Consider the following 72,089-nt stretch of genomic DNA (forward strand, 5'->3'; position numbering starts at 1 on the left):
ATCGTATAAATAATGGGATTTTCTAAAGTAAAGATATTATATTTTGGCTCAGACCGACTGTGTACCCACACACGATTATTTTTATCGGGTATATTTTAACACGTTGAAATTAGGCCAAGTTGGTTATTTAATTTAGGAAGTGATGTGCAAAGCACAAGGTCCTTGGCTGGGATTAATTTATTGTAGTTCAACTTCGGTGACCGAAATTATTTAGCAGCTTCGGTGAGCAAACTTATTTAGCAAATTCGGTGAGCACTATAGATATCAGCTTTGGTGAGCAAGGATATAGATATATCTATCAGCTTTGACGAGTAGTAATATAGATATATCTAGCAGTTTTGGTGAGCTATACCATCTATTTCAGCTTAGGTGAGCAGTGACTGGATCAATTGAGTTATGGATGGTATTGTATGAATCGAATGGTGTGATTCAACTGACCAATGGTTTGAGTTGAATTAATTGTGTATGTGATTTATGCTGACGTGCAAGAAGGAACTGAGGCCAAGTAAGTCCTCTGTCTTGTGTGTGCATAGATAGCCTTCAAGCGTATTTCCTTCCTAATAGGAGTTTAGGGGGTGAACTTGCTAAGACATTGTCTCATCCTGTCGTGGACTCAACCTTTTTAGGTCCGTAGATGGTTGCTCCTCCTAAGCGTTTTGGCTGGCCCATGCTGGTTACCGAGTGGGTTTTTAGTTACCCAGATCCCGGAAGCCATTGGGTCTATGAGTTTGTAGTGACCACGGTCTGGATTGAAGAGAACCTACCTCATCTAATACCTCATCAATTCAGGGCTTGGTTTCATTACATACCCAATGGATTTAGGGTGGGACTTTTTAAGAGTTTTGATATTTGCGCTGCGGTAGTTGACGCCACCCTAGATGAGGACGTAGTTGATCCTCCTGATAGTGTTGTGGACAACCCGCCTCACCCGGAGCCTATGAAGACTGAAGAGTCGGCGAACGAGTCGGACTAGTTGATCTTAGGACAACTTTGTTTTAGGAACCGAGCTTGTGTAAACTCTTGTGCTTAGACTAGTATTGTGAATAAACTAATCAGTTATGTATAAATGTGTGGTTTGGTTGTGAAAACTGTGGCCCTTTTTTTTCTATTCCATCTTTGTGTTGCCTGGAGATTTATTTATACGCTTCCGCATGCGCATTAAAATGAATGGGTCAGCGACGTGTTCTAGGACGTCGCAAATTTATTGACCACCGAGGGATGGGCACGTGCTCGGAGGATCAGAGCGTGACATCCCCGCCTAGAGTGGTATCAGAGCTGGTCGATAGTTGGAGTGATAATGTGCGATAAGTTTATGGGATAGTTAGTAGGATTGGCATTTATTTCATGTTGGTGCATGTCTATGTTAGCTGTTTGGTAAATTGTTTTGTGGTGATAGCTTAACTTCTAATTCTGTGTGGAATTGAAAGGTAGGTTTCTGTAGAAAACTTGTGTGATGAGTGATCAGGAGTAGAGGACTCCTAAAAAGAGAACCATAGGACCTGTTGCTTGGGGTAGGACGTTGACGAGGGTTGGTACCTGAGGAGGCTGTGGTCGAGCGCTGGCTCAAGCTAGTGCTAGTGGAGTAGCGCCACCTCCTGTTGGAGCTGGGGTAGCAGCATCTGCTGATCCCAGGATTGAAGGAATCATGCAGGCGCTTGAGGTAATGAGAGATTTGATGAGGCAACAGGCCCAGAATCAAGTCGCCGTCGCTCAAGCTACCGCTACTGCTACGGTTGCCGCCGCTTCTAAGGCCGCAGCCACTGCCGGTCCCGCCAACATTTAGCTTGAGAACGGGGTTGTGTAGAGAGAGAGACCGATTTACAAGTTGGTAGAACAGTTCCTAAAGTTGAACCTGGCGAGGTTCACTGGTGCTGGAGATCCCAAGACTACATCTCTTTGGATCCAAGACCTAGAGAAGGCCTTTGCACTTCTGATGTGCAGTGAGGAGGAAAAGGCTTTCCGGCAATATACCAGCTGCAGGGTAACACAAATATTTTGTGGAGGGCCACTAAAGGTACAGTATTTCCGGAAGGCGTAGTCATGGTGTGGAACGCTTTCCTTAGAGCCTTCAATGACAAGTACTTTTTAGGTAGCACCCGAGAACAGAAAATTGAGGAATTTTAGTGCCTCCGCCAAGGGATGATGAGCGTTGGCGAATGATGAGCGTAGATCAGTATGAGGCTAAATTTGTGGAGCGATCTCGGTACACTCCAAGATTGATAGAGGATCCCGAAGATAAAGCCCAAAGGTTCATGAATGGCCTCTGACTAGAGTTGAGAAATCTGTTGGTGCCATTTGACTTGAAGGACTACAATGAAGTGTATAATCAAGCCCAACTGATAGAGACGAGTATGAGTGAGCAAGCTGCCTCGTCTAGATTGAGGTTTAGTTCTCATAAAGATGGGAACCGGTATGGGAAGAAGCTCATGATCGGAGGAAGGTTCCATGTTCCGCCCAATAGAAATGGTGGAATTGGCAAGTTAGCGCCAAATCAGAATGGTGTGTGTCGCTTCTGTGGAAGGTGACATGGTTTAGCCTCGTGCCCTCTTAGGATGGGTGCTTGTTTTGAGTGTGGCCAACAGGGTTATTTGGCCAGAGATTGTCCAAGAAGGTCGAGGGGACAATAACAGTTACCGCTGCCGCCGCCGCCGATGGGTCAGATTAGGGGGTTAGCGCCGCAGATTGCATTGTAGGGTGGACAGAACAGACCCCCAGCTCAGGGACGAGTGTACGCCATCACGAGAGGACAGGCTGAGGATGCACCTAATGTGATTACAAGTACGGTCTCGTTGAACGACCAAGCTGCATATGCTTTATTTGACCCTGGCACCACTCATTCCTTTATAGTTGAATAATTTGATAAGCTGGTAGGATTAAGTCCTGAATTGTTAGAGTCGGTGGTTAGCATATCTACACCGTTAAAGAATAAGGTGTTATCTGCATTAGGTTGTTCTAGTTGCAAGTTAGTGATTGGTGAGCGAGAGGGGAGGATAGATTTGTTAGTCCTAGCCATGTATGATTTTGATGTGATAATTGGCATGGATTGGCTCACTAAGTAACGAGTTAAGATGGACTACTATCGTAAGGCGATTCAGTTTAACCCGTTAGCAGGTGAAAGTTTCAAGTTTGTTGGAAGTCGAGGAGGACCCTTGATCACTCTAATCTAGTCGCTTAAGGTAGCCCGTTTGTTAGAAAGGGGTTGCCAAGGTTATCTAGCAACTGTCGTGGTTAAGGAGCTGAAGGTTGAAGATATCTCAGTAGTCCAAGAATTCCCAGACATGTTTCCAAAAGAATTGTCAAGCCTGCCGCTAGAGAGGGAGATCGAATTTGTGATTGAGTTAGCACCTAGGATAGAGTCAATCTCTAAGGCTCCTTACTAGATGGTGTTGTTTGAGTTGAAAGAACTAAAGGTGCAGATGTAGGAGTTGTTGGATAAGGAATTCATACGTCCCAATGCATCATCTTGGGGAGCATCAGTTCTGTTCGTGAAGAAGAAATATGGTTCGTTGTGTCGTTGCATCGACTATCGTCAACTCAATCAGGTGACAATCAAGAACAAGTATCCATTCCCGAGAATCGACGACTTGTTTGACCAACTGCAAGGAGCGTCGATATTTTCAAAGATCAACTTAAGGACAAGGTATCATCAGCTGAGGATCAGAAAGGAAGACATACCGAAGTCAGCATTTTGTACTTGATACGGCCATTTTGAGTTTACTGTAATGCTGTTTGGATTGACAAACGCCCCAGTTGATTTTATGGATCTAATAAATCAAGTGTTCAATGAATATCTAGATTAGTTTGTAATCGTGTTCATCGATGATATTCTAGTGTATTCGAGGAGCGCTAAGGAGCATAAGAGACATTTGAGAATGGTACTTTAGACCTTAAGGATTCATGAGCTGTACGCCAAGTTCAGTAAGTGCGAGTTTTGGTTGACTCGTGTAACATTTCTTGGTCATGTGATTTAAGGCGAAGGAATCTCCGTGGACCCGACCAAGATTGAAGCAATTATCAATTGGCCAAGACCAAAAACCGCGTTAGAGATCAGAAGTTTTTTGGGTTTGACAGGTTACTACAGAAGGTTCGTGGAAGGATTTTCAGCTTTAGCGTCATCATTGACTCGACTACTGAAGAAGGAAGAGAAGCTTGTCTAGACAGACAAGTATGAGTGTAGTTTCCGAGAGTTTAAGCAGAAGCTGACTACCACACCTGTGCTAACCATTCCATCTAGTCCTAAAGGGTATGAAATCTATAGTGATGTGTCGTTTAGAGGACTAGATCATGTGTTGATGCAACATGGTAGGGTTGTTGCATATGCATCCTGTCATTGACACCTCATGAGCTGAATTATCCGACGCATGACTTAGAACTCGCAGCAATCATTTTCGTCCTGAAGATTTGGAGACATTTGTGTGGAGAAAGATTCCAGATCTTCACTAACCATCAAAGTCTCAAGTATCTATTCTCTCATAAGGAGTTGAATATGAGACAACGTCGCTAGATGGAACTCTTGAAAGAATATGATTGTGATATTTTGTATTACCCTAGAAAGGAAAATAAGGTCGCAAATGCGCTAAGTCGGAAATCTTCAGTTGCGCACATGTTGATCAAGGAATGGACTTTACTTGAGAAAGCTTGAGATTCGGTTTTCAAATTTGAGGAAGGCCACCTTTCGAATCTTATGGCCACCCTCAAAATTGAGTCGGAAGTGCAGAAGATCCTACAAGAGAACGTCGAAAAGAGGAGAGTTGATTTTCAGGTTTCAGAAGATGGAACACTGAGGTTTCAAGGATGATTATGTGTACCTGACGATGCAGCGCTCAAAGAAGAGATCTTGTCGGAAGCTCATCGTAGCAGTTAAAGCATTCATCCTGGTGGTACAAAGATGTATCAGAATCTGTGTCAACATTATTGGTTGTCGGGTATGAAGGCAGACATCGCCAAGCATGTCGTTAAGTGTCTGACGTGTCAGCAAGTGAAAGCCCAATATTGTAAGGTGGGAGGACTTTTGCAACCTCTCGAGATTCCAGAGTGGAAATGGGAGCACATCACAATGGATTTTGTGATAGGCTTGCCGAGAAGTCAGAGGGGTAATGATTCCATTTGGGTAGTGGTCGACAGACTGACGAAGTTGGCTCACTTCATCGCAGTACGAAAGGACCTTGATTTGGATAGGCATGCAGAGTTGTACGTGTGTCAGATTGTTCATCTGCATGGAGTACCGGTGACAATTACTTCAGATTGAGACCCGAGGTTCATAGCTGCTTTTTGGAAGAGTTTGTAGGCTGCCTTTGGAACGGAGCTGAAGTACAGCACGGCATATCATCCTCAGATGGATGGCCAATTTGAGAGGATGATTCAAACTCTCGAAGACATGCTGCGAGCTTGCGTGTTAGATTTCAAGGGAAGCTGGGAGGAACAGCTTCATCTTGTCGAATTTGCCTATATAAACAACTACCAGTAGAGCATTCAAATGGCTCCTTTCGAAGCGTTGTATGACGGAGTGTGCAAAATGCTAGTATGTTGGGATGAAGTTGAGGAACAAAAGATCACAGGCCCATAGTTAGTTCAGCAGTCAATGGATGAAGTTGCCGTTATCAGAGACAGATTAAAGACCGCTCAAAACAGCAAGAAAAGCTACGCGTCTAAGCGTCAAAGACCTTTGGATTTCCAAGTTGGTGATCACGTTTTTCTGAAGGTGTCACCAATGAGGGGTACTTCGCGCTTTGGCAAGAAGGGAAAGCTGAGTCAGAGGTACATAGGTCCCTTTGAGATTCTAGAGAGAATCGGGATCCTGGCGTATCATTTTGCGTTGCTGCCAAGGTTGGCGCAAGTGCATGACGTCTTTCACGTGTTGATGTTGAGAAAGTATGAGCCTGACCCGATCCACGTGCTTAATTTTGAGGAATTAGACGTGGACGACAAAGTGTCATACGTGGAAAGCCCAGTTCAAATTGTGGATCACAAAGAGCAGATTCTACGTACCAAGACGATCTCATTAGTTAAAGCGGTTTAGCAACACCACGATATTAAATGAGCAACTTGGAAAAGTGAAGATTAGATGAGACAACTATAGCCCCACCTTTTTGTTTAAAGTTTGTAATGGTTTAAATTCCGAGGACGAAATTTTTATAAGAGGGGAAGAGTGGTGACATCCTGAATTTCAAGTTTTGATTTTGATTGGATAAGTTGGACTTTTCATCAACGTGCCTATAGTTCTTTTCCCTAAACTGATCATTCATGGGATAACTAGTCTATCAAGTGAAGTCGTTAAGGGATTTTAATGCAATAGACTTGAAAATTTGACTAGGAATTGATTGCTTGACCATGCTAATCTGCAAGGGTCATTACAGCACTGTCAAAATTGATTAGAGACTGAAGATAGGTTGATTTAACAGGAGTATGTGATTAGTGCGTGGGCGATTCCACCTAATTGTAAAATTTCTGTCGATCGGCACTAGACCGATTTTTCTGTCATTTCTGTACCTTGTATCCGTATTTGAAATCTTGAGATTTTCATGATAATCGAGAGTTGCCAATGTGTTGAAGGTGTACCTTGTGGCTTGAAAATAATTAACCACGGGTCAAATGCGCTAAAAATTTCTAAAAGCTACCCGGTAGGTTAGGTCACGCTAAAATCGCGCTAGATTGAAATTAATTGCGAATTTGAATCCGATTTCAAAATTTGAAAATTATGTCGTGTCATGAGTCATTTTATGAATGCCAACTTATTCTCCGAAGATTTTTCTTTAAACCGAGATTTTTGGCAAAAATTTAAAGTAAGGACGTTTTTTACCAGAAAATTCAGGGGACCGTTTTTCATCGCATTTTTGGGATGCAAGTTGGTTCTATTGGCGTGGAAAAATGTCAATTAGGTTAGGGACACCTTGTTTGAATTTATGGGGGCTGAATTGAATCCAATCGAAGGAGAATTGGTCCAATTTGGGGAAAATGTTTCAAAATTCATAGGTCCTCTTGGTCTTCAACTTTTGGACCACTTTAATGGCTTGCAAGGGAAGTTTGTGGGCTGCCAAGAGGCTAAGGAAGACAGCCAAGCCTAGTGGGACCTCTTCAAGGGACAAAGAGATAGAATGGAGGCTTGAGGGACCCTCCAAGTCTTTCTTGTCCCCTTTCTTCTCCAAGCAAAGCTGCTTTCTCCACTTTCAGTCCCCTTGGAGCTCTAAAGTTGCAAAAAACCGAGTAGCCTCCCTCCCCTAGCCGTTGACCCCTTGCCAAGCCTGCCGAACCGCTGTCGCTCGCCACTTGCGTTGCGTCACACCCCACGCGAGCCCGCGCCTATTTGCTCACCGTTCCTCCTCCAATCACACCCAGCCTTGTCCCCCGACGTCTTCAAGCCACCATCTTGGCCGTCGGAGCCGCCTAGCCGCCACTGTTGCCCGTAGTAGCTTCGCCAACCCGTGTTCACCGTTTTAGCCCAACCGGCCTCCATTCCAGCCATTTCGGCCCATCAAGCAAAACCGGATGCCAACAAGCCTCCGTGGGCTTCGAGGCCCATTTTGGACCTCTTCCAGGCCTCGTAGGGTGTCGTCGCTTCGGAGTTTGTCACTCGTCTCCGTGTTGCCATCGCCATGGACTCATCGGATTTCAAAATTGGTGAGTTTACTCACTAATCTTCGCTTAGGGAGTTAATGATACTTAAGTGTTGTTTAGTTTAGGCTAATTAGAGATTATGTGATTAGTTATAATGTATTAGCGATTTAATTATTCGTTTATGCATGTTAGGTGTTAGAGTAGCATAATTAAAGATTGGATAAGTTGTAGTATTTATCTAGATTGGTTTAGAAATTTTCCGAGTCCGTTTCGGTATTTAATTAAGTGTTTCCGGCCTAGGTTTCTATTTTTGATAATTAAATGCATTTATTTAATTATTTTTTGTATTTATTTAATTATTTATTATTTTCCGAAAATTAGACCGGGATAGCCGGTGACCGGAATTTCGTGCTAATTGCAATGGTATTTGTGATTTATTTAATTGAATGCTAATTTGTGCAATTTAAATGATGATTGTAATTTTGGGTAATTATTCCCAAAATCAAGTAATTGCGGTAATTAATTAGAAATTACTGGGGTGTTGGTTTACAATGCAAAAATTGTTTCTAACACTATATAAATAGTGGGGTTTTCTAAAGTAAAGATATTATATATTTGGCTTAGGCTGACCTTATACCCACACACGATTATTTGTATTAGGTATATTTTAACACGACGAAATTAGGCCAAGTTAATTATTTAATTGATGAAGTGACGTGCAAAGCACAAGGTCCTTGGCCGGGATTAATTTATCGTAGTTCAGCTTTGGTGAGCAAACTTATTTAGCAGCTTCGATAAGTAAACTTATTTAGCAGCTTTGGTGAGCAAACTTATTTAGCAGCTTCGATGAGCACTATAGATATTAGCTTTGGTGAGCAAGGATATAGATATATCTATCAGCTTTGGCAAGCAATAATATAGATATATCTAGCAGCTTTGGTGAGCTATATCATCTATTTCAGCCTAGGTGAGCAGTGAATGGATCAACTGAGTTATGGATGGTATTGTATGAATCGAATGGTGTGATTTGATTGACCAATGGTTTGAGTTGAATTAATTGTGTATGTGATTTATGCTGACGTGCAGGAAGGAACTAAGGCCAGGAAAGTCCTCTGTCTTGTGTATGCATAGATAGCCTTTAAGCATATTTCCTTCCTACTCGGAGTTTAGGGGGTGAACTTGCTAAGACATTGTCTCACCCCGTCATCGGTTAAACCTTTTCAGGTCCGTAGATTGCTGCTCCTCCTAAGCATTTTGGCCGACCCATGAGAGCTACCGAGCGGGTTTTTAGTTACCTCGATCCTAGAAGCCATTGGGTCTATGAGTTGGTAGTGACCATGGTCTGGATCGAAGAGAACCTACCTTATTTGGTACCTCATTGATTCAGGGCTTGGTTCCGCTATGAACCCAATGGATTCAGGGTGGGTCCTCTTAGGAGTTTTGATATTCCCATTGCGGTAGTTGACGCCACCCTAGACGAGGACGCAACTGATCCTCCTGACGGTGTTGTGGACGACCCGCCTCATCCGAAGCTTGTGGAGACTGAAGAGTCGGCAAATGAGTCGGACTAGCTAATCTTAGGATAACTTTGTTTTGGGAACTAAGCTTGTGTAGACTCTTGTGCTTAGACTAGTATTGTAAATAAACTAGTCAGTTGTGTATAAATGTGTGGTTTGGTTGTGAAAGTTGTGGCCCTGCTTTTCTATCCCATTTTTGTGTTGTCTGGGGATTTATTTATACACTTCCGCATGCGCATTAAAATGAATGGGTTGGCGATGCGTCCTAGGACGTCGCAAATTTATTGACCACCGAGGGATGGGCACGCGTTTGGAGAATCATGGCATGACATAGATCTAGGCATTCAAGACTAGTCAAGTTTCCAAGGGTTGGAAGAATGGACCCTATGAGGTGGTTGTGGGAAAGGTTAAGCCCTATGAGAAAATGGAGATGTCCAATAACATCTAGGATGTTTCCATCAAAAAAGTTAAGTGATAAGTTGAAAGGTTGTGAAGATGGTCAAGATTCTCACTAACCGAATCTCATTTCTCGTCAGGATCACTTTCTCGGGATCCTCAAAAGTTATCTTACTAAACATATGCCTCATGTACAATGATTTGTCTTGTGGCTCTTGCCCAATTTGTACACACATCATCCCTTGAAGTTTTGCTATCAAATTGGCCGGTAAAGGACCAGCAAAATTGTTGTCCAAGAGGTCAAAAATGCGCAACTTGGGAAAGAGGTGATCTACTCTTGGAAAATCCAAATGACCCTTAAAATTGTTGGATCTCCTAATAAGAACTTTTAGCTCTAGCAGTGTTCCCAACCATGTCGGAAAATGATCCTTTATCCTATTGTTGCTCAAATCTAGAACTTCCAAGTTTCTGCAATTGACAAGGGATTTTGGCAATGTTCCTTCAAATTGATTTTAACTCAAGTCAAGAGTTCTCAAGCTACTTCGCAATGAAAATCTCTTTGGGATTGTGCTCGAAAGACGATTCATTAGCAAGTTCAAAGTCGATAAACCAATACTATGGTTTGATAAGCTCTCGGGTAGGCTATTGATTAAGTTATTATTAGACAAGATGAGGAATGAGAGGTTAGTGGCGATGCATATGAAGATGAGATCTTCCCCTCTATTCTACTATTTTTGATCATTCGGTAATATGTGGAGGGTGATGAAAGTGAAAGTGGGCCTTCAAATTTGTCGTTGGACAAACTAATTACTGACAATGATTTATTTGAGAAACCTTTCATTGGCCACCATCCTGAGAATTGATTATCGCGAAGGAATAAAACAACTAGGTCAGTCAATTGACCAAAAAGAAAAAGGATTGGACTGGAGAGCTTATTTGCATTCAAATGTAAGTTGAGCATAGCCCGGAGATTTCCTAAGGAATTGGGAATCAAACTCGAAAGTCAATTGCTATTGAGGTAAGTCAATCAAATTACCCAAAGAAGGAAAAATTGGACTGGTGAGCTGATTTAGGCTTAGGTCCAAGTCTATCATAGCTCGGAGTTTCCCTAACTCATTAAGAATGTTACCAAAAAATTGGTTCCCATGTAGCTATAAAATGGTAAGCTCTATCAAATTGCCTAATGTTAAGGGATTGAAGTGATATGATTATTGTGGCATAAGTTGATTCTATAGAGAAGTTTCAAGTTCCCAAGCTCTAGTGGGATGGAACTTACTTTCATCAAATTCCCAATAGTGGGAGGAATTGGCCCTGTCAAGAAGTTAGTATCCATGTAAATCTACTCCAATTTCGTCAAATTCCCCAATTTCAAGAGGAATGAAACCAAGAAATGAATTGTTATAGGAATATAACCTAGCTAGGCTGCTCAAGTTACCTGAGGATGAAGGAAAATATCCATTCAATTGATTTGATCACAAGGCAAGCTTATTCAACAAATGTAACTTATCAAGGATAGAGCCATTCAACTCATTAAGGAGAAGGTGAAGCATCTCGAGTTTCGTGAGCTTGCCAATTTCACGCGGTATTTTCCTGGATAGTCAATTGAAGGAGAGGCCAAGGTAGGTAGGATTGGTTAAAAGACCAACTTGAGGCGGAATAACACCGAAGAGTTCATTTAAGTACACGTCCATATAGGTAAGATACGGCAAAGACAAGAATGGGAAGTCATGGAGTGTATGTGATATTTGGAAATTCGAACCTTCTCGAGATATATGAAATGGTTATATTATCAATGCACTAATAGTTGAATTTACTCGGAACTTATAACTCATTAGTTAACTAATCTATTGGGAGAGACTATAAATGATTAAAATGCACATGACTAGAGAATTCAATCAAGGATAGACCACTTGATCATAAGGATCGAGAAAGGACAATACTGCACTATTATAAGTCAATTAACGAACGGATATAAATCAATTTGACAAAAGTACATAGTTAGTTTGCGGGTGACTCTACACGATTATGATACTCATTGCAAATAACAGTAAACTAATTTTTTTTATTGACTTTGTACTCAGGGTGAGTAATTGATTCCTTGCAACTACATGGTAATCGAGGTTATCCGTGACTTGAAGAGACACAAATATGAATTGAAAGTTATCGACCACGGGTCAAACACACGAAAACCCCTAAAAGCCACCTGATAGTTTAGGTCGTTCTAAAGTCGCATTTGATTGATTTTAACCATGGAGTTCAATTTGATTTTGGGTATCGAATTTTCTAAGATTTCAAGAGCAACCTATTGGACATCGCCTCATTTATTCATCAATTTATCGGTAAACTTTAAATTTTCGGATAAGATTAATTAGATTGAGAATTGAAAGCTAGAAAAAGAGCCAAGCTAAGCGAAGGCCCATGGTCCTCACCCCTAGGATTCGGCCAAAAGGGCCCAATGAGGCCCACCAAGCCAAAGCCAAGCCCATTTCAAGCAATTGGGTATTGAAGAAGATGAAGACAAAATGGAAAAGACTTGAAGGAGAGAGTTTTAGGGAGAGTGAGTAAGAATTTTGGGCAAAAAATCTCGCTCAAGTCTCTCTCTCTCCCCCATCCTTCCTCCTTGTTCAGCTGACCATCATCCCTCCTCCACCTCTCTCTCATTTTCACTTATTCTTCTTCTTTTCTTCAACCCCTTCATCATTGTCGTTCACTGTCACCATCATCACCACCATTGCCGCCCCTTTGCCACCGTCCATCAATGCTGCCAACACCGCCCTTACGGTGCTCGTGCCATCGTTGCTTCGTCACTCCTCACGCCACCACCGCCATCCACAAGCCAACCCACCCTCACCGAACTGCCGCCCCTTAGTCTACGCACCCTCAAGCTTCGTTGAGCCGTCGCTGTTGGTGCCACTATTCAAACCGTAAGCACCGCACTCTTATTGCCATCTCACCATGGAGAGTGATAAGCTATCAACAATTAGATTATAAGCTATCACCAAAGGCGTGATAAGTTTTCGGAAAATAGGTGATAAGTTATCATTAAATAGACAATAAGTTATCAATGTTTGAGTGATAAGCCATCGGTTTAAGGTTGATAAGTTATTACGTTAGGGCAATGAGTAGTATTTATATGAATTTTATACTTGAATTATGGGATGAATTTATGCATGATTTATGGTGTTTGAAGCTTGTGATGCCATGAAAAATTATTGTTCAATTTAGAAACCTAATTTGCTATTTTTTAACAAGTTTTTATGGACATATAAATGGTGACTCATAGGGTGTCGTGTTTGGGTGCCAATTTTTATGTGTCATATGGGGCAAGGTTGTTTTAAAATGGAAGTATACAAAGTTCAACGGGTTAATTATATGTACATCATCATGTGGGATTATTTTACTACATTTTTATGTGGGAAATTTGCGATGGTTTATTGTATGAGTACAAACCATGTTTGCATTGGCTAATTATGAAAAATAAAATTGGCATAAGTATATGGTGTGCCTAAGTGATCACTTAAAAGAACTCATCACCCAATGAGAGTTTGGGAATGATGCCTAATAGGGCATCACAATGTCCTGTCATGTTAGAAGACCGTCAACTCTTGTGTTGGCCGTGGCACGAGTAGTCATGATAATTGGAACATGTGTAAATGCGTTGTGCATAGAAAAGTATGAGATATGTTCTGCTTATACGTTATACATATTGTATTGCTTTTAGCCTGTGATAGTTAATAATATGCAAGGGTGTGCCAAAGGAGATATTAATATATAGCATTGCATGATTAGGCTACACCTGAGATGAATTAGTGTCCTAATCGAGGCTTAGTGTGACATCCTGAAATTTGGTCCCTAATTCAAATATTTGAAATGGTTATTTCATCGATGTGCTTATAGTTAATTTACTCGAAACTGATCACTCTTGAGTTAACTAATCTATTAGGTGAGGCCGTTAAGGGATATAAATGTGGCAGACTAGAGAATTTGATCAGAAATCGACTGCTCGACCATAATAATCGGCAAGGGTCAATACGACACCGTTATAATCGATTAGTGAACGGATATAAGTCAATTCGATGGAATTGCGTAGTCGAATTGCGGGCAGTTCCGCACGATTACGATATTTGCGTCGAACGACAATAACCCAATTTTCTGTTGATATTATACTCGGGACACGTGATTGAACCCTCACGATATTACAACAACTAAGAGTCGTCTATGATTCAGAGATGCACAAACGTAGATCGAAAATTATCGACCACGGGTCAAATGCGCTAAAATCCATAAAAGCTACCCGATAGGTTAGGTCATACTAAAGTCGCGTTCGGTCGATTTTAACCACGAAATTGAATTCATTTTTTGGGATCAGATGGTCGAGCATGTCACAATTCATTTATTGGATGTCGTCTCATCTTTTGGAGAAATTTCGACGAATCCAGAATTTTGCGGAAAAATCGGTTTTCGGCAAAAAGAAAATGAAAGGAAATTCGGATGGGGTGAAGAAAGGCCATTTTCAACCTCCAAATTGGCTTTGTTTGTGGATTTTGGAACTAAATTCTAAGTGGTTGAGCTATTGACTTATTGGACTGAAAACTTTAGGGCATTGCAATGGGTGTATAGATATTTTCCCTAGGTTTCCATTGGTTGATGCTTTGACTTCAAGGTTTCCTCTCTCTCCTATCTCTTTCCTCTCTATTCTTCCTTGCGTTTCCCCCCTTGCTCAGCCGAACCACCCTCATTCTCCATCTCCTTCTTCACGCTCAAACACCAGCCCCTTCTCCACTTCCCTTCCACTTCCACAGTCGCAATACCTCCAGCTTCTTTCTTTTGAAAGCTGCCGCACCACCACCAAAATTTCCACCGCCACCTTAGTCATCCCATCTTCACACCATCTTCATTTCTTCACCGTACAACCGCCACATACACCTAGCAACCACCCACCACTTCACGTCTCCAGCCCACCACCCTCACCATTTCATCTGGATGCCACCAGCCACCAACATTTCAACCCAGCAGCTCCTTGACCACACCCCATCACCACCACACCACAGCCGCGAACTCCATCCACTAGCCAACACCGCCTCACATCCACTGCATCGCCAACAGCTCCTTCACCACTGTCCAGCAAGCACCAGCCTTGGCCGAGAGCTTGAGAGGCCATCACAGCCTCCGTCAAACCTCTGTTCAAGACACGGTAGTCTCAGGTTCTCACCGCTGTCGCATTGCCATCACCTTGAGCCTATCGCCATCCTAATCCAGTAAGTTAATTCCCTAATCCTTGATTAGGCTATTAATTTCACTTATGGGATGTTTATATTAGTGACAATCATGGTTAGATTAGAGCTAAGAATCATTAGTGTTAAATAAGTTGGTTTAGCTTAATCTAGTGGATTTCTTTGTAGATCGGTTTACTGGACCCTTGCTGTTTGCGATTTTCGTGGGTCAAAAAGTGTTACGATTTTGAGATTTCTTCATTCTTCAAAAATGTTCCAAACATCTTCAGTTATGACATATATTTTACTCAAGATTTTATGAATTTAAGAGGACAAGATTTCAGATTCGTTACAGGCAAGGCAGAATTTTGGTTTGTGCTGGAACATGTACCTTTTGGTGTTTAAAGGATTTTTATCAATTCTTAGGGTTTGATTTTCGAAAGAGTTCCTCCACAAAAGTATTTCATCACATCTTGCAGTTTAACATAGTCAAATTTTAGAGCAAAAAGACAAGTTTTGAACTTCAAACCAAACTGATTTTGGAAAACATAATTTCTGGACACGGACACAAATTTGGTAACGGTTTGAACGATTTACTTATCTTATTCTAGGAAGATATGGGTCAAGGTATCTTCATAAAAAGTGTTTTTTAAGTGTCCTTTATAACATATTCAAATTTGAGAATTTTTTGAATTTTTTTAGTTAGGTTTCTTGAATTAATCTTAGAGGCACGTGAATGGACCCAGTTTCTACTTTTTAGGGCCGGTTGTGGTTTTGTAGTTGTTCTTGGTGTCTTGCTTGCTGGAAAATATATATCTTGTGATTTGGTTGATTTTTGGTATGTTAGTAACTTATTGATATTATGAGAATAGTTGTTCTATGATGATTGTTATTATTAGTGCAAGAGATGGCCTTTGGGCATTTAAATAGAAAGAAAATTTAGGTGTCGGGTTCGGGGACCGAAACTTATTTGCTCAATAAAACAATGAGGTTTTAAACTAGGTGTGTGCAAAGTTTGACGGATTAATTTTGAGCACGTGAGCACCTATGAATTTCTTTACAAAAGTTTTAAAGAAAAAAAAAGGATTACCCAAGTTTAGTTCCAAAAAGGGGTGGTTGGAAAAGAAAATGGAAAATAAATGAGGTGTCAGGTTTGGACGCCAAATTTTATGTACTCAATAAAACGATGAGGTTTTATACTAGATTCGTGCAAAATTTGGTGACTTAATTTCAAGTACGTAACCCCGTACGGATTTATTTCGGAATGTTTTCCAACCAAAAAAAAAAAAAACGGGAGTTGCAAGTTTTATTATTTGAAAAGGGATTTTGGTTTTCTTGGCTAATGAGAAAGAAATCGATGGGCTTGAGTGATTGTGTGCTCGTGTGATGTGACATCCTGATTTTCAGACTCTATTTTCAATCGAATGAGTTGGATTTTTTATCGATGCGCCTATAATATTTTTCTCTAAGTTGACCACTCACGAGATCACTAGTCTATCAGGTAAAGCCGTTAAGGAATTTAAACGCGGCTAACTTGAGAATTTGATCAGAAATCGATTGCTCAATCATGCTCATTTGCAAGGGTTTTTATGGCACCGTCAAAATCGATTAGAGACCGGAAATAGGTCGTTTCGACAAAGGCATTTGATTAAAGGGTGGCTAATTCTACTTAATTGTAAAATTCTCGTCGAACGGCACTAAATCGATTTTTCTATCTTTTTCGTACCATGTGCCCATATTTGAAACATTGAGATTTTCATTACAACCGAGAGTTGCTACTGTATCGAAGATGTATAATGTGGCTCGAAAATAATCGATCACGGGTCAAATGCGCTAAAAATTCCTAAAAGCTATCCGATAGGTTAGGTCACGCTGAAATTGCGTCCGGTTGAAATTAACTACGAAATTGAATCTGATTTCAAAAATTGAAATTTCTGGCATGTCACGATTTATTTTAGGATATCAACTTATCCTCCAAAGAATTTTTGGCAAATCGGGATTTTTGGCGAAAAATCGAAGTTGGGTTGTTTTGGACCAGAAAAATTAGAGGGTCCTTTTTTGTTGCACTTTTAGCATTCAAGTTAGACTAATTGGCAAGGAAAAATGTGGAATGTGATGTGGGCACCTTGGCTGAATTTATAGGCACCAATTTGAGTCTAATTGAAGAGAAATTCAAGTGAAATTGCAGAGGGAAATGTCCAAATTCATAGCTAGGGGGTGCAGTAACCTTTTGGACCATTTGGATGGCTTCTATGAGAAGCTTTGGTGTAGAAATTGGGGAGAGAATAGGGCTAGACAAGTGGGGGCAGCCACTCAAGTGGTTTAGATATTTTTTTGAAGACTTTAAGGGCCCTTTGTCCCCTAAGCCAGCAGCAACTCCTCTTCTTCTTCTTCTTCTTCTTCCTTGGCCTTACTTTTTCCATTCTTGCCATTTGAGAGCTCAAAAAAAAAAAAAAAAAAAGAGAAGACTAGCCAAGATCGCCCAGCCTCGCCATACGTCGTCTACAAGCCGTCCGAGCGTCGTTGCTGCCGCTCGAGCTCCACTCACGCGACCCCCCACGCTCGCGCCCCCAGCCGTGCATCCTTGCATCTCGAGCCGTCGTCCATGAAGCCAAGTAGTCAACCATCTTCCTCCACCGCCCATCCAAGTCGCCATTGCCGCTAGAACCGCCAGTCCTGCCACCTGGACCCTCCATGCTCACTCCCACGCTAGCCCAGCCCGTTTCAGCCATTGAAGCCCTTCGGTCTAGCTCTTAGACAGAACAGAACCTCTCAGCCCAGTTGAGAGCTTCATGGGCCTTTTCTGGGCCCATTCGCACCTCGCTTGGTGTCATCGCAGGCTTGTTTTCCGCCCGCCTCCGCGTCGCCATCGCCATGGACTCACCAGTTCGGTAATCTGGTGAGTTTACTCACTAAAACCTTCTTATGAGGTTAACTATGCTTATGGTAGGATTAACTTAGCTTAAAATAAGATTATGTGGTTAGTTAGTTAGTTGTAATTAGTGATTTAGTTGCTTAATTAGGGTTGTTAGATGGTTAGATTAGATTAATTAAGGGCTAGATTGAATGTACTATTTATGTAAATAAATGCATTATTTTTTTAGGCTCGTTTAGGTGGTTAGATTAGTATTTTAGGCCTAAGTATGCATGTATTGAATTAATTTGTATTTATTTAATTAATTATTATTTTCTGAAAATTATAGTGGGATAGTCATTGCTGGAATTTCGTGCTGATTATTGTTGTGCAATTAGTTTATGCAATTGAGTGATGATTATTGATTTTTAGTTACTATTTCAAAATTATGAAATTTTGGTATTTAATTAGAAAATAGCGGGTGTTGAGTTTTGATACCGAAAATATTTTTAGATACTATATCAAATAGTGAGATTTTAAAAGGAATGATGCTGCTTTTTCTAACTCGATCTAGCTAATGTACCAACACATGATTATTTTACTGGGTGTTTTTAATATGAAGAAAATAGGCCAAGTTCGTTATTTTAATTAAGGCATTTGAGTGCAAAACACAATATCCTTAGTCGGAATTGAATAGTTGTGTGTTAGTTATAAGAATCCGTCACGAGCGTTTATGCCGAACGATGCCTCTATATGGGATGCCCCTGGACAACGGATGCCGATCGCAATAGATTCTGGACCGATGCTCCTTCGGAATTGCCATCTAGATATAGATGTTGCCGTGCTCAATGGGGTGAGACGATGCAGGGTTATGCCAGAAGGCCACTGAACGTTGAGTAGGCCATGCTCATTGGGCCGCGATTAAAATTGGAAAGTGTGAATGATTAAGATAAATACGTCTGATTATGGAACAAAATTGTATGGCATGGTATGGGATGTCATAACGATTTTGCCTTATAATTGGGACCCATATAATTGTTTGAGATATGAATGAGACGTTCAAATTAATGTGTGCATTTATTATGTGCAGGAAGGAACTAAGGCGAGGTGAGGTGAGTTTTCTGTATGTCTGATTAGACTGCCTTTAGGCGTATTATCTTCATAATCGAGGTTTAAGGTGTGAACTCGCTGAGATTTATATCTCACCCCGTCGTGGGTTACCATTTTCAAGTCCCTAGTGTGAAGAACCCGGAGCTTGAGGCGGAAGGGTCAGGAGCATGGGTGGCTCAGTAGTTCTTTTTGGAGATGGATCTCCTGTATATAGACCTTAAAGTTGGCTTCTATGTATAAACTAGTTTATTTATAAAAGTGTGGTTTGTTTTATATGGTTGTCTTGCTTTTTTATCTCATGTTTGTCATTGTCAAGGGATTAGTTAATTTTCTTCCGCATGTGCATAATCGATTGGGTCAACGACACGTCCTAAGACGTTGCATTTTTATCGTCCACCGAGGGATATGCACGCGCTCGAGGTTCGGGGTGTGACATCCCCGACCGAAGTGGTATCAAAGCTGGTCAGAGTATGGAGTGATAAGGTGCGATGAGTTATGGGATAGTTAGTAGGAAATGTCTTTTATTTATGCTGATGCATGTGATTGGTAAATTGTTTGGTGTGATCGCTCAATTTCTAATTCTGTGTGGAATTGGAAAGCAGGTTCTGTAAGGATCTTGCACTATGAGTGATTAGGAGCGGAGAACGCCTAGAAAGAGGACCATAGGATCCATTACTCAGGGTAAGACGCCGACAGGGGTCGATACCCGAGGCAGAGCGCCGGCTCAGGCTAGTGCGAGTGTAAGAGTACCACTGTAGGCTGGTACTGAAAGTGTAGTAGCACTGAGCGATCCTAGGTTTGACGGGATCGTTCAAGCGCCAGAGACTTTGGGAAGCATTTTGGGCTAGCAAGCACAGGATCAAGCCGCCACCGATGCCGCTGCCATTGTCACCGCCAATGCCGTAGCCGTCGTTGCTACTACACCTATTGAGGTCCAACCCAGAGATGTGATTTGGGAGCAAGCCACTACGTCTAAGTTATGGTTCGTGCAGAGCGGGGATAACGATAGGTTTGGGAAGAAGCCAATGTCAGAAGAAGGGTATCCCATTCCACCCAACCGGGAGAGTAGGATTGGAAGGCCAGCACTTAACTCAAACAGTGCGTGTCGTTGCTGTAGGAAAAGACATGGGTCTACCCCATGCCTTTAAAAGACAAAAGCTTGCTACGGGTGTCACTAGTACGGCCACGTAATCAAAGACTATCCCAGAAGGCCGATGGGATCGCAGCTGCTGCCGCCATCACCAATGGGTCAAGATAGAGGGAATGCACCACAGAATACCGAGTGGGATATTTGGAACAGGCCTTCGGTGCAAGGAATGGTGCATGTTATCACTCAATAGGAGGCAGAGGACTCACCAGATGTGTTGCTTATGTACAACTTTGATGTCATATATGAAAAGAGTTGGCTCAAGGAGCATCTTGTTATAATGAATTGTTGTCATGAAGTAATCCAATTTAAACCGTTAACAGGTGAGAGTTTTGAGTTTATTGGGAGTTAAGGAGGACCCTCGATTACCTGGATCTTGTCGCTTGAGGCAACTCGTTTGTTAGACGGCGGTTGTCAAGGTTACTTGACGACTGTCATGGATACGACAATTGAAGAGCTAAAGATTGAGGACATCACTATAGTCCAAGAGTTTCCAAACATGTTTCCGAAAGAATTGCCATGTCTGCCTCTAAAAAGGGAGATTGAGTTCGTGATTGAGCTATCCCCCGTGACAAAGCCAATCTCTAAGGCTCCTTACCGGATGGCGTTGTCAGAGTTGAAAGAACTGAAGGTGTAGATGTAGGAGTTGTTGGATAAGGGATTCATACGTCCCAATGCATCACCATGGGGAGCACCAGTTCTGTTCGTGAAGAAAAAGGATGGTGCATTGCACTTGTGCATCGACTATCGTCAACTTAATCAAGTGACAATCAAGAACAAGTATCCGCTGCCGAGGATCGACGACTTGTTTCACCAGTTGTAGGGAGCGTTGATATTTTATAAGATCAACTTGAGGACAGGGTACCATCAGCTAAGGATCAGAAATGAGGACATACCAAAGTCAACGTTTCGCACTCGATACTAATATTATGAGTTCACCGTGATGCCGTTTGGTTTGACGAACGCCCCAGCTGCTTTTATGGACCTGATGAATTGTGTATTCAAGGAGTATCTTGACCAGTTTGTGATCGTTTTCATTAACGATATCCTAGTGTACTCGAGAAGTCCAGAGGAGCATGAAAGACAGTTGATGATAGTGCTCCAGACTCTATGGAATCATGAACTGTATGCCAAGTTCAGTAAGTGCGAGTTTTGGTTGACTTGTGTGGCTTTCTTAGGTCATGTGATTTTAGGTGAAGGAATTTCTGTGGACCCGACCAAGATTGAAGCAGTCATCAATTAGCCAAGATCGATGACAGTAACAGAGATCATAAGCTTTTTGGGATTGGCAGGTTACTACAAACGGTTTGTGGAAGGGTTTTCAGCTTTAGCCTCACCGTAGACTCGATTGCTGAAGAAAGAAGAAAAGTTTGTATGGATAGACAAGTGCAAGCGTAATTTTTAAGAGCTTAAGTAGAAGCTGACTACCGCACCAGTGTGACTATTCCATCTGGTCCTGGAGGATACGAGATTTATAGTAATGCGTCGTTTAGAGGACCGGGTTACATGTTAATGCAGCATGGCAGAGTTGTTGCATACATGTCTCGTCAATTGAGACCTTATGAGCTAAATTACCTGACACATGACTTAGAACTCGCAGCAATTATCTTTGCTCTAAAGATTTGTAGGCATTACTTGTGCGGAGAAAGATTTCGGATCTTCACAAACCATCAAAGTCTCAAGTATTTATTCTCTCAGAAGGAGTTGAATATGAGACAGCGTCATTGGATGGAACTCTTGAAGGACTATGATTGTGATATTTTGTATGACCCTAGAAAGGCTAATAAGGTCATAGATACGCTGAGTCGGAAATCTTCAGTTGCGCAGATGATGGTTAAGGAGTGGATTTTACTCGAGAGAGCTCGACATTTGGTTTTCAAATTTGAAGTAGGCCACCTTTCAAATCTTATGGCTACCCTCATAATTGAGCCGAAAGTGCAGATCAGAATCAAGATGCTTCAGTTGATAGACCCAGAGATCCAGAAGATTTTGCAAGAGGATATAGAAAAGAGAAAAGCTGACTTTCAAATTTCTGAGGACGAAACACTAAGGTTCTGAAGACAATTGTGTGTACTTGGCAATACAAAGCTTAAGGAAGAGATCTTGTCAAAAGCTCATTGTAGCAGTTACAGCATTCATCCAGGCTGTACAAAGATGTATCAGAATCTGCGTCAACACTATTGGTGGTCCGGTATGAGGGCGGACATCGCCCAACATTATTTAATTAATTTTGCTATTTATTTAATTAATTATTATTTTCCGGAAATTATACCGAGATAGCCAGTTGCCGGAATTTCGTGCTGATTGTCGTGGTGCAATTAGTTTATGCAATTGAGCGCTAATTTGTGCAATTGAGTGATGATTGTTGATTTTTAATTACTATTTCAAAATTATGAAATTTTGGTATTTAATTAGAAAATACTGAGTGCCGGGTTTTGACACCAAAAATGTTTTTAGATACTATATCAAATAGTGGGATTTTAAAAGAAATGATGTCGTTTTTTCTTACTCGATCTAACCGTGTACCCACACATGATTATTTTACCGGGTATTTTTAATATGAAGAAAATAGGCCAAGTTCATTATTTTAATTAAGGCATTTGAGTGCAAAGCATAATGTCCTTGGCCAGAATTATATGGTCGTGTATTGGTTAGAGAACCCGTCACGAGCATTTATGTCGAACAATGCCCCTATATGGGATGCCCTAGGACAATGGATGCGGGTCACAGTAAATTCTAGACCGATGCTCCTTCGAGATTTCCGTCTAGATATAGACGTTGCCGTACTCAATGGGGTGAGACGATGCATGGTTATGCCAAAAGGCTACCGAATGTCGAGTAGGCTTCACCCATTGGGCCCTAATTAAAATTGGAACATGTGAATGATTAAGATAAATGCGCCTGATTATGGGACAAAATTGTGTGGCATGGTATGGGACGTGTCATAATGATTTGGCCTTATAATCAAGACCCCTGTAATTGTTTGAGATATGAATGAGACGTTTCAATTTATGTGAGCATTTATTATATGCATCTGTTATATGAACTGGACTGATGTGCAAGAAAGAACTGAGGCGAGGCGAGGTGAGTTTTCTATGATGTGTGATTAGACTACCTATAGGCATATTATCTTCCTAATCAAGATTTAGGGTGTGAACTCACTGAGATTTATATCTCACCCTGTCGTGGGTTACTATTTTCAAGTCCCTAGTGTGAAAAACTTGGAGCTTGAGGCAGAAGGGTCAGGAGCATGGGTGACTTAGTAGTTTTTTTTTTTTTAGATAGACCTCCTGTACATAGACCTTAGAGTTGGCCTCTGTGTATAATTAGTTTATTTATAAAAGTGTGGTTTGTTTTATATGGTTGTCATGCTTTTCTATCTCATGTTTGTTGTTGTCAGGGGATTAGTTAATTCTCTTTCACATGTGCATAATCGATTGAGTCGGCGACGCATCCTGGGACATCGCATTTTATCGACCACCGAGGGATATGCGCGCGCTCAAGGTTCAGGGAGTGACATGTGATCACCTAAATACCCTGATGCATATGAATATGCGGGGTAATGAACTTGTCCTGATGCGTATGAATATGTGGGGCGATGCTTGATTAAATTCGGATGCCCCACGTCAACGGATGCCAAGTTGCGGTAAAGGCCAGACCAAGTTGAAATGTCGAACATGCTTTTTTGGATCTGGTTCGGAAATGAATTCTGGAACACATGGCTCGATCATGAGGATGGTCTGGAAGATAGAAGGACCTTCTTCCTTTTCCTTTCCAAATTTGATGGAAACAGTTCCATCTTTTTTCCGTACGAATTCTGAGTCTGTGGATTGGAACGGCTTGTTATGCTGGTGTAGCTTTTCATAGTTGGTGATCCAAGTTTCTGGAAGAAGCTTGGCCAACGTATCCTTTGGGATCTGTCTGGGAACATGGATGCATGACGCTTGGTCATTCTGCATGGAGATGAACAACGCATCTTCATTACCATTGTTAAAGTTGAGGTCGAGGGCATGATTCTGCACTCGGTAGACCATCGGTAATGTAGGGTTGCAGCTACAGAGTCAGCAGTTTGGGGTGCTCCAGTGAGCTGGACTTGAACTTTCAGAAAAGAGAGAAGTTGAGGATTTGAAAGAGCTATGTTGAAGTTTGGATATAAAGTCACAAAGACTGCTTCCAAAGATTCGAGTGGTCTCAATGAGTACCAATGCAAGCATGCTGGTATTGTAAAAACCTGGTATCCAATAAAGCGATTCTTGCCACTACTGGCAAACCTTTTCGACCATGAAAAGTAAGAGCAAGACGAACAGCTCCGTAGTGGACATGAGAATATCCCTGTTGAACCCATTGTCTGGGAAATTCTGGAGGGATCTGAAGAGTAACAAAGTACTCCTTTTCAGTAGCAGGGATGGGATGCTGGTCGAATTTGGAGGACTGAACGTACTCCTTTACTTGCTTCGGGGTTTGGTGAATCAATTGACGAATGGAGCGGATAGGTGAGAATGATGAGGTGGGTTTAGCAAAAGCTGAGTAGGGGTTCATAAGAGGAAGCTGAGTTTCTGAGATCTTGGTTTCATCACTAAGAGAGACTTCATAAAGATAATCTATCTTAGAAGCATTAGAAACACGAAATTCTGAGAGAGCTGAGGATGAAGAAGAAGGAGCAAGAGAGATGGGTGCTTCGAGAATTTCTGGATCTGTCATGGTGTGTGAAGATCTTCTCAGCACTGGATTCACCTATCAAGCGCATGGAATGGATCATATCAAAAACGAAACCAGGCTCTGATACCATAAATGGACCTAGACTTAGGATCAGGGAAGGAGAGTAAATTTCCTGCAGGTATGCATCCCACATTGGGCGAACAACTCTCGTTCAAGCCCTTCAGGGACAGCCTTTTAGCAGAAAACCACTCAGCCCTTTAATCCAGAGCCTAGAGACACTCAGAGGATGCCAGGATGGAAACGTTTCTAATCTACCCAAGCTGCCTTTCTCGAAGGATCCTACCAGGCTGGAGAAGAAGAGGGATTTAGAAAGCCATAGAGATTTTTCACAAAGTACACTCTTTACTTCAGGGGACTCTGCCTAAAACGAACCAACAACAATGCCTTATATAGGCAAATAAAGGTAAACAAGGACACACAGGGACCAACTCACGGGTCCAAAAACAAACAGAGGCGCCGAAAGCCTTCGGGAGGGAATTATTCGCACACTATGAACAGTAACTGTACTGTGAACAGTACTTTGCTACAGTGAAATTGTACGGACTCAACGGTCTCGTCCGTCACGGGCATTGTAGCTACATACTGAATTGTCATCTGAGCTGTCTTCTAGGAGATGTGCTTCATACTTCTGCTGGAGAGCCTCAAGGTCTTGTGGAGAAAGGATTTGATTCAGTCTTTGGGATGAGGATGCTTCATGAGCCCAATGGGATGCTTCTTCTGCTGCCCAATCTGTGTTTTCGTTGGTAGTGGTGTCAGGAAAACTTGGCTGAGGCCAGTTTGAGGGCTGTGCATAGTAGGATGTGTCCATATGTTGGGATGAAAACGAAGGTCCCTGTTCGTAGGGATTCTGGGACAAAGGACCTCCAAAGCATGCATAGGGGTCTTGAGTGGACTGGACAATGTCATCTTCACTTGTCATTTCATGCTCTTGGGACGATGCAGCTTGTCTGTACTGCCTGAGTGCTTCCTTAGCTCCTGGTGCTAGGTCATAATGATCCCACGTAGTGGGTACATTATTCCAAACACCTGCAGGAATGGTCTTGTTTTCTTGGCATAGAATTCGCTGGAGTTCTCGATATTGGGTTTCACAGGATCGAACGGATCTTGGATAAGATTTGTGAATCCGGGCTTCTCGGTTGTTCGAGTGAGGTTTATAAGCTGTGGTTCCTATTTCGAGTGGTGCATCGAGAATACCGCCATTATTTCTGAAAAAATTCCATGGCCGTCTAAAAAACAGGATGGTGTGAACTTCAGGATTTGGTGTCATGGTTCTCAGTTCTTTTTCTAAGTCCTGTCTCCAACATGTAGGATGATAGAACCAGTTTAGAAAATCTAAAAGATTTCTATCACATTCCTTTTCGACGTTTCTTCCGAGCATGAATATCCTGGTGAGATTGGCAATGAATCTTCTGGTGGGAATTTCAATGGCTATCAAGTACTTATTAGTTAAGTACCATAATAGCGTTTTGAGCTGATCAGGGAAATCATCTTCCTTCCAGACAAGAGGATGAATAAAAGGATAATTCAAATTTAACCCGAAAGGATAAAGAATCGAACCTCCATTGAATCTGAAAAGGTCTGTGTGGCATTGCCACATGAGGTTCTCCATGTTCTCAGTAAGACTGTCATTCTGGATTTGCTGAATAATCTCCTGGGGATATTTCTAGGTTGGCGAATCTTTAATTTTCTCAATTTTGTATTTGACGCCATAATGGAGCATATGAAAGGCAGGCCTCTTGATGTACATGTTGATCTCAGCTAGTGCTTTGGGCCTTGACAAAAAGTCAGCAAGGACATTCTTTTTCCCAGGAATATGTTTGGTTTCAAAAGAGTATTTTGAAAACCATTCAGCCCATCGAAGCAGTTGAGGGTTTGGAATCTATTTTTGTTTAAACTTGGTCAACGAGGGAAAGATGCCATGTCTAGTTCGACCAAGAAGTGATGGCCGATGAGATGAAATTCAAACCTTTTGATTCCATTTTTGACTGCTAGGATTTCTTTAAAAGTGGAATGGTAATGCATTTCAGCCTGGGAAAACTTTCCACTCTTGTAGGCACAAACGTGTTTCTTACCATCAATTTCTTCGAATAGGACGGCTGCCCAGTATTCATCACTGGCGTCAGTTTGAAGAATTCTTTTGCCTGTTGATGGTATTTGTAATGGTGGGAGATTCTGCATAATCTCCTTAAGCTCAGCAACAGCTTTAGTCTGGATTTTTCCCCAAGGCGGGGAGTTCTTTTTCAACATGGATTGTAAAGGAATCAGCAGCTTTGCAATGTGTGGGACAAAAACCCTGAGATAATTAATTATCCCAAGAAATTGCTGAACTTGTTTTGTTGTGAAGTTATCTTCAGGAAACTTCAGTAGTTCTTGAGCAATATGTGGCCCTGGATAGTATGTACCTTTGTTGAGGTGCATACCAAGAAATTCAATTTTTGTTTGGGCTATATTCATTTTCCTTTGAGAAAGCATAATGCCATGCTTTTTCACGATTTCTACAAATTTCTCAAGGAGTTGGCAGTGGCTTTGTTCATCAGGACTGTAGAGCAAAATATCATCGATGTATACCGCTGCAATTGACAATATGGGTTGGAAAATGCGACACATTGCCTTTTGGAAAAGGGATGGGGCAACATTTAAGCCAAAAGGAAGAACTTTCCACTGGAAGTGCTGATTTGGGATACAGAATCCTGTTTTGGTTCTGTCTTCAGGATGAATACCCAATTGCCAAAATCCGGCTTTGAGGTCGAATTTGGAATAGATATGGGCCTTAGTTAAGCCACTAAAGAGAGAATCTCTGGATGGTAAAGGGAACTTATCATCTTGGAGAAAAAGATTAAGAGGTTGGTAGTTAATTACCAGTCTCATTTTTCCTCTGTTCTGCTCGGCGCGCTTATTGACATAAAAGGCTTCACAAGCCCATTGAGAATCAGAAACTTCAATAAGGCCTTGCTGTAATAATTCTGAGCATTCCCTTTGAGCTAAAGCCAAATGTTCTGGCTTCATTCCCGCATGACTCGCCTTTGTTGGGTTGATGTCTTCATTTTTTTGAAGGGGAGGCGAACAAAGAATTCTGGATTTTCCCATAAAGGATGAGAACATTTTTGAGCGAATTCTGAGTGGGATTCCGAACAAGATTCTAACAGCTTTTGCATGATTGGATCTAACAAACTCATTTGGATGGAAAAGAGTCTCTGAATATCAACAAACTCAGAGAATTGATTTTTGTATCTAAGACCCTTTCCAGGAATGATGCGGAGTTGAGAGATTTGAGTCATGATGTCCCACCCAATTAACAAATCTTTATTGGGGAGGTTTGATCCAAAGATTTTTGCTTTTATGGAGCACTGGGGGAAGAACCGGACAGTAACTGGAGTAGTTCTGACACTTGTGGAGAAAGTATCTCCAGAAGCGGAGTTGAAGTATCGGGTATGAGGAGTCCAATACTCTTCAGGCAGAACTTTAGTGTCCAGAATGGAGCAACTTGCTCCAGTATCAATGAGAGCAATAACATTGATAGGTTTGGCGAACTTTAAGGTGAAGATTTTTACAGGGAAATGAGGACAATGAGTTTGACTTGAGAATATGTCAGGATTTGGTTCTAAGGATGTGGGGGATATGTGAAAATGTCTTCAGATTCTGATTCATCAGACTCGGTCTCATTGGAAGATTGGTAGAAGGGGATAACACAAAGGGTTTGTTCTGTTGGTTCTTCGTCAGCAGAGAATAAGGATTCAATGTCATCATTTTCAAGAGACATACATGTTTCACATTCAATCAGATGATTCTGACCTTTTTTGGCCTGAGGACAATTTTTGGCAAAATGTCCTTTCTTGTTGCAAATGTAGCAACGGCTTGACTTCTTATGGCCTGTGTGATCTTTTCTTTTGCGTAGGTATCGCCATTTCTTCTTTTTCCGGAAATGCTTGGAGCCATGCTTGGATTTTTTAATCGAGTACTTCTTGAAGTGCTTTTTCTTCCGGGAGTAATGGCCACAAGTACCATCACAATCCTGTTTGGAGCATTTGATTTTTAACTTCTGATGGGAACAAGCTGATTCAAGTCACTTATCATCGGTGATGTATGTTTGCACCATTCGACGCTTTAAGCATAATTCCTCAAGGCATAAATGGACTTCTTGCTGAAGTTCTCCCATGGGAACGTCTTGTATTCTTCTTTGCTTTCCAAAGAAAGATCTTTCAACCATCTGTGATAGCTCTTTAGGAATAGAAGTGATGAAGACATGCTTTAGATTTGGATCTGCGCCAATCTGGTAAAAGAGCTGAAGCATTAATCGATAATGCTTATCAAGATGCTTTTTCTGAAGGGAGCAGCATCTTCTTTCGAAGAATTCTCTTCTTTTTAGTTCTTTGAGATCTCCGGGTGTTCCCACAAAAACATGGTATAGGTAGATAAGGGCATGGCTGTAATTTGGTGACAACAGAAACGTAAGCTGGTCTTGTTCAGTGAGTGATTGCCACCAAAATTTAAGGCTTCCTGTGAACCTTGTAACAAAATTGTAAAGGACATCATTCATATCATGGTTGGTGATGGATTGTGTACTCAACCAGGTATGAAACTCTTCAAGTCTATGTGGCCATTTTGAATAAGGAATATCGTCAATGGAGAAGAATTGTTTTGATGCCATGGACACATGTCTGGCAGAATTGGTTCTAGTGGGATTACTTGTCTGTCCCAATTCTGGATCAGAATAGTTTGACTCCATTTCGTAGTCTAAAAAAGTGTCGGCCATGAATATTTGCGAAGTTGGTGGAATGGTGGGGGGAGAATCAATTATTTGGTCAGAGAAGGACGAAGAAGAAGAAAGAGATACTGATTCTGATGTAGTATCAGAAGTATCAGAAGTTTGTTCATTGAATAGAATCTGTTTCTTCGGGATAACAAGATCAGGCTCATGCTGTTGGGTAATAGGATCAATTTCTTGCTTACCCAAATCCTTTAAAAATGATTCTAATGGATTTGATAACATCATCTGATCTGGCCTTTCTCTTATAACAATTGAGCTTGATTCTGTAGGTGGTGTCTTTTCTTTCCCCTTTTCCTTTTTCAAGGCTTTGAGACGGCTTCGTATATCTGATTCTCTTCTGGAGGGATCCTGTGGGATATTGGCAAAAACAGACACTTGTGGTGCTGGGGATGTATATCCAGTTTGAAGAGGAGGTGCCAATGGATCGAAAGGTCTGAACCTTCCTTCTTCAAGAAGTTGAATCTGCTTCTTGAGTTTATCTATTTCTGGCTTTGGACTTTCAAGATAATGGTACCCAAGATGTTGTCCTGATTCCAAGGCTTGAAGCCTTTTCTGGAACTCAGAAAGTATCTTCTTGGTACTCTCATCGTATCTTTGGAGATCTTGTTGCACATTTCCAATAGGAATGCCATCTTGATACGTATGAATACGCGGGATGATGCCATGCCCGATGGGGCAGGACGATGCCTAGTTACGCCAAATGACCGCCGACTTTTGAGTTGGCCGTAACCGATGGCTCGTAATAATTGGAACACACTTGAGTGGTTGTGATAGTTGCGCTTGATTATAAAGGCAAAATTGTATGGCATGGTATAGAATGTGTCATAATGGTTTTACCTTATAATCAGGACCCATGTGGTTGAAATAATGTGTTCTGGTTATTAAATTACGCTTGCTGCATTGATAATAGCATATGTGATACGCTAATGTGCAGGGACGCATTGAGGCGAGGCGAGTTTTATATGGTGCGTGTTTAGGACCGCCTTCGAGCTGAATTTACATCCTAATCGGGGCTTAGCATTTTGACTCACTAAGATTTATCTCACCTCGTCGTGGTTAAACTTTTTCAGGGTCGTAGCGTGGAGATCTACTGAGTGCGGATTTGGTGGGCGCGAGATGCGACACTTTTTGCCTAGCCCTGTTGTTAGTGAAGTTTAGGTTGACCTTAGTCCCTGAAGGTTTTTGAGAAGGTCGATAGGAAGTTGCCATAGGAAGGCTTGTAAGTATTAAACTTCATAGGGTTAACAGTTGATAAGTGAATAAGTTGCTTTCGGCAACTTTTGTTTTGATTGATTATCCCTATTGTTTGTTTATTGGCCGGGTGTTATATTTAATTCACTTATGCATGTGCTTAATCGAAAGATAAAAAGAATGGGTTGGCAACGCGTCGTGGGAAGTCGCATTTTTAATCGACCGCCGAGGAATGTGCGCGTGCCCTGAATTCGGGGCGTGACACTTAGGTTATTGACTTACTAAGATTTTCTCTCATCTATTGTTGTTTATCATTTTCAGGCCCGTAGTATGGTGAACCGTCACATTTGGTTCGAGGTCCCAATGGACCAGGACATTGTTGTGACTCCGTACCCTATCTCAATGATAGATCATGTTTCTATGCTTTTTGTTACGACCATCTTGGCTCAATGTGCAGGTTTTAAAATGAAAGTATACAAAGTTTGACAGGTTGATTATATGTATGTGATTGCGTGGGATTATTTTATTGCATTTTTACACGGGAAATTTGCAATAGTTTGTCATATGAGCACAAACCATGTTTGCATTGGCTAATTGATGAGAAATGAAATTGGTATAAGTATATGGTGTGCTCGAGTGGTCACTTAAAGAAACCCATCACCCAATGGAAGTTTGGGAACGATGCCCGATTTCATCTAATATCCAACGGAGGTCTGGATTCTAAGTCGTGGTTTAGGTTGGATCAATACTCTTTGTGGAATGCCGTCTATGGTGGGAGTCCAAGACAATGACATGCCTAATAGGGCGGGACAATGTCTAGTCATGCCGAAAGACTACCAACTCTTGTGTTGGTAGTGGCACGAGTGGTCGTGATAATTAGAATACACGTAAATGCATTGTGCATGGAAAAGTATGAGATGTGTTCTAATTATACAGTATATGTATTGTATTGCTTTTAGCCTATGATAGTTAATAATATGTAGAGGTGTGCCAAGAGAGGTAAGAATATATAAGGCCGCATGTTTAGGCTGCATTCGAGATGAATTCATGTCCTAATCGAGGCTTAAGTTGTTGACTTACTAACTCACCTGTTGTTATTTATTGTTTTTAGGCCCGTAATATAGAGAACTGTCACATTCGATTTGGCGTCCCTATAGAACAGGACACTGTTGTGACTCCGTGCCTTGTCTCGAGGACAATTCACGTTTATGAACTTTTTGTTATGACCATCCGGTTAGACGAATGGTTGGCCAATTGGGTGGCTCATAGGTTTAAAGCTTGGTTTATCTAGGTCGGATAGGAACATTTTGGCCCGATGCGCAAGTTTGATGACCACTTGGAAGGGGTCCCGAGGAGCAAATTTAGGACCCCATGGCTATTGACACCTCTAATGGTGCCATGGAGGATCCGAAGACCAACCCCGATGAAGAGTCTGACCCTAAGACTCCATTCGGATACCACGGTTGGCCCTGACGTTAGAGAAGCTTAAGTTAACCTTAAACCTCTGCTATTTTTTGTTGGCTGCGTAGGAAGTCGCCCTTTTTGGATGAGCTTGTAATTACTAAACTTCCTAAGATTAATAGTAAATATATAAAAGAAGTGTTTGGTTTGATGTTATTGTATTTTCCTTGCTATCCCATTATATTTAATTTGTTGGAAGTTATTATGCACATCCTGCTTGTGTTTAATCAAAATAATGAAAATAATGGATCGGCAATGCATCTTGGGATGTCCCAACTAAATAACCATGGAAGGATGTTCAAGCGCTCGAGGGTTCGAGGCGTAACAATGTACCTCTGATATTTGATCTTGTAAGAGAGATTCCAATCACGCTTTTGGCTTGGTACACAAAATGTCATGCCAATCGATGGGTTGGCCACTGTCACATTGGAGTTGGTGGCATTTTGAGGAGGGAGAGTCCATGTAGATAGAGAAGAGGCGGATTGGTTTTGGTTTTGAAGGCTGGATTTCCATTTGAGAAAGGCTTGTACTTCTAGTGTGAAGGCACAAGCAGGAATTGGACCTTGTGGAATGATGGCTAAAATCACTGTGAAAAGGGAAAAGGAAGCTAGAAGAGGCATTAGTGTATCTAATTTTGATGAATTATTATTTTATTTTTTTCTGGAGGTTGGTAATGAACAATGAGGCATATATAAAAATCTTGGCTATTTAGTTTCTGTCATTCTCTTGGTCATAGTTTATGACAGTAGGGAAGAAAAATGAAGGACAGTAACTATCTTTTTGCTCAGACTTTGTGATTGTAGCACTCATAATGGGCGTTGTATGTGGCCAAATGCAAGCATTTGACAGGGAGAGGTTGAGGATTAGGAGTGTGACGTAAAATGAGGAGCTTCGTTGTGCATGAACAATCTCTAGCTTTTCCACACATCATCTCCTTAACATTTGGATATATTTTCCTTTTTCATTTGCCATTTCTTACACTGCATTATAAGTTCAAGGCTTGTTAGTCAAAAGAAGAGACGGCTGGAAAACTGTTCCATGACCCTTCCCTCGGGACAAGTCAGAAATTTTTAGGGCAAAAAATCACCAAAGGTCCATAGAGGCCATGACTTCCCAGAACAATTTGCAACGCCTACTGATCCAACAACCACCATACACGAAACCCCAAAAGATCTTGACTCATTCTATTGTAAATTATGATCTGATGGTCCCAAAATCAACGCACAAAACCTCCAAAGACTTTGACTTCACTCTCGAATTACCTCACTCGATAAAGACCTTGACTTCGTGCTGGATATGTACAAATTCCATCTGTAACGTGCTTGATGGTTTCAATTCTTCCTATTTCGACCCGTATGATGGTTTTAAATCCTAATTGAATCTTAAAACCAAGACGCTTAGAAATTCGCATGAGCAGAATATTCTTCCACATGGATATGATTATAAGATCTTATGGGTGCTCATTGTAGGGGACCGTGCAAAGAAGGTGGCCCTACTGTCAACATACGATGCGTAAGAGAGGGCGTCGAAAAGGTTAAAATGGCTATTCTTTTTAACTTTCTCCTTACTTAACAGGAAACAGTTGACTTTCCTACATGGTTAACTTTCTTACTGAACATTTGTGTGGCTTTTGCTGATTGCTCTTTCTTTTTTGAGAAATGAGGACATTGCTTTATAGCAAGTAGCAGAATATGATTGAATATTTGAGTAATTTATGTACCTCTTCGAGTATGTAAACTTAACTAGATATATTCTTCTAGAAAAGAGCCGGAGAAAATGTACCTGTATGAATCTTCTACTGTACTTCGTTCATGCAATGTCCACAGATTTTATAATAGAAAAAACTGCCAACAAAATATACAAATAGAAATTCTTCTGGTATTTTGGCTTTAGCATGCGCTTTTATGATTGAAGATTGAGGTTTCCCTTTTTATTATCTCATAACCTTATTTATATAAGTGGAAAACTACTAGCGGATACGTGGATTCCAAGTATACTTATAAGTTAACTTATCCGAATTGAGTTAACGGTAGTACGAAGAGCCAGCAGTCGCAAATTTAGTGAAGGTACTTGTCACACCCAAAATATATATCAGCATTTAGAGAATGATCGGCCACAGTTTTCATCAAATGAAAGATAAAGCCTTTAATCAGTATGAATCATTCTATAAAAATGTATGAAATGTTGGACCTTTTCATAGAGTCATCATTCTTCTCTAATTTTGAAAGCTGAAATGGTGATAAAATGGGGCGAGCAAATCCACGAGCGAGTACCATCACTTCTACGAGATCAAGCAATGAATGATGCAATTTTATAATAATCATGCAGTTGTCAAAATCACACTTAAGCTAGTATGTAATGCCACTGTCACTAGTCACCTAAATATTATAAATGATTATAAATTTTGTCACAACCCTCCCGAGATAAGCCTAATTGGAATCGACCAATTGTTAAGCGGGTGCAAATAATTCTTTCTCGAGGTGATACCGACGCTTCCTATGGACTTCCCCTCATCCTACCGATTTTAACTAGATTTCTCTCATTCCTTCATGATTATATCAGAGTCTTTCTTAGGCTAGTTACGAGCCCAACACTGAACCAGGGTATTGGCTTTAGGGACTTGGTCCCGTAGGTTGGTATCTTTTCTCTTTTAAGGAAAATTTTTCACACAAGCATGACTGATTTTTATTTCCTAACATGCATCTACATGTCCATGCACTTAGGTAGTAGATCAAACATATTTAAAAGGTATCAAATACAAATAATGTATGTAAAGCAATGACTAAATTAACTAGTAAAGAAAAAGGAGAAGATAGTAATTTGAGCCGCTTTGGGCTACAAGTAAATAAGGCCTTGTTACAAGTATACAACGCCCCAGTACATGACCCTTTGAACGGTATGAGGATAAACACGCTTAAGTCCAAGGATGCAAAGTCAATTTTGAAAATCACATAAGCTTCTAATGCAAGATGAACTTTATATGGAAAATGAGAAAACTAGAAAAAAGTGATGACTATCCATATAATTAGATGCGGAAAATATCTAAATGCATTTAAATGAATTTATCTATATTTATGAGAAGACATGGTTTAAATATGAAATGCTTTAGTGCATATAAAAGCCATTATCAAGCAATGTGAGATTATACTTCAACACCCCTTTCATGTGCAAGTTGGATTCAAGCAAAAAGTTTAGATGTCAATAGATGTCAAGCTCATTTCTCATGCTATAACACTATGTTCTGTGGCATCCTAGAATTTCTTGTCAATCCTTAGAGGTGCTTTAATTCATGTTTTGCATTGAGATTTTGGCCAAGCTTTTGGTGGGTAATTATTTGATAGGAAAATTCTATTTTTGGCCATGTGATTTATGGGTTGGAATTTATTAAATTAGGTCACAAAGTTTTGTGAATTATAAATCTCAATTAGGTGATTATATAATTAAGGTTTAAGGTGGATTATTAGGATGAGGGTGGGCTGGACATTTAAAGACCAAACCAGCCCATAGCCCCACCCCTTTCTCGACCGGCCCACGAAGCCCAAGGAGGAGTAGCTGCCAAGGCTGGCCCAAGCCCATGAAGGGCTGTTGTCGCACGAAGGAGAGGAGGGAATCCGGTTTGCATGCCCTCCCCCATTTGTCCCATGGAGATGGCCAAGTGTCACCCATGCAAAAAGTGATGATTTCTAATGATGATGGGAATGAAATTAGGGGAAAATGATGGCCGGTTTAAGCGAGAGAGAAGGAGAGAGAGAGGAGAGTTCGTCCAAGAGAGAGAGAGGAGAGAAAGAGAAGGAAGAAAGGAAGAAAGGAAGAAGGGAAGAAGGAAGGAGAAGGGGCCGTGCGTCACCGTCCGTCGCCGCCGTGTCCCGCCGCCGTTGTGCTCGCCGTTGCTCGGTCTAGAGGCAAGTGGGATCCCTTGATCTACTCTTGCATGCTGTGTTTGGTGTGTGTGATTGAATGGTAAAAATTTCGGAGGTTTAGAATGTGAAAAATTGAAGCTATAAGGGTGGTGCTCTAGCCTAGTGTACTGTTCTTGAGAAAACAGCTCGACCTTGGATGTTCTAGTGACTTGCATGTGATGTTCGAGTTGGATTTTGGCTTTACCTTCTAAATTAAAGTTGTTAAGGACTTCTTGGATTATAACATACTCAAATTTGGGACTATAAGTGGGTGAAATCGTTATTCTTTGGAAAGATTGGATCTGGAAATTTCGGTACTAGGAACAGAAGTTGTAACCGCCTATATTTAATTACCTAGGGCGAATCTGACTTTTTTGTCTTCATGAAGTATCTACCTCATGGTCTTGGCTATCACATAATCTAATTTCATAATTTTTTAAGGTCATCTGGGTATTTAATCGGAAATGTTTCTAAAACTGTGCAATCTGATGTGTTTGGACCTTGTAAGATGCAATGTGTGGTCTATACCGTTTTGTATGAGATTCTTTTGGAAAAGTGTTCTGAATAAAATATCTTTTTTTATGTATTTCCTACAACATTTTCAAATTTCGTAATTTTTGAAGTTCATTTGCCTATTTAATCAAAAATGTTTCAAAAACTGTGCAAGTGGAACGGATATAATTAGTAGTGCTGTGATGCGTGTTCTGTATTGAATTATATGGGAACATTTTGGTGTAGCGTTCTGCATGAAGTATCTGCCTTTATGTCTTGACTATCACATGTTTGAATTCCATAATTTTTTAATGTCATTTGGGCATTTAATGAAAATGTTTTCTAAAACTGTACTAGTTGGATTGTGCAAATATCAAAAGCTGAAATTGATCTAATTGCCATCACATCATGTGCCACGTTGATATTGAGACACAAATGTGAATATGAATTATGAAAAATGAGGATACCGTCGGAGGTGTGAGTCGACAATGCCCCGGGAGTGTTGGGATGCCCAAAGTGTGGGGGTGCCGGATGCCCGAAATGTGGGGGTGCCAGAAGCCCCGGAGGTGTGTGCCGGGGGGATACCTCGTGATGCTAGTTGGGATACAAGATGCCTGGAGTATGGGGGTACCGGATGCCCGGAGGTGTGTGCCGGAGGTTCCTCGCGATGCTAGGTTGGGTGCGAGCGATAAAATGTGGGATGCAAATTACTGGTCCCAGGAAAGAAAAATGTGGTTACCCAATTGAAAGATAAAAAGTTGAAATTGAATCATGCATGGTATGGTGACATGTATGCATGGCTGCATGATATGATGTGCATGAGTGCATGGTGGTATGTGCACATAAGGCATGGATATGCATGAATACTTGATGATGAGAGCATGATGGTGTATGCACATATGGTATGATGACATATGCATGGCTGCAATGTAAGTTATGCTTGGATGCATGAATGATACGTGCTTGTTTATGATGCCTTGATTGTTCTATTTGATGCATTGAGTAGTTTAATGGATCTTTTACCTGCTAAGTGGTTGTACTCACCCCTTTGGGGACCAACATTTCAGAGTAGAAAGATACCTCTCTCTTCGGTCACGCGGGGTACCTTTTACGGCTTTCCATCTGACGTGGAGGTCGATTGTACGGAGCTTAATTGTGTCACCATCCCTGGTTTGACGTTCATACGGGTTCGAGTGCCGATGATGTATGATGTGGGCCTGGCTAGGGGCCCAGTCGTCCAAGAGTTCTTGTCTGTCCACGTCCACCGTGACGGAGTGATACGGGGGATGTTGCCGCTGCCACCGCCCGATGCACCAGGATGGGTGTGATGGCCCGCGTGAGGAGGGGGAGCTGACTTTTTGGGGATAGCCGACACTTGTAGATGGAGGATTATACATGATCGATATAAGGGGTCGAGATCTCTCTTTTGAGCTGTAGCCAAGTTTAGCTAAAAGTCTTGGCTTTTTGGTTATACCGACCCAAGATGTCCATCTTAAAAATGTAAATAAAAGTGGCTCGGCTTTATATTTTCCTTCGAAGTATAGTTGGTGTGCATTGTACCATCATTAAGAGAGTAGAGGGATGGTGAGACTCGTCTTTAATTTCGCTATGAACTACGCTAAACTCTTTAAAAAAAAAAAATACCTATGGACCTCGGTCCTTCTTTAAACCTCTTTATATCAAAGATATGTAACTGGTATTCATTAGGTGGAGCGATAGGTATCTGTGGCGACCTTAGCTGTTTGGGGGTGCCACATGTTCACACTTTGCCAGTTTTCCTAAGGATGCAGTCACACTCTCTTTCTAAAGGCGAAGTCCACCACAAGCGCGCCATAACTCGCGTAAGACGCCACACTTAAGTGCCATAACTTCAAACTAAAACACACTTAAGTGCCACTTTTTTTTTTTTTTTTTTCGAGTGGGACACTTAAGTGCCACATCCGGCGACTCTTGCTTAAATCCTACGCGGCAATATTTTATTATTATTTTTTGCCTACGTGGCTCGCCGGAGTTCCAAATCAAAGATAAAAATTTTAAAAAATTAAAAAAATTTAAAATTTAAATTTTCAAAAATTAAAAAATTCTAAAAAATTCTAAAATTTTTATTTTTAAAAAATTTTAAAAATTAAAAAATAAGAAAATTTTAAAAATTTTAATTTTAAAAATTAAAAAATTTAAAAAAAAAAAAGAAAATTATAAAAATTTTAATTTTAAAAATTAAAAAAATTAAAAAAATAAGAAAATTTTAAAAATTTTAATTTTAAAAATTAAAAAATTAAAAAAAAATTCTAAAAATTTTAATTTTAAAAATTTTAAAATTAAAAAAATAAGAAAATTTTAAAAATTTTAATTTTAAAAAATTAAAAAAATTAAAAAATAAGAAAATTTTTAATTTTTAATTTTAAAAAATTTTAAATTTTAAAAAAAAAATTAAAAATTTTAATTTTTAAAAATTAAAAAATTTATGAAATAAGAAAATTTAAAAAATTTAAAAAAAAAAAGAAAATTAAAAAATTTAAAAAAATGGGGGTCGGGGGAGGCGGCGGTGGCGGAGGTGGCAGCGATGAGGGAGCGGCGGCGGCGGCAAGGGAGCCACCCCGTTTAGCCTCCCACCCCCCCCTTCCCTTTTTTTTATAATTTTTTTTAATTTTAATTTTTTTTTAATTTTTCTTAATTTTAAAAAAAAAAATTAAATTTTCTTAATTTAAAAAAAAAATTAAATTTTTCTTAATTTTTAAAAAAAAAATTTAAAATTTTCTTAATTTTTAAAATTTTTTAAAATTTTTAAAATTTTCTTAATTTTTAAAATTTTTTAAAATTTTTAAAATTTTTAAAATTATCTTAATTTTTTAAAATTTTTAAAATTATCTTAATTTTTTAAAATTTTTAAAATTTTCTTAATTTTTTAAAATTTTTAAAATTTTCTTAATTTTTTAAAATTTTTAAAATTTTCTTAATTTTTTAAAATTTTTAAAATTTTCTTATTTTTTAAAATTTTTAAAATTTTCTTAATTTTTAAAATTTTTCTTAATTTTTTTAAATTTTTTAAATTTTTCTTATTTTTTTAAATTTTTTGAATATTTTAAATCTAATTTAATTAATTTATATACTATTATTTACACGTGTACGCGAAACGCCGTCGTTTTTGCATTTTCTCCGCCACGTCGCCGCGCAAAACGACGCCGTTTTGGACCGAGCTCGCCGGAAAGTCGCCACGTCGCCATTTTGCCGGATTTTCGCGGAGTGGCACTTGTGTCCCATTTTACTCCGATGATGGCACTTAAGTGTACCATTTTAAAGTTATGGCGCTTTAAGTCCGGCGTGTCAAGTTATGGCGACTCTGCGTGTCCCTCACCTCCTCTTTCTATCTATAAACATTCCATTCCCTAGGTTGAGGGTTACTACGCCCTTACTTCCAAAGGTAACGGTTGAATGCTAAGCTGCTTCTCAACTCAATGACCTTTCCCGCCAACCCCCTTTCTTTGAATGATTGATTTGGTGTGACAATATACTCTCTCTAGTGGAACAAAAGCCCTTGTGCTTTTGAACAGCGGGGCTCTAGCTCTTTCTATATTATTTTATTTCGATCCATAAGTAAGAGTAAAAACCTATTCAGCTGAGCACGATCTAGGCTACAAAGGCACTTCCACTCAGAAGGCAAGTATATGACTAAAGCAAGGAATCACATCGGCTATAGTTGAGTCCCAAAATCACATTGATTGTAATTGAGCTCTAGAACAAACTGACACGAGAACATCTATCATATCCCAATATGTTGGTTAACCATGAGAATCAATTCAATATCCATATGTCATCCAACATGCTAATATATGTTTCAGAATAATTGGCTCACGTAATGATTTCTACGTATAAAATAACGGACTTGAAAATCCATCCAATGCTTGAGCCAACTTTATAAAATAATATGCCTAAAAAAAGGCTAAATTTTTTCTTCATTCTCAAAATATGTGCCATGCCATGACATAAGATTTTCCTTTTAGTAACTATGTTATGCAAATTTTACAAAAAAGTCGTAAACGTCACTCATCTCGATAACTAACAAAGACATATATTATACGGATTTAAACGACGAAGGATCCTAGACATGATTCAAGCCCATCATTAGAGATGATTCGGTCTTGGGTCCATGGGCCCGGCTCATATTGACATAACTCAAAAATATTTATAAGTTAGCAAAATACCATAAAATTTCAGAATATCAGGAAATAAATTTTCTCGTGAAATCAGCCAAAATTGAATTTCCCAAATTCTTAGCACTTAAATTGTTTTCCGAACTAACACCAGAACTTCCAAAACTCATTTTTCAATAAATTTCATGATAGCTAATGAAACAATAAAGTGGAGATAATAATTTTTACCACATGCGAAACATAACTTTCCAGAATCTAATTTAATTTTTGTTATTTCTACATACGCATGTCCTTTCAGTTTTGATACTTCATAAGCCAAAGTTAAAACCTAATATTTTCTGTGAAAATCATATAAATATACAATTTCCCATCTTCTGAGAGCAAACATTTTTCCCAAGGCTATTCTTTTTTTCCAGAAGTTCATAGTATTTAAATATCGCAATATCCCCAAAAATTCCAGAAAATTCACAGAACGCAGTACATATCGTGCCTAGTACTGGGCCCGCGGGGGGTGGGGGCGGGCGGTGAAATCCGACAACATAATAAGCTGTACGAGCCGTCTGAAGTTTCTGCATGTTTGCAATACTCCATTTTCTAGATTTTCCAATTGCAGGCGTGCGCAGTCATTATGCAAATATCACACATTGGCTTGATTGTCACATTATTGCTGCCCCTATATTTGAGTGGACGCCTCAGAAGGTGCAACGATTTGTGGGAGGAATTTGGGAATGATGCACGCATATATATTACCAATGAAACATGCATTTCAGCATCACTCATGAGCAATTGCAATTCTTATATGCCTCAAAAAATAAAGACGCACACGTACATATTGGTCAAACTTCTATCACTTCTTCTGGAAAATGGAGAACCCAAGAGCACGTTGGTTGACATGCTTGACATCTAGAAAAGCGTCTGTTAGCTTCCTCGCGTGATGGACTATTCGAAATTGTTCACCCAGAAAAGGGAAAAAATACTAGATCGAAGCGTTCATATCAAGAAAAAAGGATACGCAGCCAAAACCCAAAATCAACCCGAAGCTTTGCATTGAGCTTCAGAACAAACATGTCCTTGAAAGTGCTGTGATAGTGAGTTCATGACTAAAAGAAAAGGACGCAAAACCTGTGGAATAATGCTATTCTCTATCATGCCTATTTGAATCGTCCTCCACTTGCCCTTTTGAAATTAGAAAATGACACAAATAATCTTTCAATTTTAGTCCAATATGCCATATCGTTTCTAGAATTTAAATTTGTTTGATATTCCTCTAACTATTAGTAACTGGTCAATGGAATCATCATGTTTGCTCAAATAATAAATTGGACGTTTGTTGATGACGTGGATTATTATAAGGTAAGTTAAATTTATAAAAATAATGAATCAACATATATATCTTTTTATTTCTTTGTGTTAGTTGACCTAAGCCGCACCATTACTGCGGGGGTGGGACTCGGCCGGGGTTTGATGTTCAGATGTTATGACTTAATCCGTCAGCGTCGCTGTCCGCTACCTTTAATGGGCAGCGCTGTGCGTTGAAGTTGTGTAATCTTGTCTTTGGTAAAGGGCCAACTCTTGGTTGGAGTTGGTTTAACGGACCGAAGAGTGCCACTACGAGGGCGAAAAGATCCGAAAATGATCTGACCCCAGTCCAGTCGGACAGCTTCTGGGCAAACAAATGGCTTTTGTTAGCTGGCCAAATCACCCAAACCCTCACATGATAGCAGGGCCAGGCGAAGCCTGTCAAAGTCAAAAGAGGATATAGAGAATGGAATGAGCATCAATCCACGAGCTGAGATGCATGAGGAAGGTATCATGACTTGTGAATATCTTACTTGGATACTCCACGTTAAACTTTTTTTGTTGTTCACTTTTCAAACTTTAACAAATTGAAAGTCATATCAATAAATTTTGTTAGATTGAATTCCTACAATCTAGGGACTAGTTCAAGAATGGTATTGTATTGAACCAAAGTCCATAGATCATTTATGTCATTTTCCTATTTAAAATTGCCCTTTGCTCGTCCAGCCGCATGCAGAAAATTGGGGCCCCAGATATTCACTTATATTTTCGAGACACGTTGAAGACTTTTCTGAAAATATCATCTTCTTTAGTTCTATAAGTCGACTAATTTCATCTTTATTTAACATTTTAGTCTAAAGATAGAAAAGCTTTTTGATATATTTGCTAGCTAAAAAGGGTGAAAAGGTGGTATCTTTGCTTTTCGTACCTTTTTTTTAAATTGTATTTATGATGAAATAACAAAATCTAAGCAAATTGAAAATCCCCAAAGCTTCTATATGGTCATTTGTACGCAAAATAGTCGACTCATACTATGTATTAGAGAGAGAGAGAGAGAGAGAGAGAGTTGACGCTGTATAGTAGTGATGGGAAACTGTATATGGTGACATTTAATGAGCCATTCTACTAGAAATATGCTAATTCCACACATTTGGTAAGGTCAAGTCATTAATTATCCATTTGAATTTCAATATAGACAATTTAAATGTGTGCAGAGAATATCTAAGTGATGAAAGCTTACTCTGTTTCAATCAGAAGCATAGAGCAACTAATGAGTCAATTAAATTCAACATTATTGATTTTCTTTTTTCACTCAGAGCGACGACAAAGGACTCAATTCAGTTCAACGTGTCATAAACTGGTGTCAACTGAAAGGTTCTTCCCAATGCTCATCCCTTTCCACGAAGCAGCTCCACTCATTCCCTTTTCTTTTAATACGGGAAGATCATAGTTTAAAATGAGCGTAATTTGCACATGTCTGATTTGATAGTCTGCAACAACCATGTGCTCTCCGATGGAAGCCGACTTTCTTCTCGAGGTCAACAATGGCCATCGTCGCACCCGCACACCTAATGTTTTTCTAACTCCATCCTCTGATTTTACATTATATTAAGTTGGAGTCCGTGCATGGCATTTCCTATTTATACACTCCGAAACTTACCCTCTTCCTCAAATCCATCGTTGATCTTGCACTTTTTTCTTCGGGAATTCGAAGCTCCGATCCATCGTGTAAGCTCACATACTTTCATAATAAAAGAAGCAGCATCAATGGCGTCCAAAAGTGGCCTCCTTTTCTGATGTAGAACAATATGCAAATGCCTTCTTAGAAACAATGGAGCGTCATAAGAGTGGGCGGTCCCACAAATCAAAGAGGATTACGTGATCTTCAAGATTACAAATGGGTTACAATATATCTTTTCCTTAATTTATTATTAATTTCAGATTTTCTAGTTTATCAATATCTTTTCAATTTTGTTATTAGATTTCAGTTATTTGGTTATTTCCTAGATGGTGACCTCCTTATAAATAGGCATCTAAGATATTGTAATCCGCACTTCTTTATTCAAAATAAACACAATCTTTTGGAATTCTTTCCAAGCATCGCTTTCTCTGCGTCATTTGGTATCAGAGCATGTTTCTCCTATGACGATGGCTAATAACGTTAATGACAATCTCCCCGTAGCTTAAGGCCGTAGAAACGAGCCTATTACACGGGATGAGTGCAACCAATTTGCGAAGCAAACTGAACGGAGGTTTCAAGAATTAGTTGTCGACATCCGGTGTTAGTCTACCAACCCCATGCCTGGTAATTTTCTAGCTGAACATGCTCAGACAGCTCGAGACCCGGAAGCAGCTATGGAACGTGGGGCAAATCTTCGACAGAGGCGACAAGCCTATGTCGAGGACTTTGAAGGAGAAGAAAAGTTCCTGGATCAGCCTGTTCATGGAGGCCATTGGAACCGAGGATATCGACAAGAGCCCAGGCAATATCAACTTAAGGTTGACCTTCCGACCTTTAATGGCAATTTGAATGTTGAAGACTTTTTGGATTGGCTTTGGGAAGTTGAGAAATTCTTCGATGCCATGGAGATTGAAGAGGATCGCCAAGTAAAATTGGTGGCATACAAATTGAAGGGCGGTGCCTCAACATGGTGGGAGCAAACGCAACTGACTTGATGTCAACAAGGAAAAGCTCCCATCCGAACATGGAATCGGATGAAGGAAATGTTGAAGGTTCGGTTCCTCCCAACCGATTATGAACAATTATTATTTCAACAATTTCAGAATTGTAAGCAGCTAAGCCGATCAGTCCAAGCTTACACGGAGGAGTTTCTCCGACTTTCCGCCCGTAACAACCTAGCTGAGTCAGAGGCACAACAGACCGCCGGGTACATTAATGGTTTGCGACTTAATATTCAAGACTATGTTTCACTACATCGTTTGTTCTCCGTTAAGGATGCTCAAGAGATGGCCCAAAAGGTTGAGATGCAATTAGAGAGAACTAGCCCCATTAATCGGGCTAACAATTATTCTGCTCGAGGATCATCTGGAAAGGGGAGACAAATAGATGTTTCAGAATCCTCCAACCAACAAACCAACACTATGAACCGAACTTCGGGAAGTAGTACTGGGGTGTGCAAGGAATCAGTCATTGCAAACAACCGTAACGCCAATCAGAATGCCTAGAACTCGTACGCTAAGCCACCACCAATCAAATGCTACAAGTGTAACGAATTGGGACATCATTCGAGTGATTGTTCACGGCGGAAGATGGCCAATGTTGTCGAGCATGACGATGACATATACGAAGATGACTGGATTAATGAGGAAGAAGTGGAGGATGACAAGGGCAAGCATGTCAATTTTGTTGTTAGGAAACTATTGCTCGCTCTGCGAAGAGAAGACACGCAGCGGAATAGTCTTTTGCGTGCCTGTTGTACCGTCAATGGCAAAGTTTGCGATGTCATCATCGATAGCGGAAGTTGTGAGAACATAGTGTCCAAGGCTTTGGTGGACCATCTATAACTAAAGACAGAGTTACATCCCTCCCCTTATACAATCGAGTGGATTTGTAAAGGGGCCAAACTCAAGGTGACGCGGGTATGTCATTTACCTATTTCAATTGGAAAGTCCTATAAGGATACCCTAATTTGTGATGTAGTGGAGATGGATGCATTCCATGTCCTATTGGGGCGACCATGGCAATACGACGTTGATATCACTCACAGGGCTCGTGAGAACACGTATTCTTTTGTGTGGAAAAAGATGAAGATTATTTTGAAACTAATGAGTAACACTCCCCAAGCCCCAAAGAAGCAAAGTGCAAGGATTATGCTAAACGTGCGTAAACGTGAGGGAATGTATATGATTGTGGAGAAAGGCAATCAAGAAGCCATTAGTCCAATTCCGACAGCTCTTCAGCCCTTATTGAGGGCATTCAGTGATATTATTCCGGAGGATCTACCTGTTGGATTACCACCCTTGAGGGATATCCAACATGAGATTGATTTTCTTCCAGGAGTGAGTCTCCCTAATTTGCCGCACTACCGGATGAATCCAAAGGAGAACCAGATTTTGCAAGACCAAGTAGGAGAACTTCTTCGAAAAGGCTTCTTGCATGAAAGCATGAGCACTTGTGCAGTACCCGCACTCCTCACTCCGAAGAAAGACGAAAGCATGCGTATGTGCGTTGATAGCCGGGCAATTAATCGGATTACTGTCAAGTACCAATTCCCAATCCCTCACTTGGATGACATGCTCGACTAGCTTGCAGGATCAAAGGTCTTTACAAAGATTGATCTACGTAGTGGATATCACCAAGTACGCATCCGCCCTGGCGATGAATGGAAAACAGCCTTTAAAACAAGTTAAGGTTTGTACGAATGGCTTGTCATGCCATTTGGCCTCACGAACGCGCCTAGCACCTTCATGCGTTTAATGACTTAAGTTCTTAAACCTTTTATTGGCAAATTTGTGGTGGTCTACTTCGATGACATTCTCATATATAGTCTAGATGACCAACAGATATGGAGCATCTAAGGGACATCTTATCGGCCTTGCGAACCAATTGTACATTAATTTGAAGAAGTGTAGCTTCATGACTGATCGACTCCGCTTCTTGGGGTATATTGTCGAAGTAAAAGGCCTTCAAGTTGATGTAGAAAAGGTAGCTGCCATCTGTGACTAGCCGACTCCCCAGACCATTGGGGAGGCGCGTAGCTTCCACAGGCTTGCGACATTCTATAGACGCTTTATTCGAAATTTCAATTCTATTATGGCTCAATCACCGAGTGCTTGAAGAAAAGAAAATTTCATTGGGGTGATGAAGCAGAAGCCAGCTTTGCTCTCATCAAGGAAAAACTTTCCACGGCACCAATACTGATGCTCCCGAATTTTGAAAAGATATTCGAACTAGACTGCGATGCTTCTGGTGTAGGAATTAATGCTGTTCTTTCCCAGGAAGGTAAGCCTATTGCTTATTTGAGCGAGAAACTTAATGATGTTCGCAAGTGATGGTCTACTTATGAGCAGGAGTACTTTGCTGTAGTACGAGCTATCAAACATTGGTAGCCTTATCTTTATCAACATGAGTTTGTCCTTAACACTAACCATCAGGCACTCAAATATATTAAGAGCCAAAGACATCTAAATCGAATGCATGGACGTTGGGTCTCCTTTTTGGAACAATTCAATTTCGTGCTTCAACATAAGGTGGGCCACTTGAACAAAGTTGCTGATACACTTAGCCGTCATGCTACAACACTCGTCACCATGCGCACTAACCTTGTGGGCTTTGACCACCTTTATGCTCTTTATGCTAATGATGAAGATTTTCAGGAAATTTGGGAAAAATGTTCTGAGACAGGTTCTCATGACGACATGATCGTTCAAGACAAATTTTTATTCTTTGGCAACAGGTTGTGCATTCCTCGAAGCTCTTTGTGGGAACAACTTATTCGAGACCTGCATGGTGGTTCCCTTGGAGGACATTGTGGGCGAGATAAAACTATTGCCTTAGTTGAGGAGCGGTATTATTGGCCTCAATTGAAACGGGACGTTGGACGATTTGTGAAAAAGTGCTACATTTGTCAAACTGCAAAAGGCCATTCTCAGAACACTGGACTTTACACCCCTCTACCTATTCCTTTCGGACCTTGGATAGACATTTCAATGGATTTCATGTTGGGGCTTCCCGAACCCAACGAGGTATGGATTCTGTTTTTGTGGTAGTGGACAGGTTTACAAAGATGGCGCACTTTATCCCTTGCAAGAAGACTTCTGATGCTTCTCATGTAGCGAGTTTATTTTTCGAGAAGTAGTTCGTTTGCATGGTGTTCCAAAAACTATCACCTATGATCGTGATACCAAATTCCTTAGTCATTTTTGGAGGACCCTATAGCGTTTATTTGGGACGGATTTGCAGTATAGCAGCTCCTTTCATCCTCAAACCGATGGGCAAACAGAAGTTGTCAATCGTACTATGGCAGATATTATTCGGTGTCTTTGTAGTGACATGACAAAGTAATGGGACCGGTATCTTGCTCCTGCTGAGTTTGCTTTTAACAACACTGTCAACCATTCCACAGGCAAGTCTCTGTTTGAGGTTATCTACGGGTGAACGCCACAACATACACTGGATCTCGTGCCTTTGCCCAAAGTCCCAGGATATAGTGTTGCGGCTGAAAATTTAGCAACAAAATTACAAGAGATACAAGAGGGTGTGAAGCAATAGCTAGAAGCTTCCACTACTGTTTACAAAGCTGCTGCAAATAAACATCGTCGCCTCAAGGTATTTGTTAAGGGTGATGAAGTGATGGTCTACCTCCACAAGGAACGCTTTCCTATTGGTACATATAACAAGCTGAAGCACAAGAAAGTTGGTCCCTGTCGAATCATGAAGAAAATCAATGACAATGCCTATGTTGTTGATCTTCCTGGTGACATCAACATCTCCCCGACATTCAATTAGCGGACCTATTTGAGTATCATCCTCCAGATACTCCTCTTTATCCTAATCATAACTCGGGATTGAGTTCTTCTGAAGTGGAGGAGACTGATGTAGAACAATATGCAAATGCCTTCCTGGAAACAATGGAGCGTCATAAGAGTGGGCGGTCCCACAAATCAAAGAGAATTGCGTGATCTTCAATATTACAAATGGGTTACAATATATATTTTCCTTAATTTATTATTAGATTTCAGATTTTCTAGTTTATCAATATCTTTTCAATTTTGTTATTAGATTTCAGTTATTTCGTTATTTCCTAGATGGTGACCTCCTTATAAATAGGTGCTTAAGATTTTGTAATCTGCACTTCTTTATTCAAAATAAACACAATCTTTTGAAATTCTTTCCAAGCATCGCTTTCTCTACGTCATTTTGATGGCCTTCGTCCTGGCACTTGTGCTGGTCCTCACCACCGACCGAATGGGTCGGTGCGAAGCGGCTCGGGTTCTGTTACAGTTGCCGAACATTCCGAACTTGCCAAACCTCCCAGGAGGGACGTTTCCGCCACTCTCGGGGGCCTCATTCCCTCCACTCTTGGGAGCGACGTTCCCAACACTCCCATCTTTCTCCCAAACCCCTTCGTTCCCGACCACCCCCTCCATCCTTGCTCCACCACCCTCGACCTCTTTCTCTAGTCCTTGAAGTATTGAAGTACATATAGCTCATTTGAATATGATACAGATGTTGTACGCATGACTTTCAGGGATTAGATATTACGCAAATGGTGCGCTACATTCAGTATATCAATGTACTGGAGATCTACTAGACCCCGGTCTGTGTCATAAGTGGGTTAGATGATAATGCCTCGCTTTTGTGTCTTGGATGTGGTCTCTCTAATGGAGGACTTAGATATCATACTTTCTTAATTCTTATTTGTGTGAGGGGATTCTCTGTAACTTACTCTTACTCGTATATTATCTGGTATTAGTTTATTTTTCCAGGCAATATCTTCTTACTTGTTGTATTACCATACAACCTTTGCGGAATGTATTGTTTCCATGCATCCATATTTGATTCATGCAACTGCAAGAGAAAATTCACAAATTTAGTTGAAAATGAAAGCGATACTCACTTTAAATCGAAGTGGCATTGGAAGTTACAAAATCAACGAGGGCTTTTGCTAAAAAAAAAAAATTGACTTCAATCAATTTCTAGAGACAATTTTCATTTGGATATGCTATCGGTGGTTGTGATTGTCTGTGAAGCACTAATAAGATAAAATTAACTAATATAGCTCAATAATTAGGAGGAGTCAATTTCATATATTCACTAGTTATATTGTACATGCTCTGGACGGAAAATAGCTTAGTAAGGTGTAGAATTTTTTATGTTGCCTTAGGAATGGAAAGCATATGAAAATGCTTTTATTTGCTGAATTATAAAGAGACCAATTATATCGAATCATACTAGAGAACACAAAAGAAATGAAGAGAATCACGCCTATATACACAAATAAATGTAAATAATGTTAAAAATAAGCGATGATAATATCGATGAAGAATCTAGCCATTCAAATAAATGAACCTCACCTTTGGTTCCATGTTGATGTATTCAATGCTCAAAATCCAAAGGAAAAAGCAAACACACCCAACCAGCATATTTTTAAAACTAATAAGTTTGATAGATTAATCCAAGAGAATGAGAGTAAAAATGAATTATATATATATATCATCATATGTGTTAGATGTATATGTTTAAAATTAGGTTAATCGTAACTTACATTAATTGTAATTGAACCTAATTTCCTCTCACCTTACATATATATAAGAGAAGGCTTGTACTCTTCATTTTCTAAGAATACACCACACTTTCCTCTCTTTTATCACAAACCACACAAATCTCAACTATTTGTTTAGCTTTCTATTCCCTGTGACAAACCAAAGATTTCAATGATGTTCGTGTATAACTTATCAATCAATGGAATGGCTTAAGACATAGATGCCTCCTTCCTCTTATTTCTTATGCAAACGCTAAGCGAGAGTAGCATTGAGTTAAAGGGAAAAGTCCTTCGGAAAATTAAACCACATTTGCCCTTATTCTTGCTATGTCACCGAACAAAATGAGGGTACAAACATATGGAAAAGACTATATTGACCCTTCACTTAACAAAATCAGGTAAATGAATTTAAAGAAATTATCACAAAAGTTCTAAACATATTACAATTGTGCTAATTCATGCTAAACTTTTTTTACCGATTAAGTTCTAAACATTTTGTATTTGTGTCAATTCAATTCATCCGGCTAATTTTCACTGAAAATCGCTGATGTGGATATGAGTAATCCTATGTGGTATGGTCGACATTGAAGTTGAAATGTTTAATATTATTTTAATTATTTTTTGAAATTTTGAAATTTTTATTTTTTTCCTATTTTCTTTACCTTCTCTTTACTTTCTTTTTGGAGGAACTAAGAGCCGGCCGGTTGATGTTGCCGATCACAGGCGAGAGCTGGCAACCCTCATTGGCACTTGGTGAGGGCCGCAATGTGCTCGCTTGATTTGCGTGACAGCCCTTGCCAGATCTGGGCAAAGCCTCACCCTGAGATTGATCAAGACCGCTTCAGAGAAGCAGAGGCACCATCTCTCCATGCAAAACGGGCCTTGAGCGTCATAGCTACTACTTCGGCTCACTTCTTCGTGTTTGGAATCTACGGCAATGAACGAAGTATAATCTAGTGATTCTGAAGACAGTGCCAGATTTAGCTCCATTGAAGAAGGCAAAGAAGAAGCTGACCAATGCAATTGTTGACGGATTCTAAGGGCCTGCTGAGTGATGTTTGAGGCGGTCACTTTGATTTTCGGTGAACTATTGAGGTTACTGATTCTGCTCAGCAAATGTTCGACGAATTGTACGAGAGAGGAGAAACAAAAGTAACAGCAGTCTAACTTCGATTGCTTGTTATGTCAACAATAAGCAATACTCCTCTATGTTCAACTTTATTGAATAATCTGAGCAGAAGAGTCATTGTTACGGGTTCTCGTCAAAATTTTCTTCTCAAGCCGATGAGGTTCTCCTGCTGGATTCTGCTTCGCTGACTCTTCAAATTACTGAGACGTGCTCTCGCACAAACCAGAACAAAACAGAAAAGAGAAAAGAAAAAAATATAAATAATTAGAAAATATTAAAATATCATTAAAAATTATCCACGCCAGCGCCGGCTACGTCATGTAGAATGGCTAGTGTCAATGTCAGCAGTTTATGACCAAAATTAGCTGGATAGACTAAATTAGCACAAATACAAAAGATTTAAGACTTAATTAGTAAAAAATTAGAGGTTTAGGACTGAACTGTCACAATTGCAATATATTGAGGACTTTTTTGGTAATTTTCCTGATTAGTAAACCGTACTTGTAATGGAAATTTACTAAATGTCATCATAGAATATAAAAGAAGTGGGTAACTCGTAAATTTTATTTGAACATCAATGAATTCATTAGTATAGTTATGAAACTTAAAAGAAATTAGTAACTTACTAATCTATTTGACTGTTAGTAATCGCCTAATTTTACTTGTAAAATTTAAATGAAATTACTAAGTTATTTCGGTAGATGGTAAACTCATCACAATGTTGGCAACTTACATGAATGCAAAAAAAAATTATCAATGAACGACGACGTTGGCAGATTCATAATGATGTTGGTAGTTTATCAAAGAGTTAAATTAGCATGATTGGTCATAATTTCTGCCAATGGTATTTGAAAAGTACCAGAAACTTCCAAAATCTCCGAACAAGGAAAAGTTTCAGTTTTTTGGCCTATGGACCCTAGGATTTTACAATAAGATAATTTTGAATCTAAACTTTGAAGATGCTTTGACGTTTCAACCTTCAATACCTCGGTTCCCTATTGTATACGAGTATGATAGATTCAAGTCAAAGATCTACTAGTGACCTTCTACTTTAATAGAAATTTGGACTGGAACATTGATAGAATTAGTAATCCTTAAAGAAATATGTTCAATGGCACTATCAATGATGTAAACCCGGGCTAAATGGCTTCGACAGCTCTTCATCTTTCTTTCTTTCACACGGGGATATAAGACTGGCATACAAAAAACAAGAAAATGACATGTAGAGGGTAAATGATGCAAATCGAGTTTTTGAAAGATGTCTTGCATACATTTAGTCAATTGACCTGATTAAGAAATTGCACTTAAAGAAGATGACAATAACATGATAAAAACAAGCATTCACATGCGAAATTGCATTCCAATCCCACAAAAGTTGTATATCTATATTTTACATAGTTCAAAGGGCCTACTTCCCAATAATTTCATCGGCATCCACGAAATTGGATCACCTTTCACTTTGGTTTCTTCATCCCTTTGGCTCATCTTCCTTATATCCTTCTCGCTTTTCTCACAAACCATTTGGGTCTTCCATTTTTCCATAAAATATATGCTATGGAGATTCCAAGCACAATTCCACAAGCATAGCCTATCCCCACTGCTTTACTATCAAACCAACTTGGATACTCTTTTGTACTATCCTCTTGGAAGAACGGCCATAGTGGCAGAGGAGGTTGAGCATCATCATGGCATGTGTTTTGTAATGGGGTTCCATATAGGCCTAGATTTCCACGAATTGAGTCGGTCGTGAATGTGCTCAATTGCTTGTTTAGAGGTATGCAGGCCATAAGTTGGTTTTCTGAGAGGTTCAAATACTCGAGGGATGTCAAATCTTTTAATTCTCTAGGAATCCTCCCACTAAGCTTGTTTGAAGATAGATCTAACCATTCAAGATTAGTCAAGTTTTCGAAGGTTGGAGGAACAAACCGCGTGAGGTGGTTGTGGGAAATGTTGAGTCCTATGAGAGAATGGAGATGTTCAATAATATCTAGGATATTCCCTTCAAAAGACTTGAGCGGTAAGTCAAAGGTTGTGAGGATGGTCAAGATAAACGATAACTAAAAATCTCCTTTCCTTTCATGATCACATTCACAGAATCATAATAGGTCACGATACCAAATGTATGCCTCATGTAAAATGATTTGTCTTGCATCTCTTGCCCATTTTGTCCAATCATCATCCCCTAAAGTTTAGCTATCAAATTGGCTGGTAAAGGACTAATGAAGTTGTTGTCTAAGAGGTCCAAAATGCGCAACTTGGGAAAGAGATGAGTTGCCCTTGGAAAATCCGAACGACTCTTAAAATTCTTGGACCTCAAAGTAAGAACTTTTAGCTTTAGCAGTGTTCTCAGCCATGTTGGGAAATTACCCTCTATCTTATTGTTGTTGAAATCAAGAACTTCCAAGTTTTCACAATTGAAAAAGTATCATGGCAATGTACCTTTAAATTGATTTTGACTCAAGTCAAGAGTTTTCAAGCTACTTCGCAATAAAATAAAAAAATCTCCAAGGATTGTGCTTGAAAGACAATTCATTCACAAGTTCAAAATTGACAAATGAATGTTACCATTTCATAAGCACTCTAGTAGGCTGCCAATTAAGCTATCGTTAGACAAGAGAAGGAATGAGAGGTTGGGGGTGTTGCATATCAAAGAAGAGATCTCCCCCTCTGTATTATTGGTTCTGATCAAATAATAAGATGTGGAGCGTGATGGAAGTGGAAGTAAGCCTTCAAATTTGTTGCTAGTCAAAGCAATTACTGACAGTGATATAATTGAGAAACCTTTTTCTGGCCACTGTCCTGAAAATTGATTGTTGTGGAGGAATAAAATGACTAGGTCAGTTAAATTCCCTAATGTTGAGGTGATTGAACCGGTAAAATTATTGTTGAAGAAGTTGAGTCTATGGAGAAGTTTCAAGTTCCCTAGTTGCGATGGGATGGAACTAGTAAGTGTGAAAGCTAGTACGAGCACCTAGAAGGGGGGTGAATAGGTGTAAAAATAAATTTCCCCGAGTGAAGTATGCAATTCTAATCAGCGATAGATTATGAAAAGGAAATTAGACTCTAGTGAACTAAATGAGTTACGATCAAAGTAAAAGAGCGTAGGGAAGAGAATAAGAACACAGGGTTTATAGTGGTTCGGCTTAATCCAAGCCTACGTCCACTCTTCCGCACTGACAGCCCACTGGCTGGATTTCACTATGAATCAAAAGAGTTATTACAGTGAAGCTCTTCCTCGATTCCACAGTGTAGAGACTCTACTACACTTCCTCAAGGTCTCACAAAGATATAAACTCTCTTAGTACAAGATTTTGCTCAACAATTGAATTGACTAAGAACAAGGAACTTCAGACTTTGGAATTCTTCTATCACGCACACACTCGAACAACTGGAATGTCTTCCTTATATACTCCTTCATGTCATCACACATGTTGGCACTTACCAAAGGAATTCTTCCAATCTACCTGTTGGACAGAATCAATTAGGAAGATTTCGAGTTATTAAAAGAATATGACGATAGCCCACCAATCATGCTCACCTATACAATCAGGATCTAGGTTTCCATAAGCAGAACCTTTCAAGTATACTTTGCCAATCAACGGATCCAAAATCCCTAAATCAATCTTAATTTGAATAAAGGATTTCGACATGTTGTATCTAGCCAAGAGATCTTCTTCAGTCGATAGAATCAAATCCTCAACAAAACATTCACTTCTGGATAAGCCTTCTTCGATGGTCTAGAAACTGTCAATGATAATAGACTTTGGGTCTTGAGTCTAGCAGTTCGGAGGTCTTCAAACTTTGATGGAAGAGTCTGCAAGTCTTCAGACTAGACTGATGGAAACGTTTTGTCAACTTCAAAACACTCAAGGAAGTTTTCTCCAACAATCTCCCCCTTTTTGATGGTGACAAAACTTTCCTGCAGATTTGGATAACTTTGACCTGCAAAACAATACTTAAGCAAACATGGATATCTCACAAAAGATAATTGGCTTAGTAAGGATGATAATAAAATCTGCATCCACAGAAAGTAGGTTAGTCCTGTAAATGAGCAACTATCTCTGTCATGAAATACCAGTAGTACTTAAGATACACAAACGTTTAAACAGTCAAATCCAAATCTAGTCCAAATCCAAACAGTCAAACACAAAAGTAAAGTCAATCAAACACAAACATCACAAAAGTCAAGAGTTCAAGAGTTTAAATCTCAAATCTGCACCACATCTCTCCCCCTCTTTGTCAGCATTAAAAAAGGTAGAGATGAAAAGAGAATGGAGTTATGATTGCTTGGGAACACGAACAAGCTGGAAATCTCCCATTGACTGGACAATCCCTTCCGGCTTTCTCAAATCCTCCTTCAGTTGAGCCACATCTTCACCCTTAGCATTTACTTGAACTTGAAGAGCAAGGGCATGGAGCTAATCATGCAAAGAAACTGAAGAAGCTTGACCTGCATTTTGCAAGTTCTGTACTTCGCATCCCAAAGCATAAATTTGGCATCGCATCTCCAAAAGAACATCAAGCACTCTGCGAAAATCTGCTGAATTGTCAGGCCGAGTACTGGCTTCTGGTCGATCAAATGGTATATTGGCAAATGATGGCAAATTAGCACAATCACGCAGATTGGGCGATGAAACCTCATGGCCTTCCTCAAGAAATTGAGGGGCATAGATGTCTTCAGGATCTGCTGGAGAACGACTTACTCCTTCACTGGTGGCAGCAATTGAAGACGTACCTCTTTTCTCAGGATCTCCCCCTGTTTCAATGCCTTCAGGAGGTGAGAAATACTCCTCATGTTCTGCTTTTGCTTGTTCTCCTATGCCCTCTTCTTCTTCTTCCTCAATCCTTTCCTCATTTGCTTCTTTTTCAAAAGATTCTCTCTCTCCAGTCCTCTGTTCGATCTCGTCCTTGTCTTGTTCCTGTCTCTCCTTTGTCTCTGGAACAGAATGACTTAATTTCTTCAATGCAAGAGCAGAAATTGTGATATCATCCTCATCCTCTTCATCCTCTAAGATGAGTGCTCTTCTTTTCTTAGATGGAGCAACCATGGGCTCCTTCCCTTTCCGCTTTGCAGCCAAAGAGACTGGGTGAGTCTTGACAGGGGTTTTCTCCTTGAATTGCTCCAAAGCCTTGTTAAGTTCTGTCAGACACATTTTAGAGACCATTTTCAGTCCCACCACCATTTGATCGCATGTTCGAACACAAAAAATCCAGGGAGGCTGAATGCTCAAATGTCTGAATAACTTGGTGACAGGTGCTGAGTAAGGAAGTTGGCCCTTGTCTTTCACCATCATTCTGTATATGTCGAACATAATAGTGTATGGAAAAGAGAACTTCTTGCCAGCATTAATGGCATACATCAGCTTTGCCTCCGAGTTTGAAATATCGGTCTTCGAAGTTGATTCAGGTCTGAGGCAATTGATCACTATCTTGTGAAGCAAAATATTTGAGGCATTCATTCTCAAATATGAAATCTTTCTTTCCGTAGTTCTATCCCGAACAAGCTCTATCGTCGCACGACCAATAGATACACTGATAGGTTGATATTTCCCTCTTTCAACCCCAATCACATCAGCCAATGTATTCATGTCAACCACATAGTCCTAATCTCGAACACTCGAAAGAGAATCTATTCGCATCCAAGAAACCGATATTCGAATAGAAATAAGCGAAAGTTCAGCATGAGCCTCTCGTCGTTTCGAACAAAACCGTTCGAGTTAAAGAAGATTGAATTTCTCTCGCATATTAACATTCAAAGAATCAAGAAAATTAAAGTCCACACTTCTAGGGTTAATCACACCACGCTTTAGCAACTTTGAATACAGTTGCTTGTGTTCCTCCAAGCGAAACAAATCTGTCCTTTTGCTTCGGATTTTCACCGCAACACCCATTATAGGTTTAAACTAGCTGTACATCCTATCATCATCATTCCCATCAGGTTGACTCAGCCCTCCAACACATGGATCGCTTGGGATATTTGCCAATACTTCTTCCGCTGACCCTGCAGGGGCAATTCCTAATTGTTCTATTGTGCGTAAAAAGTAGGTTTCATTTCTATACCCTTTGTCTTTTAGAAATTCATCAATATAGTTCAACGGAGTACCACTCCTCTTCAAAGCACGATAAAGCTTAAAGGTAAAAGTGGGTTTATGAGTTCTTACGGGTTCTGCATCTTCGATGATTTCTTCCTCTTCTTGATGTGCAGCATTCGGAGGTCTAGATGGAGGAGATGGACGCTGCTGAGAATGTTGTGGGCTCTACTGCTGTCTAGGAGATTCTTCTTCCTCAATAAGATCAAAGTACGTAGGTCCCTCACGCATTTGCTGTGGTCCCCCATTCGCGATCCTCGAAGACTTTCTTTGAGACGACATCTTTCACAGTCTTTGAGAGATTCCAAGCTTGTTTCGCAAAAAATGTGAAAACTTTTCGAGGATTAAACAAGAGGAGAAAACAAAAGTGGAAGATCTGTGCTATCTTAGGGTTTTTGTGAGTAAAACGAAGAAGAACCTACAGTATATAAGGCAGTTGAAGCGAGGCATACGGAACATCGTAAAAGGAAATATAAAAATGCATTTTTAAAATAACCGCCTTTTAGATAACTGTCATTTCAAAACAAAACTTCTTTTCGAAAAGGAAGGATTGCAATAATCACAAAAACTGGGAAAAACATCAATCAATTACAAATAGATGATCGTACCTTTTCGAGATTTGATCCGCGAGATAAGTTTCTAAAATAGAAGTAACTTACGGTCGTAAACCTTGATCGTCTGAGTTTGAGTGTCTTTAGACTTTCAGTCCTGAGTCTAAACTTCCTCAGACTTTAAGATATTGAGTCTGGAACGAATAATTTCAAATTGATTTTTCTCCAAAAGCTTTGTAAATATATCCACCAGTTGATTCTTTGAGTCAATAAACTGAATTGAAACTTCTCCATTTTGAACATGATCTCTAATGAAATGATGTCCAATCTTTATATGTTTTGCTCTTAAGTGAAGAATCGGATTCTTGGTGAGGTTGATTACGCTGGTGTTGTCACATTTGATTTCAATGCATGAATCTTCAATTCCAAAGTCTCTTAGTTGTTGTTTTATCCACAGAATTTGTGAACAACAACTTGCAAGAGCTACATACTCTGCTTCTGCCGTAGAAAGAGCTACGGTACTTTGCTTCCTTGAAAACCAAGACACTATCTTGTTTCCAAGTAGTTGACAGGTGCCCGGGGTGCTCTTTCTATCAACTCTGCATCCGGCTAAGTCTCCGTCTAAGTATCTAAGAAGAGTGAAGTCTCCTTCTTTAGGATACCAGAGACCTAAATTTGAAGTTGAGGCAATGTATTTAATAACACGCTTTGCAACACTTAAATCTGGCACAAATACAAACACTAAATAAAATGTCAAGTCTAGAAGCAGTATGATAAAGAAGTGAACCAATGATACTCCTGTATAGCTTCTGGTCAACTGTCTTTCCTCCTTCATCTTTGTCCAGCTTCAAAGAACTTGACATTGGTATATCAGACTTTTTGCAATTCTCTAGTCTAGACTTTTTGACAAGTTCTTTAGCATATTTTTCTTGATGAATAAAGGTTCCCTCCTTTAGTTGTTTCACTTGAAGCCCAAGAAAGAAGGTTAGTTCACCCATCATGCTCATTTCAAATTCATCCTGCATAGACTTAGAGAATTTCTTGCACAGATTTTCATTAGAAGATCCAAAAATAATATCATCAACATAAATTTGAACAAGTAAAAAATTTTGCTTTTTCTTTTGATAAACAATGTAGTATTTACTTTACCTTTGACAAAGCCATTTTGAATTAAAAACTTACTTAGTCTGTCGTACCAAGCTCGAGGTGCTTGCTTTAACCCATATAAAGCCTTTTTCAGTCTCAACACAAAGTCTGGTTTTCTTAGATCTTTAAAACCGGATGGTTGTTCCACATAGACTTCCTCTTGGATAAATCCATTTAGGAAAGCACTTTTGACGTCCATTTGGAATAACCTGAAATTCTTATGGAATAACCTGAAATTCTTATGGAATAACCTGAAATTCTTATGACAAGTAAAATCAAGTAATAATCTAATTACTTCTAACCTTGCTACTGGCGCGTAAGTCTCATCATAGTCTATCCCTTCTTCTTGCGTATATCCCTTGGCCACGAGTCTTGCTTTGTTTCTTACGACTTTTCCTTTCTCGTTCATCTTGTTCCTAAAAAATCATTTAGCTCCAATGATGGATTTACCTTTCGGTTTAAGAGTCAATTCCCAAACATCATTAATACCGAATTGCCTGAGTTCTTCTTGCATAGCTTCAATCTAGATTTCATCAATTAAAGCTTCTTCTATGCTTTTGGGTTCTATTTCAGAAATAAAAGCCACAACACTAGACTCTTCACGCCTTTTAGATCTTGTGCGAATTCCTTCATTAATATCACCAATTATGAGATCTTTGGGATGACTGGACTTATGCTTCCAGTTGCTGGTTCATTTGTCAGACTGTTGATCATTTTTCTTAATTGAATCTTCAATGATCATTTGTTGCTGGTCTTCTAAAGTCTGAGCTACTTCCGGAGATTTAGACTTTGTAGAGTCTGGAGCAGGTTCAGATTCTTCAAATTGAGTCTGAATCGATTGATTTTGCATAAAATCTTGAAATTTGACATTCATCGATTCCTCCACAGATTGAGTTTTTTTGTTGTAAACTCTGTAAGTTTTGCTTGTAATAGAATATCCAAGGAAAATACATTCATCTGATTTTTCTTCAAACTTACCAACTCGATCATTTGCATTTTTCAATATAAAACATTTACATCCAAACACATGAAAATACGAAACAATTGGCTTCTTTCCTTTGAATAACTCATAGGGAGTTTTCTCCATAATAGGCCTTAAAAACTCTATTAATAATATAGCACGCCGTAGAAACCGCTTTCAGCCCAAAACGAGAAGACATGTTACTTTCAATTAAAAGAGTTCTAGCCATTTCTGCGGCGATCTATTCTTTCTTTCCACAACTCCATTTTGCTCGAGTATATGGTGAAGAGAATACATGCTGAAAACCAGATTCATCACAAAATTTTGCAAAGTCTTGATTTTCAAATTCACCTACATGGTCTATCCGTATACTTGAAATAACATATCCTTTCTCATTTTGGACATTTTTAGCAAACTTTATAAAATAAGAAAATGTTTCAGACTTACTTGCCAGGAAATATACCCAAGTGAATCGTGAATAGTCATCCACAATTACTAAGCAGTATTTCTTACCTCAAATGCTCTGAGTTCTGGTTGGTCCAAAGAGATCCATATGCAAGAGCTGTAGCACACAATTAGTGGATACTTGATTTATTGATTTGAATGAATTTCTTACCTGTTTTCCCAACACACATGGTGTGCATAGATCAGACTTTTGGTATGACAGATTGGGTAGTCCACGAACAAGCTTCTTTGCTGAAATTTTGGCTATTTGCTTAATGTTGATGTGCCCAAGTTTTATGTGCCATAAGTCTGCTTCCTCTTGAATTGACATTAGACATTGGGTTTCATCTGGTTTGATATCCAAGAGATAGATATTCCCATGTCTTCACCCCATGAAAGACTGAGAAGAGTCTTTACTGGTTCCTGAACATATTCCTTCTTGAAAGTTGATTTTGAAACCAGTGTCGCACAGCTGACTGATACTCAGCAAATTGTAGTTGAGTCCTTCCACTAAGGAAACATTACTGATCGTGAGGCTTCCAATCTTTACAGTTCCATATCTCACAATTCTTCCTTTACTATTTTCTCCAAAAGAAACTTTTCCACCATTAACTTGTACAAGCTTTATGAAGCAATTTGAATCTCCTATCATATGTCTTGAGCATCCACTATCCAAGTACCATTTAACATTTTTCTTGATAGTGACTTGCATTTAGAAAAGAGACTTAAGCTTTCTTTGGTACCCATATTTTCTTGGGTCCATTGGTGTTAGTGTGATATACGGTCTTTGCCCATACCTTCTTAACAGGTTTCTAAACCATAGGACATTCTTTCTCAAAATGATCTGAGCTATTGCACTTAGAACATTTAAGAGCACTACGGCCTACAGATTTTACAAACACTTTTTGGAAATGATTTTTGTAAGAATCTCTTGTAGGTCTTTGCTTAATTATTTCCTTTACTTTAAGAAAATCAATTAGAGGAATGGTTTCAGTAGTCATTCCTAAACCTGATTTGTTGAAGTAAGGTCTTTGTGCTGAAAGAATTTTTTCAAGTTTCTCAAATCCTATAGAAAATCTTTTAGAAATACTTGATATATCATTTTTCAAGAATGCATTTTCTTTTGAAAGATTGTCTGCATTTTCTTTCAAAGTAGTAATACTTTTGTCTAAAATTTTTATCTTTTCTTTCCAAACATTTTCCTGTTGTTTCAAGTGTAGAATTTTCCCTTTTAAGTTCAGAAATCATTTTGAGAGAGGTTTTGAGACTAAGACACAATTCATCAATGTATCTAGAAACTTTAGTAGGGATTTTTAAATTACTTATCTCGATTTCACTGTTTGAGCCTGAGTCTGAATCTGAATTTGAGTCTAATTGTGCCATGAGATAAATATTGGCATAATCATCATCACTTTCCTCACATTCTGTGTCACTCCAAGTTTCTGCTTTAAGTGCCTTTCGATATTTCTCAGTTTTTCCTTTCTTTTTCTTTAGAATGAGACAGTTGGGTTTGATGTGTCCATTTTTCTTGCATTCAAAGTAGACTACATCTTTATTGGATTCATCATCCTCAACCGACTTATTCTCATTGCTTTTGAAAACTTTGTTTCTTTGGATTGAATCTTCTCCCCTTTCTGTTTAGTTTTCTGAATCTTCTTATCATGAGAGCAAGCTCTTCATCATCCATATTGTCTTCAGAATCTATGACATCAGAATCATCATTAGATTTTAATGCAATAGATTTCTTACCTTTAGGATATTCATCTTTATTGATTTGCTCCACTTCATAAGACTGAAGAGTCCCAACCAATTCGTCAACAGAGAGTGGCATGACTATTTGTGTCTCCCTTATTGAGGTCTTTATGTGATTCCAATCCTTGGACAGTCCATGCAGTAGCTTGTTTACCTTCATGGGTCCAGAAATTGGTTGACCTTGATATTCAAGACCATTCATGATTTTTGTAAAATGACTAAACATGTCAGTGATAGATTCTCCTGATTTCATTTTGAATGCTTCATATTGACCGAGCAAAATGTTGATTCTGGTTTCTTTCACTCGATCAGTTCCTTCATAGGTGATGTGTAATCTATCACAGACTTCTTTAGCTGTTTCACAAGAAAATATTCTGTTATATTTAGTAGGAGATAATACACAATATAAAGAATAAATTGCATTTGCATCAAGAGCTTGTCTCTTGATTATCTCTCCTTGAGTCATTTCACTAGACTTAACAGCTTCTTTTCCTCTTTCTGAGACTGGTCCAGCTTTAGGAATGATTCCTTTGTCTACCACATCCCATTCCAGAGGATCATTTGATCTTAGGAATGCCTTTGTTATATATGTTGTCCACATCTTGTTTTTCCATATGTTGTATTCATTTCCATCAAAATAAGGCGGTCTGGTATTACTTTGCCCTTCAACCAGACCTAGAGCCAACATACTAGCCAAGAATCTTTAACTCTGAAGTAAAACACTTCAACTTAAGTGAGTACACAAGCTTTGATACCAATTATGAAAGCTAGTACGAGCACCTAGAGCGGGAGGTGAATAGGTGTAAAAACAAATTTCCCCGAGTGAAGTATGCAATTCTAATTAGCGATAGATTATGAAAAGGAAATTAGACTCTAGTAAACTAAATGAATTATGATCAAAGTAAAAAAGCGTAGGAAATAGAATAAGAACACAGGGTTTATAGTGGTTTGGCTTAATCCAAGCCTACGTCCACTCTTCCGCACTGACAGCCCACTGGCTGGATTTCACTATGAATCAAAAGAGTTGTTACAGTGAAGCTCTTCCTCGATTCCACCGTGTAGAGACTCTGCTACACTTCCTCAAGGTCTCACAAAGATATAAACTCTCTTTTGAGTACAAGATTTCACTCAACAATTTAATTGACTAAGAATAAGGAACTTCAGACTTTGGAATTCTTCTATCGCGCATACACTCGAACAACTGGAACGTCTTCCTTATATACTCCTTCATGCCATCACACCCGTTGGCACTTACCAAAGGAATTCTTCTAATCTACCCGTTGGACAGAATCAATTAAGAAGATTTCGAGTTATTAAAGGAATATGACGATAGCCCACCAATCATGCTCGCCCATACAATCAGGATCTAGGTTTCCATAAGTAGAACCTTCTAAGTATACTTTGCCAATCAATGGATCCAAAATCCTTGAATCAATATTAATTTGAATAAAGGATTCCGACATGCTGTATCCAGCCAAGAGATCTTCTACAGTCGATAGAATCAAATCCTCAACGAAACATTCGATTCTGGATAAGCCTTCTTCGACAGTCTAGAAACTATCAATGAGGATAGACTTTGGGTCTTGAGCTGGCAGTCCGGAGGTCTTCAGACTTTGGTGGAAGAGTCTGCAAGTCTTCATATTAGACTGATGGAAACGTTTTGTCAACTTCAAAACACTCAAGGAAGTTTTCTCCAACAGTAAGTTCATTGTCAAATATGAGTAGTTCTGTTAGTTTCATCAATTTCCCAATAGGGGGAGGAATTGGCCTTATCAAGAAGTTGGTATGCAAGTAAATTTCCTCCAAATTTGTCAAATTCCCCATTTTGAGAGGAATAAAACCAGAAAATGAATTGTTATAAATGCATAGCCTGGCGAGGCTGCTCATATTACCCAAAGAAGAAGTAAGAGATCCATCTAGTTGGTTTGAAAACAAGGCAAGCTCACTTAGTAAACAAACTGACCTATTTCATCAGAGATTGAGCCATTCAACTCATTAGAGAAAAGTTGAAGCACCTCAAGCTTCATGAGCTCGCCAATCTCCCACGGTATTTTATCAGATAGTGGATTGATGGAGAGTTCAAGGTATGCGAGATGATTAAAACACCGACTTGAGGCGGAATACCACCAAAGAGTCCATTTTTGTTCATGTTTATAAAGGTAAGATACAGCAAAGATGAGAACAGGAACTCATCAATGTTCAAACTGGTGAGATTGATTTCAATCAAGCTTCTGGCTAGGTCCATACCAATTGCACAGGCTCACCACTGTTGCGGTGGAGTCAGTGGCATTTTGAGGAGGGAGAGACATGTAGATAGACAAGAGGTGGAATGGTTTTTGTCTTGAAGGCTGGATATCCATTTGAGAAGATCTTATGCTTCTAATATGGAGGCATAAGCAGGAATTGGACCTTGTGGAATGATTGCTAATGGCACTATGAAAAGGGCAATAAAGGTAAAAGAGGCACTAGCATCTCTAATTTTGCTGAATCCATAATTTCTTTGGTTTGTTTTGGAGTTTGATAATCAACAATGAGGCATCTATAAAAAGCTTGGTTACTCTATTTCTTTCATTCTCTTTCTCCATTCAAAGAATGCCAATTTTCAAGGATCACCAATTTTCTGCATATTGAATGCTGCTGATTGTGAAGGTTCAGTTGTTATCAATTTGGACATAACGTATAGATTCAAATGTTTGGAACCACGCAGTTGACTTTAATGAAAAGCAACTCTGTTCTTTTTACTTGCTACAATCTTGGGCTTTCCTTGAGGTGGGATTGCCAACTGCCGACGGTCAAATACTGCTCTTATGAAAAATGGTAATGCATTCATTGGCTATCGTCAAACAGGGGAGAAAATGAAGGACAGTCACTATCTTTTTGCTCAAACTTTGTGATTGTAACACTCATAATTCGTGGTGGGTGTGGTGTGTAGCCTAATGCCTCCTTTCTAGAAGCAATTCGGACCGAATGCCTTCCAAGCATTTGTGCTGTGTTCTAGCTTTTCACACATCACCTCCTTAACGTTTGGACCATCTTTTTCCTTTTTCATTTGCCATTTCTTACGCTGCATTATAAATTCAAGGACCTTTCCCTTGCGATGAGTCAGATATCCCTAGGAAACCGTGACTTCCCTCATCCATCACAACTCCACCTGATCCAAAAAGCACCACGCACTAAACCCCAAAAGACCTCGACTTCCTGAGCAGGCACTCGTCTTTTCTATCGTGTAGTTGTGATTGATAGTCGCAAAATCAGTGCATAAGATCCAAAGACCTTGACTTCTTGATGGTTGTGCGAGGCAAATGGAAACAGACAGCGAACCGTAAACCAAAGAAGAATTTTTGTACCTGAATACCCCGATGAATAATGCTGCTACTCTTTAAATTTCTATGGCCCTCTTGCAAAGTATCGAGAAGCCATGTCATAAACTCAGCCAGGTCGGACCCTTTGCTTATTTGAAATGGGAAAATTATATAAATAATTACTGAACTTTGGCCTAATGTGCAATATCATTCATAAAATTTTAATTTATTCGATGTGATATTTGAACTTTTAGTAAATATTCAATGTAACCTTTTTATTTGCTCAGATAATAAGTTAGACGTTTTTTTTTCATGATGTGGATTATTATAAGCTAAGTTGGATTTATAAAAATAATGAGTCAACATTTCTATCCATTTAATTTAGAAAAGGAAAAGAATTACGGCACTTACATATCTATCGTAATTTAATAATGTGGATTATTATATCATGATTCGAGAAGAGTAAGACCTTTTTATTGTCCACCATTCAAACTTTAAGCATATTTCATTAACTTGAATTGACGGGTGGACAGTATTAAATAATTTCATATAATTTGGGGATTATCTTGAACATTTACCAATAATTTAGAGATCATATTAAACAAATTAAAATTTCAAGGACAGCTTACACATTTGACCAAAATTCAATAATCATTTATGTCATTTTACCATTTGAAATCATCCTCCACTTATCTGACTGCTTGTCAAAAATTGAGGATTCCTTATATCCACTTATATTTTCCTGACATGTAAAGAGTTTCCTGAATAAATCATCTTCTTTAGTTCAATAATTCCACTAATTTCATCTTTATTTAGCATCCTAGTCTAAAGAGAGTACAAAGTTGTATTGTATATTTGCTAGCTAAAACGGAAAAAAATATATATATTAGTATATTTGCTTTTCATATCTTTTTTTCTAATTAATGATGCCCATGGGATTTCTCTCACATACAAAAACCAAAGGACCAAAGTAAACTGAGAAGTTGATATGCGGATATTGGCTGTTCTGCTTACTGCTTGGCTTGCTGCTTTATTTTTGTGGACATTATGTGATGGTAGGCATTTTTCACTGAATAAGAACCCAAGGTTGTGGATGTACAAACCATCTTGTCTTTCTCCTTGTTTGAGCTGATAGGAATAGCCAGGATTTCCTTCACAGTTCTTTTGTCATATATCCCGCTGATCATCTGTTATTTCTACCTAAATTCCACTGTGTCGATTAAGTCTGCCACCAGTTGGGGTTCACCCTGGGCTGCCTCGCCACCAGTGACTTCAGATCTCAGCGAATTATCTTTCCTTATTCGGCAGTCCTGTCTTTCACGGACCATCTCATTGCATTTGAAATTGAGCTTTCAAACAAGTATACCAAGATAATGAGTTTACGCCGCCTGCGAGGGACAAAAGAAACCGACATACTTGGGTTTAAGCTATGATTATGCGCTCGGGAGGTGATGACTACATGAAATGAGATTGAGACATTTAATGAAAATGAGATTCCTACCCTAGTTAAAGATGAAGAAGGAAGATGAACGAAGCTCAGACGGATTCCGCTTAAGCTCACTCGTGGCTTCTGTCTCGAGCTCACCATTACCGACCCCCGCTCTCCTTCCAACTCTCACTCTCGGCCCTCTTGTGGAGCTCACGGTTCTCAGCTGAAAAACAAGACCAAGGGATGATGAAAAATAACAAGGAATGGAGGAGAAAGAAATGGTGAAAAGATTGAAAGGATCTCTCTCAACTCCTTTGACTCTAGCCCAATATTCTAGAGAGTCCAACAGAGTAGCTGCGGACTGGCTAGCTAAAGCTCAGAGACAAAATGTTTTACCCCCTAATTGGGTAGCACAACCCTCCCAATACCTGTGGGATTTGCTTTGTCAACATGCCTCGCCCATGGGCTTTGCTGTTAAACTCATTTTGATTCAATAAAATTATGTTCGACCAAAAAAGAAAACAAGTGGGTCGGATAGGGACGGGATTGGGTAGGCAGAAAATGGATCCTACCTCAATTGATCCATTTAATCCATATTAATTCATTTTCATGTAATGTAATTTTAACAACCCATATCATACCCAACCCAACTTGAAACTCAACCTATGCTCCAATTCTTAGTATTTTTATTCCTTAAATATGGAAAATAGCATTCTAAAAAAACCTAACCAATTAAAAACAAATTAAATGTGAAAAAATAGCAAATAAGAATATACTAAAAAAAAATAATGAATCAAAGCACTTGAACACATATTTAGTTATTTCTCCTGGTGCAACAAATTTGACCTAATTTAGCAAAAGTGACCATGCCTCGGAAAATACATATAACATTAATATCCACTCTCGTGACCACCAAAAGATAATGTAATACTCAAAGATTTGAAAATACTCAGACATCAAACATTTCTAACACCAACACCATGTCCAACTCCATATACTTCGACGAATCAAGGGACTTGAATGAGTGATAGGGTTTGGGGAGGTTATAGAACACCAACACCCCCCAACCGGGTTCAACTTCCATTTGCCATGTTGAGTTGCTCTTTTTGCTTTCGATTGTTTCCTGCTCTTGCATTTTGTATGCTTTTCTAGCACTTTGTTCAGATGCTCTAGGTGTCCATGAATCAAACTCTCCGGTGCCCAAATGGACTCTTGCGTTGCTCTGGGCTTACATATATTGGATATTGTATTGCTCAGAGCTTCAACTAAATTTGGACCTGAAACTCTTATTCCCTGCATTGAGCTGGTCTAGACACATTAAACATCAAAAACCCTCAAAAATCTCCCATGGAACTGGGAGAAGATAGATCACACAGCAGCGGAGGAGCAGAACGTCTCCGACCAACTCAGGCACAAGCTCAGCAAAGTTAATGCGGCTGCTCATGCTTATCTCTCTGGTATTCAGAATCATGTCAATTTGACTTTTCAGGGACTCATGTTCTCTGGTTTTCATGTTTCTTCGAGAATATAATGACTTGTTTTCGGTGTATTGATTTTCTTTAAGTCATGGTCATATATTCATATTGGCTTCTAAAATGTGTAACTCACCATTTTGTATTACAGAAGAATTTCACATGGTACCTTCAACTGATTTGTTCTTTTGTGGTAGATAATTGTTTTTACGATTCAATGACTCTGGGTTATAATTTTGCACAATCATATTTCAAATGTGCGCATGAGTGCTGCGACGGAAGATGGAGACAAGAAGAATTTAAAAACATTGTGGAAAAACGTGAAGGATATTTTCAGTGAGAGGGCTAGCTGGTACATGATCCTACCATGTGGAATGGAAATCGACGGTCCGTAGTTAGCCCTATGTTGCAGGTGACATATGCCAATGCCGGCTTGCCACGTGTCGAAGGGCATGCCCAATTACTATACCACTGAAAGAAAATTGGTAGGCGTAGTCCAATCACCCATAAGAAGCGTACTATGCCCACCGAAAGAAAATTGGTAGGCGTAGTCTAATCACCCATAAGAAGCGTACTCAAATCAGAAAGTCAAAATTCTCCGGGCCATTCTAGTTCGATAGAAAAACCAAATCATCAGCTATCAATTATAAGTTTATTTCTACAAAAAGCAATGCTCAATGAAGCATGCTCGCAGCATATCCTTGAACAAGGTTATTTATTACTGAGTCTGGAAAATTATGACAATAACTGTTAAAAGTATTTCACATGAATATAAGCAAGAGATACATTAAGCGTGGTTGTAAACGCAATGATTTTTAACCTATGCTGCAAGAGAATTATCTTTTATGAGATTTGAACTTTCACTATGCAAAGCCCTAGAGAATCCCTCACCAGTTTCTCATCATAAAAAATTTTCCTAATTGAATTTTACTTTGATTTTGAATTTCCGATAGAAAAAATCCAATGGAAAATTCAAAAAAAAAAAAAACTAAACCTATTATACGGATGTCAATTTATTCTTAAAATTTTCAATTTGATTATTTTAATTCTAAACATTTTGACAATTTTTATCAATATCATCTTTTAGCCAAGTATGACTAGAAATTGTTAATGTGCATACCGACTATCTAACATGGCACTATCAAAGACCGATATAGATAATTTTTATTTTTTTGCATTTTTGAAATTATTTCTCATTTTTATATTTTTCTTTTCTTTTTTTCCCCACTGTGGTCGGTGAGGAAAAAAATAACATAAATATAACTATAAGTATATAAATGTATAAAAATCAGAAAAATTTTAAAAACTGTGAAAAATTGTCCACGTAAGTTTCAACCATGTCACATAATCCAACCAACATCCACGTCGTATTTCCATTCAAAATTGGTTGGAATGATTATTTTGGCACATTGTAAATAGGTTTATGATTGAGTTAACCAAATTAAGGTCTAAGATTGAATTAGCATCCGTCAATATATATATATGACTTTTTTGGTAATTATCTCCAAATTCAAACCCCTAAACTTTCCATTAACTTTACATTTTTGAGATGTGACTTTTTTTCTCAATTATACTATAATTCTCACTTTTAAACTTTTATTTTGCCTCCTTATAGGGCTTAGGAGTCGAACCCCGCACCTAAAACTAAATCACTCTCACCCCAACCCCCTGAAAAGGCATGTATTCGAACCCCTCATCTTCCATTTCTGAAGTAAAAAGAGTGTCCACTAGGGCAAACCCTAGTAGTTATAAAATGTGATATTGCTTCTCTACATTCTTGGAAAAAAAAAATATTATAGTGAGAACCTTATAGGTTCTCCTCATGTTTTTCGAAAGTTGGAGCATGCCTAAGATAACTCGTAGAGGAGTGAAAGCTGTTTGATGGTAAGAAGAGGAGGGAAAGCTAGGATTACTTAGGAAGCAAGCAATCACATGCCAACTCCAAACTCTTTACCTCTCTTTTTTTTTTTTTTTTTTTCTTTTTTCCAAAGTTACGATCAGTCAATCAAGGTGCCTTTCGCATTTGGAAGCATTGGGTTAAATCCAGCTTGTGATAGAGGCAGAAATCAGAGTCCAAAACCATAGCTCTAGCTTCAAAGCCTGGGATTAAGGAATCAAGCAAGAGTACACCTTATAGCCATTGATATTCCAAGCACTAAGTATTCCTTGCTTGCTCCAGATGTGTCAATCGGCCTATCTATACCCTTTTCCTGTGAGTCGATTAGGTTTGATGAAATTTAACAAAGCTTATGACTAATCTAGGGTGCAATATTAAAACACGTCTATTTAAGTTTTATGAAATTTAGACATGCGATCGATTGATGCTCAAAGATCCCTTTATCTATGTGCTTTGTTTTTGCGGTCTATAAGATCTTTAAATAACGGGTAGTGTGAAATGGTTATAGCTCACACCAAACATTTCCTAGCACTTTAAGAGGGTTGCTAGAGCTGGTCACCTCTCCTCACCTTTTTTAGTAGTATAAAAATTGGAAGATGACATGGATAGTTCATAAACTTTGACGGCCTAATGTGCAATGTAGTCTTTAAAATTTAGCACAGTGTGTAATATGGTCCATGAATTTTTCATTTATTCAATATAGTCCTTAAAATTTTGGTACATATTCAATTTCATCCCTAGACTATTTTTAATTGTTCAATGATGTCCTTGATCTTAAATTAATGTTAGGACTACATTGAACATATTATTATGGTTCATGGACTACACTAAATATAATATTCAACAAATTAAAAGTTCATGAATCTTATTGAACATTAGACTAAAGTTTAGAAACCACGTTCAACGAATGTAAATCATAGATCATTTGTGTCATTATCCTTATAAAAATTTCACTAACTACAAATTTTCCACTTAGTGGTATGACATCACCAAAGTCAATTATTAGAAAGAGATACATGTTCATACATATATATATATATATATATATATGTGTGTGTGTGTGTGTGTGTGTATGTATGTTTCTTTTTTCAGTATTTTGCAAAGGAGCAACATTAACATCATTTTGCAAGTGAAAGCAATGTCCAGTTCCAAGACAAAAAGATGCAACCCCTCAAATCTAAACCGTGATTTGCGAAACATGAGCCATCAATTTTCAGTACCCATCTGAGGCAGCTCCATCTGCATTCACTTGCGTACAGTGCCCAAACTCTTTGAGTAGCATCCACGCTTTAATCCCAAAAAGACACCTAAACACATCATTTTTACCTTAATATAATCAGACATCAAGAAAGCATGATGTGATCCATTTCTGTTGCCTTCTGTTTCAGGTTTTAGCCAGGGGTCTGATTCGATTAATTAAATTAATTAATTTAGTTTAATCTCCTATCTGCCAGTCAATTAGGGCTTGGGTGCTCCACCCACATAAGCCACCGGCCACTAGCTTGGCTGGCCGGAGCCAGCGGTACACGTGGCTCCACGTTGGAGGGTCCCATGGGGACAAGTGGCATTGAGGAATCCTTCCAACTAGGGTTAATTGCTTCATGCCTAAGCATGAAATAAAATCTTTTTGTCGCGGACCCACTATCATATCTTCCATGAATCCATCTGTCCCTTTATTTTTTGTAAAGCAGAGAGGCGAAGGCGATGCCCCACGCAAAGCGACCCACGACCGAAAAGCTGGGCCAGTGGTACTTACACTGTTTATATAAGTCTATTGACCCATTATGGAGACATTACTTTACATAGGCTTCATTTTCTTCACAAAAAAGGTTACATTTCTAAAACAACTCTTCTAAGAAGTTACTTTCAGGAAAATGACAATATTTTCCTATGTTTTGCTGAAATATGAAAAGAATAAAAA

This window comes from Eucalyptus grandis, chromosome 8, assembly GCF_016545825.1.
Source record: "Eucalyptus grandis isolate ANBG69807.140 chromosome 8, ASM1654582v1, whole genome shotgun sequence".
NCBI classification, from domain to species: domain Eukaryota; kingdom Viridiplantae; phylum Streptophyta; class Magnoliopsida; order Myrtales; family Myrtaceae; genus Eucalyptus; species Eucalyptus grandis.